This window comes from Megalops cyprinoides, chromosome 12, assembly GCF_013368585.1.
Source record: "Megalops cyprinoides isolate fMegCyp1 chromosome 12, fMegCyp1.pri, whole genome shotgun sequence".
Classification (NCBI taxonomy): domain Eukaryota; kingdom Metazoa; phylum Chordata; class Actinopteri; order Elopiformes; family Megalopidae; genus Megalops; species Megalops cyprinoides.
The window spans coordinates 8,768,028-8,840,116 of NC_050594.1; the positions used below are offsets into that span (position 1 = coordinate 8,768,028).

At 41.7% G+C, this 72,089-nt stretch overlaps 4 protein-coding genes across 5 annotated transcripts; 1 reads left to right on the forward strand and 3 right to left on the reverse strand.

Annotated features, from left to right (window-relative positions):
• Nucleotides 1–6,080: 6,080 nt before the first annotated feature.
• Nucleotides 6,081–14,332, forward strand: traf3ip2a (TRAF3 interacting protein 2a). 2 transcript variants are annotated; one of them, XM_036543011.1, is made up of 10 exons: nt 6,081–6,118; nt 6,808–6,854; nt 7,602–8,204; nt 9,200–9,380; nt 10,603–10,766; nt 11,248–11,336; nt 11,613–11,681; nt 12,116–12,220; nt 13,442–13,516; nt 14,007–14,332. In XM_036543011.1, the coding sequence occupies exons 2-10, from the start codon at nt 6,839–6,841 to the stop codon at nt 14,175–14,177; spliced, it is 1,473 nt and encodes a 490-aa protein (XP_036398904.1). In that variant the 5' UTR covers nt 6,081–6,118; nt 6,808–6,838; the 3' UTR covers nt 14,178–14,332. The 2 variants fall into 2 exon arrangements, with proteins under 2 accessions (XP_036398904.1, XP_036398905.1); XM_036543012.1 differs by having other exon boundaries at nt 6,090–6,118; nt 6,811–6,854.
• Nucleotides 14,333–16,906: 2,574 nt separating this feature from the next.
• LOC118786860 (zinc finger protein 292-like) lies at nt 16,907–34,166 on the reverse strand. Its single transcript, XM_036542202.1, has 11 exons — nt 34,005–34,166; nt 28,132–28,286; nt 27,663–27,741; nt 26,286–26,421; nt 25,757–25,959; nt 25,521–25,657; nt 24,811–24,952; nt 19,505–24,580; nt 18,380–18,508; nt 18,091–18,190; nt 16,907–17,694 (listed from the first exon to the last, which is right to left on the reverse strand). The coding sequence occupies exons 1-11, from the start codon at nt 34,164–34,166 to the stop codon at nt 16,907–16,909; spliced, it is 7,107 nt and encodes a 2,368-aa protein (XP_036398095.1).
• A 1,626-nt stretch (nt 34,167–35,792) lies between these two features.
• On the reverse strand, nt 35,793–37,217 carry cga (glycoprotein hormones, alpha polypeptide). The gene is made up of 3 exons (XM_036542073.1): nt 37,121–37,217; nt 36,642–36,829; nt 35,793–35,870 (listed from the first exon to the last, which is right to left on the reverse strand). The coding sequence occupies exons 1-3, from the start codon at nt 37,215–37,217 to the stop codon at nt 35,793–35,795; spliced, it is 363 nt and encodes a 120-aa protein (XP_036397966.1).
• A 4,043-nt stretch (nt 37,218–41,260) lies between these two features.
• LOC118787229 (5-hydroxytryptamine receptor 1E-like) lies at nt 41,261–42,470 on the reverse strand. The gene has a single exon (XM_036542711.1). The coding sequence runs from the start codon at nt 42,458–42,460 to the stop codon at nt 41,351–41,353; it is 1,110 nt and encodes a 369-aa protein (XP_036398604.1). The 5' UTR covers nt 42,461–42,470; the 3' UTR covers nt 41,261–41,350.
• Nucleotides 42,471–72,089: the final 29,619 nt, after the last annotated feature.

Below are 72,089 nucleotides of genomic sequence, written 5' to 3' on the forward strand. Positions count from 1 at the left end.
CTGACCATGATATACTCAAGTCCCTATGACTGTTTCATAAGCATTACATTGCCTTGTTTGTCAGGGAGGCAGTTGTTAGGCAGGAGTCCGACAGAGCTGATGACGCAGTTTAACATTCTGAGCATCAAACAGTGAAAAACGCAAAGGATTTGATTTACCCCACTAAAAAAGAGAACCTCAGGAGTGGTGCCACCTTTATTTGAGACCAGACTGAGTCATTTCACTTTCATTCACTGCCTGGCTCTACACAATCAGAAATTTCTTACCTGTCGAAACATTTCAGCTTGAACCTGGCCCGTTGAAGACATCCCAGGGTCCCAAGGGAGACCACGAGGGGCAACGATTTGCCAATATCAAGATGTCATCAGAATCCGTCTCCGCGGTCACTTTGGCGTGGCTAGTTCCCCTTTAAGAGAAACGTAAACTGGACATCAGGAGTTCGTCCATAAGGAGGTGCCTACGCAGCTGCAGGCCAGTTGATTGCGCTGGGGGCTCGCACCCTCCAGTGCTGATCAACGCAGCAGAACTGGACAGCGCCAGCAGGCTCACGCACCAGAACCAGGCCCTCTCCAGTGACACCTGTGGACCAGTCCAAAGGACACCGAAAGAGTGTTGGTTCAGACACCAGATTTTTTTTTTTTTGTTTTTTTTTGTGTAAAACAGACTATTCGATGAGGATTCCCAGGTATGCTGGTCTGGGCTGGAGTGTATGGCCAGCGCAGAGTGGGTCTCTTCCCGAAGCAGCAACGTTCCAGCAGGGCGGTGCACCCCTGCAGGCTCCTAACATCACAGTGACTCTCTCCTTAACTGAGGCGAGTAGGAGCTGTGCCATGGACACTCTTCCCACCCTGTTGGCCAGGGCCTGCCAGAGGGACAGAGCAGAATCCCACAAAGCATGCATCAAAGGTGCACATCTCCCACAGCTTCCAGTGGAGCCAGACCCACGTGCAGCCCTGTGGCTTTCACCGGAAATGCTCTTGTGTCATACCATTCCAATAAAATGTCATTTTGTGATCATTTTCTTGATAATAATTTGGTGAATTTGGTGCAGTTATAAGTGATAAGTTTCTTTTGATTCGCTACACACACACACACACACACACACACACACACACACACACAGAAGTGTGATGAGTGTGCTATATTATTTGTTCCATTGAATGCAGGTGCAATTGTGTCAACACTTTGGACAGCTCTAAAACAGTCCTGTATGACAATGGGATTTTTTTGTTTACTCATGTAATATAGCTGTTCCCTATTGAGGTCATAGAGTCTAACTCTACTGTATATCGGCATAATTTTTCAAAAAAAGTATACATTACATTTTGCAATTTCAGCCAGATGTGTACGAATGACACAAACATATCTCTCTCTAGCTACGAATGACATTTCAGGCAAAGTGAAAACAGTAACATTGTCAGCATTTTAACTGGAATGATGGAAAAATACCTTTTTCTCCACTGTAAGTACATATACTGAAATGACATACTGGTTATTTAAGTAAAAATATATGTATTACATTACTGGTCTTATTTTCCCTTATACAGTATACAGAGTAACATACCGTTATTCCAAGGTGTCTCGTGTTCCTCATTATGTTCATTTGAAGCACAGAGAGATGGCAGCTGTCTGGGATGTGATCCTCTCACATCAGCTTTCCATGTGGACATTGGTTTTGTCTCTCTCTGTGTCTCTGTCTCAGCGTGTACTAGATGTCCACGTCAGACCGCCCTTTTGTCTCATTCTCCCATTCAGCTGACCTTGGTAACAAGGATGAAATGATGTTACATTAACTTGAGTGCATAACCATTTTCCTTTCTTTATTGTCCTATGTAACGGTTCCGAAATTTGCAGTCATAACCTCCCCTCCTTTTTCCTTTGGACATGGACGTATTTCTGTTTGTTCGATGACAAATAAACATTTTACACTGTTTCCGGTGTACTAATCTGTTCTAGCAGAGCACTTCCATGCTGTGACATTACAGCATAAAAATGATACACTTACACAGCAAGGATATTTGCTGAAACCATTAAGATTATGTACTTCACTCAACTTTACACCAGGGGTGCACAGCCAAGCAACTGAACTGGCAAGTTACATGCCCACCTCTGCTGTTTTTTTTTTTTTTTTTTTTTAATCAGTCTGTAACCAGCAAACAGGATTAGGAGCCTCCTGTTGTGAACCTACACCCTCTGCTCCGCTGCAGTCACTAGAGTGAGAGACCCAGAATTTCCCCACAGTCCACTGTTCCTGATGCTGAATTTTTTGTTAACAGAATGGCTATGGAGGAATTGTGAATTGTACATTCCTATAGAATGTTCCGGAGGTCAACCCCCCATTTCAGTCTACAGTGCATTTTCCGTTTTTCCATAATTTCTGTGCACAACAGAGTCTGTGTCTTAGTGACGGATGTGACATGATAATGAATTATGGATCAACCTTCTGTGGCCACGCTATTGGGGGGCGGGGGGAGGGGGGGGGGGGTCAGTTATATAATCCAATTAAGCGTTTAATCTGAATTCATGATAAGATTTGGTTAATTTGGGTATTAATGGCAAATGGATGCAATATGATCTTGGATAGGGGGTGTTGGCTATCCAGATTGGTATTGTGATGTCAGCCCCTTCCAACCACATGCTACACCTGTTTTTTTTGTATGCCTGTCAGCAGCTTGGACTCCACTGCTTGGAACACAAGAGTATGGGAAATTAATTATTAAGATGAATTAATGAGAAATTTTCATTTTCAAGGCTCATTTTCACTCACCTGTGTCCAGGTTCACTTTGACATGGCAAAGCTATAAAGGGTGTGTCTACTTACAGCCTGGCATAGGGAAGGGGGCTTTGAAAGCAGGCAGTCTCAGGTGAAGTTTGCTACCTAATACTTGAAATGTGGTGTGGGTGTGGTTCCATTACATTTAGCGGAACGCATTCATGAACCTTGTTCATACAACACAAGAACATTGTATGAGTCATGCCATGTCCCAGAAACAAAATATTTCTTGGTGTCCAGATCCAAAGGGAACTTTAAAGGAAACATTGACCACGTCCGGCCAGGCGGAGGCTTCCCAGAAGGAAATCACCGCATGGCCAGCCTGCAAAGCTGCAAGCTGTTCATGATCCTTCAAGAGGCAGCGCAGAAACATGACTTGAAAGTACATTGGCCTGCAGGTGACTTAACCTGAAGATAATGTAACAGAAACTATTTTGTAGATATCCCCATGTGCACTGGGGCTGCCTGTCAGGCTGACAAATGAACCTATTACAAACCAGTCTATCTGCTGAACTGTTCTGTTGACAGTTTAGAGAGGATTTCTTAATAATAATCCGTTGGTCCACAGGACCAGGCTTGCATTTGGCATTAGTCACAAAAATGTTTCAACAAAAAGCATGTGGTCTGTTAAAGGTGCAAGGGGGAAGAGTCCATGTTGTAAATTGTGCCACTTCACCTGAGATGTCTACATGATAGTAAACAATATTTTAAAGTATCAAGGCAGGCATGACTTATAGTGAGATAAAATGATTTAAAGAACTGTTTGTTTCTCAATTTTTCAAGTAAATTATTCAAGTACCTGAATGCATTGAAATATTAAATTAGTTGTTGAATTTTACCCACTGCCACTGCATAATAGCCATTAGTATTCTGGTCCACTGTGTGGTGCTTGCCTGTGGCTAGCTGACATCAGCACAATTTCGATGTGAAGAAGAAAAAAGTTGAAACATTCAGATACAGGTAGATTGATGGGCACGTCTTCTGACAGGTACCGCTGGCTATCAAATATGGTAATGTGAAATGGTGAGAACAAAAAAATCTCATGCACACTCAAAAGTAACAGGAAATTCATGCATTCATGCAAATCATGCTTTTTATTACCTGCCTGTGCTGACTGGCCTCTTGAGAGTATTAAAACTCTGCAACTAAACGTGTACTGTCTTACAAGACTAAAAGAAAAGGTTATTTTTTGTACTCCCTCATGGTGTGTTGTGCATTGCTTTTTTAATTTTAGGCTCTACCGTTAGTTAAACGTTAGTTAAACGTGTCTTCCTATAGAACGACACCATAGTTCTCCTGTCTACAGTTAACCGCAGTCTTTTACTTCTAGGCTGCCAAAGCTGCACCCTCTTCAGTGTTCGCACCTGCCACAGAATCCAAAGACAGGACTTAATTCGAATTATAGATGCATAACTGAACATGTGGCTGATGCTATGGGCGTGGCAAGTGTAGGCTTTGGGTTTACTTCGTGTGTTTGTTAAATGGGGGGGGGGGGGGGGGGGGGGTATTTTAAGGAGACCAAGGGGATACTGGTGGACATACACGGGGATATCTCTCTTACAAGCTAGCACGTCTCTGAATACCTCCAACACGAGAGTGTCTGACGCAGGATGTGCAACGTTTAATCCAACCGAAAATCTTTACATCGTGTAAAAAATATATCTTACACTTCTGATACGATAGTGAACCTTTACAAACCCCAAAACAGGCAGACCCACTATGCACTGACCATCATCGACTCTTAAGAACCTATAAAATATAGCAAAACAAAAAGCAAACCTAGCAAAACACTGACAGGTTCAATCAGTGAGTCAGTGCTTAAGTCTAGACGCCTCCACCCACCTTACCCACTGTGGGTATGAAGGACAAATGCGATCAATTTTGTTTCACCTTTTGAGGATCGCTGAAAATCATTTTTACGAGCAAAAGATGGAGGGCGACCAAGTAATTGGTAAAACAATAATCATAAACCACACGAAAAAAAATTACGAGCAGCAGATGCATTCCGATGACTCTGAGTTCGTGGCATGAACTGATAACCTACTTTACAAAAAAAAGAAACAATGTGTACATAATCTGTGCCATTATACTTGAATCCATAGCTCTTTCCAGATAATGAACATTTATATCTGCTACGATTTAGTATTGTGTTGAGTGCAATTAGTGTTGCATTTTAACCACAAAACATTCTAGAAAGAGGGTCATTAACATCCATTCCATCATTTATCAAATTCATAATCACAAATGAACATGAAACAAAACGCCGTTGAAACATCAGGAATTCACCGCAATAAGGTACATATTTTTGTGGGTGGGAGCCACGTTTAAAATTATGGATTTACTTGGTGTACGCATCAAATTAACAGATTAAGAATTTAATGACCGATGAGCGGGATGTAAAAAAAACATTCTTTAAACTATGATTCATCAAATAAACTTGCTGAAATATATTCATTTTATCTTTATATGAGGGCAATGTTTGTTGTCATTTTTTGATTATGAGAGATATAATTAGATATATTTTTCCAAACGTGAAATTATTATAAGCACACAGGTAAAAATTATTTGATTTTGAAGACTCAAAATGCAAACACACAGAAAAGAATGCGCTGTATGTGCGCATAAAAAGATTCGCCTACGTTGACACTAGAGGGCAGTCCCGTGTCCTGCGTTTTTGATCTGTAACCTGCCTCGCAACGTTACTGCTACAGAAAAGAACGATACGGAACTTGACCCTACTTTTAGAAAAAAACGCCATTCACCTACTCTCTCTCTCTCTCTGTCTCTCTCCCTCTCTCTCTCCCTCTCTCTCTCTCTCTCTCTCTCTCTATATATATATATATATATATATATATATATATATATATATATATATATATATATATATAGTGCCGATTAAGACAAATAAATAAACGAGCTTAGTAACATAAAATACCCAGCACAATAAAAAGGAGACAAAGCAAAAGAGACGACAGGTGACAGAATAAACGACAACAAAAATCTGTTCATAACATTTCATAGTGGACAGAACTTTCACGTTTTATGTATTTACAAGTGCTTGTTCTGGTTTTCGTGACAGAAAATATCATTTTATGCGTGACGTTGAAAGGTATATGATCATTCATCTACTCTGACATGGCAGAGGAATTCCTGCCCCGCGTTAAACTTCTCTGATTGGTAGAATGGACTGGCTCACCTTCCTGGATTTGCATATACTGAGTGAGTTACTTTCCTGCTTTGCATGTACCTTTTTCCTCCAAGAAAAAAATTACCTCTGTTTCCTTATTTGCAATTCAGGGCAAGTTTCCTTGTAGACGGAGCGGCAGCAGCGGTAGCCCCAGGAAGGTATCGATATAATTGTTTATTTTTTCACGTTATATCTGCATTTTGATTTTGTTACTGTCTGTAGCTTTAAGTTAAAGCAAAAGTGATTTGCACTGTGGACAGATCTGGTTCGTGGTGTGTAGCTGACCTTTCGCAATTATGGCCCGTATTTTCAGTGTAGCCAACTTGTGATCGCTATCTGATTTTTTTTTTTTTTTTACAAATGTCAGCAATTCAGTCTTTAACCAGTAATAACTTTGGTAGAGAGTGAAAGCTAAAGAATTGAATATATTAAAAATATATATATATGTATTTAGCTTATAGAGTTAATGTGAGCGATATATGTCTTTGCCAGAGTGTGGCGATTGTGTTTGCCCCTGTCCTGGAGTACAATTCTGACCTAAACATACGGACATGCCCACGTTTGCGTCACACGAGAGTGGTAGTCGTGTGAGGACAAAACACGCTTTGCTGTCCCCTCGGTGTCGAAATTCGGTGCTTTCATTTCATTCGTGATCATATACGGTTTGATTCAATGGGCTGCAATAAATTCAAGCTTTCTGGGACATTCCTTGTATTTGCTGTGGGTTATCCTGAATGTTTTTTTTTTTATTATTATTATTTTACTTTATCTTTTATGTGTTTACCCACATCAGTTCACTTAGGATTTCTGTCTAAGCACCAGTTGCTTTGTCTTCCTTATTTCCCAGCAGAATTTTTTTCCTGGGTACTAAGAAGACAATGGCGCGCTTTACGGGTAAGTCCCTCTGGAAAATTGCAACACTCGCTGCCAAAATGAGAGACATACATTTTCATTACCTTGCAGGCAACAGATAAACATATCAGCAAATGACAACATATAGAAAGTGTAGGGCTGTATAGACACTTTCCTTTTGATTTTCTTTTAATGAAGAATTTCTTTTATGAACCTGACTACCTGACGGTGTCATCCAACTGACGTGTTAGTTGGTTAGCATCTTAGCTTAATAACCCTGCGTGGTTGCTGAAAGGTTGCCAGACAGCTAGTCAGTTATTGTCTAGTCGACGCGAAGCACCATGGTTAAGTTTCATGTATATTTGTATATTCGCTTTGATATACACTTTTTAGACTTAGGCACAAACGTTTCACCCTCCCATCTGTAAATTTTCGGTAAATGAGAATCAGTGGCGTTTTAATTCAAACAGATTTAAATCATTTTTTTATCTCTGGTTTGTATGGATATTTTCATATTTGTTTGGTGTAAATCCGTTTTTGATTTTAAAGAAATATTTTCTTGTTACTATTTCAGTGACATAAAAATACGCACAATGTAAGATTTAGAGAATTTAGTTCCCTATACGGTAACTAAGTAGCAACCTCATTATACTTCGTGAAATAAGTGTATTACTGATGTGCTCTTTAAGCACAACACTGCTGATGGCAAACAATATTACAGAAGCCTAAAATGTCTTTGTTCACTGTGAAATATCATTTAATTTAAAAAAAATTACCTCTGTTTTTAAGGCCTTTGTTCCATACCAATCGAGATGGATGAGTCCATGAATATTATGGAACTTGTCTCTAAGCTGAAAGAGCAGGAGTGCTCCTCCTTTGGCCTGGATGATGCTTGCAGAGCGGACGGTGGCTGGCCAAGTCCTGGCATGAAGGAACTCACGTCTCCTGAATCCACCTCCTGCAGCCAGAGATACGAGGGGAGGGCTTATGGCGGTGTCCAGTGGATGGGTACTGATAGAAGCTGTTGTCCAGTACACTCACAGACTCCCGGGAGACAGGTGGCATATTCTGACACTCCGAGGCTATCCCATGTCCCTGCAAGAGCCAGTCTCGACCCCGGCGGACTCCGACTTCAACCCTGCGGGGTAGGGGACCCTGAGGGAGACGCAAAAAGCATCCCCCCGTTGGGGGAAGGTGGCGTCTCTGGCCGTTCTGGTCAAAACAGGCCTGAGAACCTCCCCAGCAAGGACACAGGATATGAGTCCCATGTCCAAAAGGAGCAGGATGAACTGGATCCTCCTCTTCCTCTGAGGTCTGACATCGGCTACACAATGGCGCCCCAGGGTCGCTATAACAACAGATCAGGATGTGGTCCCTACATGCCTCCTCCTGGTGAGTGCCTTACAATATTACATGACACAGTATGGTACAACAACACATGCAGCAGTAGGCGCATAACAGCTAGAAATTAATCAAATAGGCACCAAGCCAACACACTCATCATTGCAAGTGCACACAGAGACTATGATCTGTGGAAGGAACATTATGCATACACACCCTTTTTGAATTTGCATTTAATATATGGTGAGCTGCTTGCCCTATCTAAGAGGCAATCTGATTTTGTGGGCAACATTGTTGCCTGGGCAGTTTTCAGGGAGATGAAGGTGGCAAGTTCAAATCCATCCTGGGAGAGGAACACTGTTGTTATAAACCCCCTCCCCTTACCCACCTTGAGCAAGCATGCTTACAGTGAATGTCTCAAAAAAAATCCACCTGAATGAATAGATCAAATGAAAAGCACGAGCAAGTTGCCTTCACTGAGGCCATTTGTGAAGGTAATGAATTGAAAGTAACGATCCTATAATTACATAAGGTGTTTGCAAAGGCCGGGATTAGTTGTTACAAACATCTTGTCACCGTAGATATGACAGGAAAATTACTCTGTATGAACTGTTATGAAAAGGGTGTGTGTGTTTGCTTTTCTCTGCTTCTACTTGCTTTTCAAATGAGCTACTTGCTGGGTAATTTAGTTCCACATGGTGAAACATCTTCATTTCAACATGTGACGTTCCCTGCAAATGCAAGTTCACTATCTCAATTAATTTGTAGTCAGAATCTTCGGTTACACCTGAAAATGAAAGTAGAGTATTAACATGTAGTTTTCAGCTTTTCAAACAAATACACTTTGAGTTAATGACTACCCTATAAGTTGAAAACCAGAGAAAAGTACAGGAGGCACTCCAACATTTGTCAGACTTCTGCTGGTTAAACATTAACTGTGGGCCCTATAATGCAGAGAGAAAAGAGAGATTAATTAAGGAGGATCAGTCAGAAAAACATGCATCTAGCAGTTTAGATTGGCCTGACCCAGCTCTGCTCATTTGCAGATGTTTGTCCCATGGGCTGCCGGTGTCTCTACTCCCCACGCTGCCCTGAACTTCCAAGAGGAGACATGGATCCAAGATTGTTCATGCATCAGCACAAGCAGCCCGTTGGCCATGCCCACCTCCCGGGTCATCATCCTGCGTCCCAAGTGGACGTCGGACACTGGAGAGGGCCAGAAGTCTGGTAAACCCTTGTTTTGGGATATTGGGGGGACTTTCCTTGTTCTTTCATTTTCTCAGTTCAGGGATTCAAGTTCAAGGTCAAATTTCTCAACAAGAGAGTGAAATAAAGAAACATTTCACAAGCAAATGCATTATGTATTTGCAAACTCATGATGTAAATACACTGTGTTTTTCACCTTTTTTGAGTGACATTTAAAGTGTACGACTTACTAAGATAATAAGGGTGACATCACTCTATGAAATTAATTTCCCAGCTCAAGTTTACTTTAACAGACTTGTTAGGCAAGGCGGTCAGCAAACACCACACTCCAGGGAGATCTTCTGTTCAGTCGCTGTGAGGCAGACCCATACAGGGAAACATCGAGCCAACATGCTGAGTTGATAAAAAAAAATTCATAAGTGAATCTTAAAACGTGAGAATGTAAAATCAATTTTTGTGCATGCTTTCTAAAGCAATGGGACATAATCATTCCTAGATTTATGAACCTTGCCCTTTTGATGCAATTGTAGATAGTCTGATTGTAGTTAGTCTGCTTGCAGGTACAAAGTGCTCTCAAGCAATGCTTACATGCCGAACAAACTGGCGACATGCAATACAGTTTTATTGGTTAGCCTCACTGCGTATTCTCAAAGCAGCATTGACTTAAGACTCAGGTTCACAGTCATAATTTTGGTTCTTTGTTCTAATGCTTTACAGAAAAGTGACCTTTCATTGTAGAGACTTACGCATACAGATTACTAAGCATTAAACATTCATTTCGCATTCCATTTTAATATACATTTACTCATTTTACTGTTACCTTCTGTAGACAGTTTTACAATACCAGTTGTTGTATGCTGAAAGATAAAAAAAAAAAAAAAACTATGCAGATTTTGTGGTAATGAATATGCTGTGTCATCAAGAATTATGGTTGGTGTAGAGATGTGCATTGAATGTGCTGTTGCAGACAGACAGATAGGAATTTGAGAACCTCACAGAGACTTCCAGAGAAGTGGGAGTATGTGGCATTGGCAGCACAGTATGTTGACATTCGCCTCAGTTGGAGGGCCAATGAGTGATACAAGAAACAAAACAAAGATCTGGTTTATTTATGGGCCATGGCTATTTTAATGTTTTGTTATTGTTTTTTTAATGAATTGATTCATTTAATTAATAATTATAATTATATTTAATAATTATATTTCATGATTATATTCTGTGGGGCTTCCGGCACCTTCCCCAGGCCGGGGAACCCTGAGGCAGAGTGCGCCGTCAACGTTCCATACTACGAGGCCCCGCCTCTGGAGGTCATGTCCGAAGTCAGTGTGCGTCCAAGCCCCCTTCAACCAAGAGGTCCCGCCGAAGCCCAGGGCAAGAGGAAGACCATCAGCCTCCCTGACGAGTGCCGTGAGTGAACATCTTTGTCACAAATGTCCCCGTGGAAAGGAGTCTCCCTGGAGATGCAATCATATAAAAGGAAACAGGTTGCAGGGTGGCTGTGTGGAGCAGTGGCTGGGAGGAGCCTGGCTTATAGCCAGGATTTTACTGGTTCTTATACTTGTAGGGGCCACAGTTGTAGATTAAATCAGACCAGTAAACCTGAATTGCCTCAGTAAAAACAAAGCTGGGTGTGTAACACATACGACAGGCCGTGTGAGATAAAGCCGTCAGCACAGCAAACAAATGATATAAGATGTGTGCTTTTACGAGATGAATAACCCGTTTGACATTAAATAGTCATGCGGGGGTCGTACTGCTAAACAAGGTAGTACTGAGATACTGTATCATGGTTGATGTAGTTGTGAGTGGATTGTTACACTTGGTTTCCATTGAAATGGAACACATTATTTTTTAACCACTGGGATATTTCTCACTTCGGCATTTTCAGGTAATGTTTTTGTCACCTACTCTGTGGACTCCGCCTCCGAAATAGTTCCCTTTGTGGAATTTCTCACCAATCAAGGCTTTCGTCCAGCTGTAAGTTACAGAGTCACACATGTCACATCAACTTCCTCGCAGAAAATTCTTAGATAATATTAGTTTCATAATGCTGTAATACAGGTTCCATAGTACTTTTCCTATTGCATGTTATTACCCATGTAATTGTGCTTTAGGGATGAATGTTCAAATATATACATCTATAATATTTATACTTTCTTCTTCATTTTAAGTTGTAAATATTGAGGATTTAAATCACATGCAATAAAAGAAAAAAAAACACCTAAAATGAAGGACTTCACCTTTAACTTCTAGATTGACATATTTGACAACCAAGTAAGAAGCATGGATATCAACAATTGGATGGACAGCTACTTAAAAGATGTAAGTTTTACCAAAAGCCTTATTCGTTTCATATCTTGTGTTTCTTTGAACAATTCCATAAGCCTGTCAAACATCATAGCGTGTTGATATCCTCTAAATCCAAGTGACAGCAACAATGTACATTGTCAATGTAGTGCTCTCAATCGAATTGTAACTGGTGTTGTACTTTGCTCTAAAGCTTGCTTGCCTGTTGTTCTTTGCCATTTTTACTCTTGTATACCATCAGGAAGTTATGAAAAATTCTTGTAGGAAACGCAGGAAGGAGGTACATCCTCAGCAACAGCACCCTGACTTTTACGAGAGCTGCTAACATGGGGTGGCAAGAGATGCAAACATGGATTCAGAATCCGAAAACCAGCTGGGTAGCAGTGTTCCAACAAGGTTATAATCTTTGTAGTGGTTTTAATAATTAATTTCTTATTTTTGCATTTCAGAAATCAGTGCTCATCATCATAGTCATCAGTCCTCAGTACAAGGCCGACATTGAAGGATCTGGTTTGGATGAACATGGCCTGCACACCAAGTACATCCATTCAATGGTGAGGGCCAAGACTGATTTTCCTGTCAGAGGAACTGAAGAAAACAAGTGCAAGTGAACAAACACTGCAGACTAAGGGGCAGTTAAATACTGTCATTATGGTAGTTTGAAAGATACGTTGACAGCTGTACTGAAAGAGAGTGTTGCTGTGTTCTTGTTTTTTTTATACAAGTGTTTCCCAGTCCTGGTTCTAGTGACCCCTTGTGTGTACTGGTTTTTATTCTAGCTAAGGTGGTTTATTAGGTCTGATTGAGCTGTTAGCTGAACACAGCTCTTCATTTGGAAAAAAAAAATATATATAATATATATCTTATTGTGAATAAAATGTATGTTGAAAGAGACAATTGTATTGATATGATAGAAGGGTTGTTTGTTCAAAATATCTCTGTGAATGTCTGCTCCTTGAACAAATTTGGCACAGCTGGCCCAATTAAGTGTAATTATTTCATTTTTCAAATTAGTTTATTTTTTTGTTTTAGTCCCCCAGTGAACAGGTCTTAATAACAGCCTTAATAAATTAAGGTGTTTGTGTTACTAATTTGTTTATGGAATTGAAATGAATAAACATAGCTTACAGCAATATCTCACATGTGTATGTTTGTTAGAGCAAAAATTTCCAAATTTCCAATTCCATATATGGATATGAACAGAGAACTGAAAACCAATGTTTAAGTTGAGTTAAACAGAGATCGGCACTCATAAAGCCTAATAAAGCCTAATAGCCTAATAAACCAAGCTGAGGTGACAATCAGTATACACAGTGGGTCCCCAAGAGCAGGACTGGGAAACACTGGTTTACACGGCACTTTTTCTAGTACCTTTGTCCATCATACTTTTAGTGTGACAAAAATTACAGAAATGAACTGGAACAGGAGAGATAGTTAATAGCCCCTTTCATTTGTTGTCTCCATCGTGTTAAAATATATCCTGTGATTAAACGCCATGCGTTTGAGCACTTGCTGAATAAAATTGTTAACACATATGTCAACAGTTAACTTCTGTTCCTAAGGTTCCTAAGTAGGGCACTGCCATGATGTGTCCTGGAACAAAATAACTTATTCTGAATTGTGCCAATAAATATTCACTGATATAAATGGATGCTATGTAATCTATACAAGTCACTTGAAAAGGACAAATGATAATGAATATTAATATCCATCGACTGTTATGATGTTGTTCTAAATGTTTTTTTCCTTTCTCCCCCTTTGCTTGCGGCACTCAGATGCAAAATGAATTCATCCAGCAAGGAAGCCTAAATTTCCGATTCATCCCTGTGCTCTTCCCAAATGCGACCCAGGTGAGTCTGATGTTTTTCAGCAGGTGCAGACCTTTGCACTGTCAGTCAGGACAGCAAAGTACAGCAAATTGAAACACAACTCAACATGGCCACATATTGAAGTCCTAATGGTAGGGGATACGGCTTGAGAAATTAGATTTTACAGTCTGACACTCATTCATAAACATTTAAAAATCCAGAGGTGGTTGATTGCAGTAATCATGTGCAAGACCAGTCACATCACTGCCAAAGAAGTGATAATCATAACAATAATACTTTGTCTCACACCTTTCATACAATGAAACTGAAGCCCAAAGTGTTTCACAGCACACGTCAGGCAAGCATTACATTGAAAATGTACAAAACAGAAAACAACTCATAAATTACCATACTAAAACCATACTAATTATCACAACAGTGTGACTAACAAAAGGGATTGCCCCTGTCTAACAGAAATAAACCGGAGCCTTTTTTTCACCTAACCGCATTGAGGCACAACGTTCCCTTATAGAAACACGTGCCCGGGTGGCTGCAGAACACACGGGTCTACCGCTGGCCCCGCGACCTGGAGGACCTCCTGCTCAGACTGCTCCGCGAGGAAAGGTACATCCCGCCCCCGCTGGCCAAGGAGGTGACCCTCACCATCCGCCCCGTCACCGCAGACCGTCCCAACACCATGTGAGGAACGACGTCCTTGGCGTTTGTGAATAACCTTGAACAGGTAACATTCTGATAAAGGAAGATCAGACTTCTGCTACATGAAATAGTATGTGGAAAAACATCAGCCTCTAGTGGTAGGCTGTAGGTTAGGTCACCAGAGACGTGTTGGAAACACGCTCTCCCTGCTCTCCCCTGTTCATGCTCCCTTTCACTGATACTCATTTCTGTGAGAGAACACATGACTTGGAAATGGTGTCTTAATAGATAAAGTCTCTGTTTAGAGAAACCTGCCTCTGTTACAGTTAATGCTTTTGATAGTGCCTTGTGATAAATGGACAGGTAAAGCATGACAGATAGACAGGCAGACGAGGGAGTGCTGTCCTTAAAACCACTCCACAATCTTAACCGTGGCAGGGTCTATGTTCATATCATGGAGGGTAAGTTCACATTACATCTCATTGTACTGCGTTACTTTTACAACATTGGGGCATTTTTCAGGTACCCAATTAGCTATAATCTGACAGGAGTGTGGAACAGATGGAGCCTGCAAACGGGCCTCGCTATGATCAAATCCTATTTTATACTTATGTTCTTCTTGCCAGTGTAATTACAAAGTCATAGTTTAAAATGTCATATAAACAGATGTAATTTAACATTGTAAAGTATTACATACACAGCAAAAAGAGTGTCTGATGATAGTGATTATTTATACAACACTAGAAAGCTATGAATACACTTATGCAACAATAGACATCTGTGAATTAAGACTGTAAGCATAAACTGCATGGTATTAAGAGTTTGTATTTACAATCATTATATACTGCCTTTCCTGTTCAATTTTACTGAGGCTGCATGTGGAATGAGTTCAACTGTATGTACTCCATGTAAATTTCCTAAATGAGTCTTGTGAGTCTTCATTGCAAAGATTGACAATATCATTATATGGTTATGAACAGAAATTATCTTGCCTTTTGGGTGCATAGCAAAATTAAAACCTATGAAGATACATCTTTTATGTGTGATTTATAAATTTTGGCAGCACTCGAGGATCAAGAAAATTGTAAGATTAATTGTAAATATGAAAATATATTAGGCATATGGGTTCTTGCAAAATTAACAATTTAAACAGGAATTAATTGTGAATGTTTAAATTCATTATTCTCAATTCTCAATATTTAAATTGTGAATAATATTGACCACAGGAGGGCAGTGTTTAGTTGATTTTAATGAACTGGTTTTACAAATAGTAACCCTTACTTTCCCTTATTGTATAAGGGTAAGGACATTGATCAACCCTTGCAAATATAAAATAATCAATTATACAACAAAAATCTCACCTTCCAAATAAAGGTGGCAATTGTTGTTAGATCTACCTTGTAATTGGGAAATTATTAATTGTGACACAGTATCTGGTGTCCAGTGTTTTGAGTGTGGCTCTAAAGTCTGGTGGCAGATGATGAGCCCAGCAAGGTTTTTTTTCTCTTTAATTCAGGCTTCTGAGGCCACCTTACACTACTCCTGACAACAGACAAAAATGCAGAAATGATAAATTGAAGCTCCTCCTCCTTTAGGGGTCTATTATGTATCAGGATCTAGATCTATATAGTTGATTTTATCAAATTAACACTACTGGTTAGGTTGACCTCAGGGGCAGTAATCACAAATGCAAAGGAAAGTGTAATAAAATGTGGTTTAATTTGGATTGATTTGTAGACCAATGGTGATCAAATCAAAGAATGTATACACAAAATTTAACCGCTCAGAATTAACGTTAAATTTTAAAGATAACAACTCATCGGACTATACACAGCACGCTATAGAAGAAATACAATAAAATCTTAATTTTACAGCATTGTTTTGTCACAAAGTTGTCCCACAGGGATATATCAAAATTGCTGAACTGGTCAACCCTTTCCTTAAAAGGGGAAGTCTGGTCAAAAATATAAATGAGACACATTTTAGGATTTCTATGAAGTACTTGCTTTAAAATTTTAATTAAAACTAGACTTGAACCACAACTGCAACCACAATTTGATGCGCCCTCGTTGGTCAGGAACCGAGAGAAACAAACAACAAAAATGCAAATTCTTAACAGCATCAAGCAGGATGATAAAGTTGTAGTTTGCTAGTTTCCCCTTAGTTGTCTAGCTTTTCCTTCAATTTGTAACTGACTATGCTCTAACCAAACTCTGATATACGTACAGAAGTAGCTTTTTTGAAAAGTTATCTCAAAGCTTTAACTGAGACTGGCTTGCATCACTGACTCTAGCAGGGTCTGATTCTAGGCCCACAGGATGTGGTTGGATGGGTACCAGTGGAAACACTGAAGGCTACTACTGAATAAATAAAACATCTACAACCATTTTTTCACCAGACTTTCCCTATTAAAATGTGAACTCACCAAGGCAATGCAAGAGATGCTTCATAAATACAAACATTCATAAACACAAGTTGATTTCCTACACAATAATGATTATCATAAAAAACACCACTTTAAATGTATTTTTCAAGAGCTAAATTGGTTTAATTGGTTTGGCCAATTAAAAATCAATCATAACATTTCCACAATCAAAAATACCTGTGGTCCACTCAAGTACGTCAGACAACCACTGATACCTTTTAGTGTTGAAAAATACATTAATGCATTAATCAAAGCACTGTTTTAGACAACAATATGCAGCATGTTTTTTAAATATCTAGTCCTGAGTATGAGGCTTTGATAATGAAAACATTCGATCTGTGACTTAGGGATCAACTATACAGCCACTTCTTAAGTACCACCATAGGTCTCATCTCCTGAAGCTGCTTCAGCAAAAGTTCAGCTCCACTAGAAAAAGTTCTGTCCACCACAATTTTCACATTCTTCACCGACTTCAGTTTTAAGGGGTTCCTAAAGTCAACCAGGCTTTGACGGTCTCTTGCACGCCTGTAAGCATAGGGTCTTTCACACATGATGTTTACAGTTTTCTGTTGAAGGGTGCGACGACGTTTTGATGGTACCTCAGAGACACCACCTGCAGCCTTCCGCTTTGGAGTGTGTGGAGGCTCTGTGGATTCCTCTAAAAACTTCAGGAAGGACGCCTCAAACCCCATGGGCCTGAAGGAGCTGAGTGATATGTTCTTCTCCGATTGCTCCTCTTGGACTCGAGGTCTTCTAGGAGAGTCCATGCTGTTAGTCACTTGGTTGACTTTATTTCTCAAGCTCTCCCTTCTGCTACCAGAAGCAACTGGCTGTCTCCCAGGACAATCGGTTTTCCTAGGACGACCCCGCTTTCGCTTGATTGGCATTTGCATGACTGACTTTGTTTCTGAGCTCTCATCAGATAACTGCTTGGCTTCAGGTAGCTCACAGCTATCCTCTTTCACAGGAATTTGTTTTGAACTCTCTGTATCACTTTCCTCAGGGCCCATCCCATCACTGTCTTCATTCTCCGATGATTCTGCGGAGGATTCTGCCGATCTGTCTGCATCCTTACACTTGGATCGCGAGTACTTCTTGCAAAATATGAAGCCACTTCTCTGCTCCTCTATATATCGCTCTGTAAGACCATGAGAGGCATAGTGTCTCAGTATATTCCGTTCAGAGCTCACAACAGTCTCACAGCCCTTCAGCATGCAAGGGTATTGCAAGGGGAATTTCTTCGTGCACATCCCCGAGGCTTCATCCAGGGATTTCAAAGAGGGCTTACCAAAGCTGGTCCAGTGGTTACTTGCCCTGTGATGTTTCTTTTTGTTACTTCCCTTTTGTCTGAGTCTTTGGTTTTCTCGGTTCTCCTTCCCGCTGTTACTCTTAACCCTGGTGACCTCTGACCTCTTCACACTAGCTTGTCGCTGTCCTTCAGAATTTTTCCGCTGTTTCCTCATTAGTAGTCTGTAGAAAGCCCGGTGTTTTTTCATGACATGCCGGAGCAGGTTTGAGCGAGTTGAATACTCACGGTCACATCCATCGTACTCACACTTGAACACGCCTTCTGCACCATCAGTCTTGGACAACTTTGTCATCTTGTGATCCTGTTTCACATGTTCAGTGTATTCCTGGAAAGCAGAGAAAGATGCTGTGCATTCCGGCTGATCACATTGGAACTGACAGAGGTTAAAGCTGGATATCAGAGTGCCTGCTCTATCATGTGTAAATTTATGAAGCTGGAGGTAATGCTGCAAAAGGCTGGTAATTTTTGGGAAGACCCTTGAACAGTATTTGACTTGACATCGGTATTCCTTCACCTTTGCTATCTCCTCTTCCCCCTCAGCTGTGACCTCACAGTGTTCTTCATCTTGCTCGTCCTTGTTGTGTTCATCAAATTTTGGAAGAGCAGACTGATGCACGGCCTTGTAATGAAGAATGAGATTTTGCTGGATGGTAAAAGCAGCAACACATCCTTGGTGAACACAGCGGTATGGCCTATAGGGGCTGAAAACATCATCCACATCACTGCTTTTCTCCTTTTTCTCTTTAGTCTTTTTGGGGTTTTCTGCTTTGACTGTTTTGGGTTTGTCGAGTTTTAGCACCATTTTCTCAGGAGAGGAACTCCCTGTCTGAAGGGAAGCTACTTGAGGGCCTACTGCTACTACTCCTACAGAGGCTGCAGTAGGCAAACTGCTCCCTGCTAACTGCCCTGCTGAGTACTGGCTAGTTGTGGATGCATGCTGCACATCAGAATGTTGGTCAGACTGAGGGGATCTTATACTGGACAACCTTTCTTGGAGGTATCCTGCCATTACTGCTGCCCGTTCATCTTTCATGGGAATCTGCTGTTCTGAATGCACTGGTTCCACCACTGTGAGATCTTTAGTCAATTCTACAACACTCTGTCCAGTGAGTATGGGCTCTTTAAAAGGTGAAGAAGCGCATTCTGTTTTTATCTCTTTTGGCAAAGAAACTGCATTTTGTTCAGAAGGTAAACACAACTGCTCTTGTCTGCCATCTACAGATTTCTCAGGTATTGCATAGTTTGAAGAGACATTCTCGATGCCGGATGGATTACTTACACAGCCACCGATTTGTTTATTGCAAGATTCCATCTCAGGAATATGATTCTCTGCTTTTTTGTTTGGCTGAGGTGCTATTTTTTGCATCTCTTCTCGTGACATGCTGTGAACGGCGTGGCAATGAACTCTGAGATTCGAGTTACGGGTGAATGTCTTGTTGCATATATGACAAAGAAATGGAGAAAGCTTCACTGGACCATTCTTGATTTCTTTAATCATTTCATCAGTGTAATTATGTACCCTGGAGAGGTGTTTGAAAAGTGCTTCTTTCGTCATGGCACCATATCTGCAACCCTCCTTTTTACATAAAAACGGCTTTAGGACATTTCCAGTTACAAGTCCTTCCTTTGCTCCACTAACAGCCACAGGCTTCAAGGAATCAAGGTTATCTGACACCTCATTTTTAACACTGGCGGTAGAGGAACAACTACTCATAGCTGAATGATCTTCAAGATCCAATTTCTGTAAGGCTCTCTGAATTTCAGTAATTTTTTCATCTTCGCCAGGTGACTGGGCAGGGGCTTGATCAGTGTGATTTGCCGGAATTTCTCCCGATACAGATCCCCCATTCTGTTGGGTGTCACTCTGCAAGAGCAATGCTCCATTGGCGAGGCAAGGGGACACAGTGCTAGCTTCACTGCTGTTAAACTGTGCACCATTAGGGGCCTTTTGGGTTACCCTGGAATACTCAAGGCTCTGGTACCTACGCAAGACTTGAGGGACACCACTGACATCTGAGCTGGCACTTGCATCAGGACTTCTTTCTCTACACACATTGCCCACTCTCAGAAGATCACCAGCCAAAATCTGATCGCGCAACTTTTTCTTGATGTTCTCCTCACAGTTTTTCTTTTGAGGATAGTCAAGCTGAATGCCTGACAGTAAGGGAGGCTGCAAAGGATCGGGCGAAGTGACGTGAGGTGAAGAATCTGTCCTTAGATTTTGTGCCAGACTGGCAATAGCAGCCACAAGACTGTCATTTGATTGTCCAGCCTTCCCCTTTAACTCTGTCAACTTCCTCAAAGCTTCAGCTCTAAGCATTTCATTCAGATGAGTTGCGGAATGGACATTTGGCGCAAGCGGCAAGCTGGTTTGGGCCAGCTGAGAAGGAAAAGAATCAGAGAGAACACTGTTGTCCAAATGAGTTTCTTCTGAGTTGCCAATATCATCCTTAGTGTGTTCACTTTCTGTTTTGAAATGAACATTTCCTGTCTGCTGTATGACTGTGTTTTCTGGCAAGAAACCATCAGAGTAAGTATCACAGGCTTTTTGCAATGTCCCTTGAGGAATCTGAGAGGAACTGAAAAGGTTTCTAAGAGAAGGATTGCCTATTAATGGCTTGGGGGTTTCACTATTTTGCTCTATGTTTGTTTGTGGAAAATTGACACTGGAACAAGGCTTGAGCTCATCTTTAAAAGCCATGTTTGGATCAAATTTAGGTTGGCAGTAGGCATTTGGAGTGTGTGGAGACTTGATGTCCTGTAATGATGTGGCCAAGCCTGTAGTCGAGTCAGTTTCATTAAGGTCTTTGCAAAGAGATCGCTTTGATAAATGACCTCCAAGTGATTTGGGGCTTTGGAATTCTCTGAAGCATCTACAGCATATGAACTTCCCGTCTTTAACAATCGCTGGCCACTTAGTTCTTTTATCACGCTTGATTTTTTTCACTCCTTGCATGGTCTCATCCTGCCTTGAGATCTTCCCACTACCTGAGAGACTAATATGAGCTCCAGTGTGTGAGGTTTCCCCTTCCGACTGGAAACCTGGATTTTTTTGTGGACAACCCATTCTTTCTGAAGCAGTCACACCAGAAAATGAGCTGTTCTGCATTTGTGATGGTATTACAGGATTTACAGGTTTATCCAATTGATCCTGTGAAGCAGAGTCCTTTAGACTGGCAGAAGTAGAGGGCAGGAATGAGTGAGATCCATATTCTACAGCCGATGGCAACAAAGAGCTGGGTAGTTCTTCTGTATTAGGTGGGGTAGTGTGACAGGATGAAATACTGTGGACCAGTGTTTCATCTTTAACATCCATCCGGGGAGCAGGGATACTGGTAATAACATGAGAGGAACAGAGACTTTCACCTGACAGGAGTGCTGATAGCTGTGAGCCGTGATTCACATTTGAATGGAAGACGGGATTTCTGGTTTTATCATTAAGGTTCTGTAAAGTGGGCTGACTGATTTTGTCATGCTCTGAAGTTTTGCCATCTGCTGAAATTGGAGTTATTTTGGAATCTGCTTTGTCAGGTTGCAGGGAACCAAAAACTGGACTTGCATTTATCTCTGTTAGTGGAATCTCACTCTGCCAAGACCCACTGTATGTCTGCACACTCACAAGAGAGTTTGTTGCATCTTGGTCAGCCAATAGCCGATTCATCGTATTTGGTTCTCCGTTAAAAACTGCTGCTGTTGTACCATCTTGAGTAAATGGTGGGGTACAGGTAGCGCTTGTTTGTGAGGGATAACTAGTAGATGACTGGTTCATATGGGGAAGGAATTGATGATTAGACGGAAGGGGTGGGGGCAAGGACACTGAAGCACAATCAGTCTGACCAGAAATACTGGAATTGTTCCCAGCATGTAAAGGCCATAGTGAACTATGTGCAGTGGCTGTCTGCATCCCGGTCCAAGTGGGCACACATTCGCTCTGAGCTTTTCCTGACTGGGAGAACAATACAGAATTTAAGACATTTCCTGTTGGGTTTTCTGAAGAAGCCACGATATTTCTGCACCCCATCTGGCCAAGCAACTGTTGGTTTGCAGTGCTTTGTGTGCATACGTTGGGAACTGCTTTGTTACCATCAGCTGGAACTTTTCTTGTAGCAGCCTTGATGGCTTTAGCATTCTGCTTAGCCAATTTCCATTCTATGAAGAACTCTGGATGTGCTGCTTTCATGTGCTTGCTGACACTTTTTGGACAGCTGTAGTTCCGAGTGCATGTCTCGTAGGGACAGTAATGCCTCTGTTTCACTGCTTCAGGTGGAGCAGGAGAGGTTTTGCATGTGTAATGCGAAGCTGTTCCTGCTGTTGCACTCCCAACAACTGGCTGAGGAACAGACTGTGGATAAGTGACACAGGAAGCAACAGATTTAGGAGTGGCAGGTATTACAGCAGGCATACAGGGAAGGGTCTGCTCTGGAGCTGGCCTATTGTCCAGGAACATGCAGGATGGGTTTTCCAGCGCTGATACTCTGCATTCAGATCTGCCTTCATTCGTCATAATGTTTTGATCTTGTGACAAAGCCAGCTGAAAAGAGTCAGGAACATCACCTTTACACTGGACACCATGTGAGACTTCAGTATGATTCCATGCATATGGATGCAATTTTGGGTCCTGCAAATATGTTCCAGTTTGACTGTGACTGCTGCGCCAATCTGGATGCTGACTGGGTAAAAGATTCTGTTCTGGGGTGGGGAACAAACCCACATTCTGAACTTGAGGTTGCTGAAGATTTGGGTGCAAAGGCGCATGAGATTCAGGTGTAACACTCTGGCAAGAAGCCGGAGTGCAAATCTGACTGTGTGGCCTTGTTTGCCTTACATCATGTAGGTGAGACGGAGCTTCATTCAACAGTCCTGGCTGATTAGATGTGTACATACTTGTGGAAGACTGGGTCATAGGATCTTCAGAATTTGGTAATGGAAACTGTTCTTGATGGCTATCAGCTGACTCAGGCTTGAAGGGCAGGCTGTGGTCAGACCCTTGTACAGGACCAACAGATGTGTTAAGCATCCTCTCAACTGAGTGCTTTATTTCAACTGGTGCAGCCTGCTGATCCTTCTTTTCATTGGTTAAGTTTGATGAGGTTGACTGTACTTCACCTTGTGGGAGGGACACCTGACTACCTGATGGTTTTGGGTCCACAGGAGTGGAGCAGTCTGGTGTCTGATCTATGGGGATCTGAGCTGGTGATTCAATATTCAAATCTGGTAAAAGAGATTGGTCCTCAATATTAAGGGGATCCTCTTTTTTAAGGTGGTCTTCCTGGTGTAAATCCAACTGAGACTGAGCATGGAATATCTTTCCACAGCCAGCGACTTTACAAGTGAATGTATTGTAATGCTGTGCTTCGTGATCATACAGCATGTAAGCTTCACTAAAAATTCTCCCACACTTTGGAAACATACACTTTGCCTTAAATGTAGTGTGCTCCTTCCTGTGCATGAGCAGCTCAGCATTGGTGAGGAAGCTGGCCTTGCAATTCATCTGCACACAAATGTATGGCTTGTCACCACAGTGCATTTGCAAGTGATCATTAAGGTGAGCAATGCTGACAAAATGCCGACGACAAAAATGGCACACGACCTTTTTACTCTGTATTTCAAGAAAACGTCTAGCTTCTTCATTATCCCCGTGGGTTTTCACATGGGCTATCATGTTTCTGAAGAACTTGAAACTTTTACAACAGTTTGTAACAGGGCATGAGTGCTCCTCATTCTTTTCTTCTCCAAATGCTGTGATCTCAGGTTTACTTGTGACAGTCTCTTCACAGTCACTGTTTGTGGTGCTTGGAGAATCATTATTATCTGCCTTGCCTTTTGTTTTGGGTTTGCAGTCCAGCTTTTCAACAGTGCCGTTTTGAGAGGAAGAGCCAGGAATGATTTTTTTGGAAGAATTTGCCAACGCCTTACTTGATTTCATGGCAGCAAGCCGTTCCTTGCAAGACTGTTTCACGTGTGACGCCACATGTGGCATTAGCTGCTCCTTGGAGTCAAAATTTGCAGCACATATTGGACAGCTGTAAACCCCATCAACGAAGTGCTTCTGTGCATGTCGAACAATCCTGTGACCAAGAAACTCTTTATCACAGAGAACACAATACTGAACATAGGCTTGCCAGTTCCTAAACCTCGCAGATATAAATCCTTTCTCCCTCAGTTTCTTGACTTCCCTTTTTTTCTGTTTTTCATCTCCAATTTCATTCAGCTGATTGGTAGTGTCCAAGAAGTATTCCGTTGGGTCTTTAAACTCTTCATGACTTTTGCTTAGATCATCATCGTCCTCAACCTGATCCAAGTACGTAGTGTCATTAAGCTCATCAATGGATGACACAATAGATGCCTGCTCTCCCATCAGCACCAAGCAGTGACGTTTCAGGGTCTTCCAGTCCCAGAACTCTGGGTCAAAAGGCCACTGTGTCTTAAAGACTAACAGGAGCTCACAGCGCAGTGAATTAGGCACTGGGAGATTCTCTTCCTCCAACTTTTGGTCGGGCTCATTGTAAAGTGTTTCCACTGCATAGTACGAGTCCACAGTAGGCTCGAGAAGGAACTCTGTCAGCTGGCACGCCCGTCTCACTTCCAAATCCGTGGGCAACAAGCAGGAGATGGTTTTGCAAATGGTGGCCTTCACATTTCCATCGCTTCCAGAAACCATTTGCAGGGCTCTAATGCACATTTCAATGCACACATGCAGTCCCACATCTTCCAGCTGAAAAAAAAAAAAAAATCAATGAACAAATGTGTTTTGGGAAAAAAAGTAATGACGCTCAAGTTAAACAAGTCCATGTATGCATATGGGTGCTGGGTGTTTGGAAAAGCATTTTACGATAATACTGCATGCTGCTAAAAGCATGCGCTACCTATGTTAAGTCTTGTGAATTACTTCTGACAAACATGGATGGAACAAACATGCCTTCCAGGTCAAAAATACAGACCCACCTCAGACTGGATGACTTTAATGAGGAAGAGAATGTGGTAGACACTTTTGGACAATCGTGACAACTGACAGCATCGGTCCAGAAACACCTGTGCAGATGGTTCTACCCTCTTCAGCAGTTTACTCCAGAACAGTGTGAGTTCCCTGAAAGAGAAGCCAAGATCCCTCAACACTCATCTTTCCACACCTACTTGACCCAAAACAAAGAAGCATATGGTAGCTGGAATTTCCATTTTTGTACACCCACTGTTTAAAGACAAAATACTGTTTTTTTTAAATATGTTATTATTGAAGTTATTGGTGATGTCTTAGCGTATGCCCACATGAGGTTGCACATAGCGCATGACACGAGGAATCCAGAGTGCCTCAGTTGGCAAGGCATTAGGGACGCATAGATCAGCTAGGGATTCCTTCTCTCACTGCTCAGGCACCCTGCAATTAATCAAGCAGCTGCAACAGAAGTAGCAGCTATCCTCTAATGACCACCCAATTCACTGTAGTGAGCTGCGTGACTAGTGCAAAAAAGCCTTTGGCTGCCTGCACGTGTATCATAGGATTTCATTCGCTTCAGCACTTATGTGTGAGTGCAGATGTTATCGCGGTGAGACTAGTCTAACGTACAACTGCCAATTCCAAATAAAAGGGTTACGTAAAGGGCAAAGTGCATAAAAGAGAAATGGCGTGGTCTTGAGAGCCATCAAGCAGAACTCACCAGGCGCAGTAAACGTCGCCCTGGATAATCTGCCGGGTCAGAAAGGCAGAGCACAGACTGAGGGCTCCTCTCTCATCTCCGTCCGACTCCAGATTACAGACCATCTCCAGGGCATCTTTACAATCCACTTCAGAAATCTGCCTCAGGGTGGGGAAAAAAAGCCATTGCAGGTGCTGTATGACCCTTGGATCTTTACTGCACATGATGAATGTTGTTATTTTGTACAACAGACTCACCTTTTGCATTAGCTGTTCTTGTGGACCTATGGCACACAAGCAGACGAGGTAGGTCTGTTTGAAGGTACCCCTTCCTCTGAAGTCGGGACACTCTGAGCACTCTTTAGCCAGCAAGGCTGCCTTTTCAACATGGTTCTCTTTGATAAGGTGCTTTATGCGCATCTCCAGGAGAATGGGGCCCTCCAGTGCAAGAAATTCATGAACTAGGAAAAGAAAAAAGGGAAAACTTTGAAAAAGATATGGACATCAAGCCATTTTTATTCCATTTTTAAAAGCTCAGTAAAAATGACATGTTGAAATGTGCAAACTAAAAACCAGATTAAATTTTACTGCAGTGCACTTTTAAGTACCAAATATTAACCACCGTTACATTTTCTGTGAGACCATACCTGATATTTTTCATTCATTTCAACTACTGTCTGATGTACATCCATGCGTCAAGAAAACCCCATCTTAGTTAACGAGATTGATTTTCTAAAGTCGAGACCAAAGTGCCCCGTAGGCAGTAAGACATCCAGTCACAACCAACCTTTTTCTGTTTGGGGCGTGTCCTTGGAAAGAATCTGACACAGTGTGCTGTTGGACCACACACCATTCTCCTGTGCCAGAGCAGACAGCATGCACAGCTGTGCGTTTCCATTCTGCAGCAGAAGACTGTGGGCCGACTGCGAAGAGATTAAAGCAGTCAGCAGGGAGAGGAACTGTGATGCGCGCTCACACAAAATCTCCACGCTGTCAATCACTCATTGCTTTAGAGCAAGGCTATGTTACCATTTCCAAATTCTGATGGTAACGACTTAATTAGTGCAATCTTCTACTCCGTTTGGCATTTTTAAAATAAAATGACACGGAAAAAATGAAAACGATGATCAAATAGTATACTGCAGCACAAACGGAGAAACGAAGAAGTGTTTGTGTGTGCAGCAAATTAGCTAATGGGACCAATTAGGTGAAGGTAATTAGTTGGAATAAAAACAAGGACACACACTGGCCCTCGAGGAATTGTCTCACACTGCTCTGCAGAGTGAGGAGAACATCCACATTTGTGGGAAAAAAAACAGTGTTGGTTAACCTTAAGAGAACCGTGGCACACATTAATAAATATAACATGAAGACACCAACACCAGCACCAACTCCCCTTCAAAACAAATTCTGTTAGCACACCTTAATTTTTTCCCCAGTTTTCCACAACATCTTAAGCATAAATTACCCTTGTTTGAACTGGTTATTTTGCCTATGCTCATTGTAAAGGAAAAGAAGCAGACTCCAGTCAGAGCAGCAATGACATTACAGTGACAGGTACTAGGAGCACAGAAATACAAATATGACAAATTCAAGTGTTCGAAAGCCTGTGTGTACAGGAAATTGGGGTGAGAGAGATCCTTGACAGATGCCTGAGACAAACCTAATTTCCAATAACATGTGTCAAGGCTAAAAATAACCATACGTAATTTCCAAGAAAACATGTTTACTTGCATCAGATAGAAGTACAAAGCCATCACAAACACAGAGCAGTACAGGAACTGTAGATCACCACCTGCCCCTGTTACACTGAGTATACTACAGTATCCTCTCAGTAGTTGCCTGTAGTGAACTCCCGGTTCACAGGGAGCTAGGGGATAAACATATTTAATTTCAATTTTAGCTGTCACATTTTTCAAGCTGATAAATCAAGTAAAAGCAGAATTTTGGCTCTTGTTTTTGCCATTTGCCAAAGAAATGCACGCTGAACCATGGATAACTGAGGTACACACTGCTGCTGGAACGGTGTACAATTCATACAATGATCGTATGATAATGTAAAATCAAAGCTGTAGACAGTGAGGTACTACCACACAGACAGCGATGTGTGAACAGATGTTCCGAACATCTGTAAAAGGGCTTGACATCAGTGGTACACACTTACCTGCACTGAAGACTGGAACCTTTCCCACAATGCAGCTGGGATCTTCTCAGCCTGGGCCAGCAGCAGCTCCACACAACTCCTGCAAAAAACAAAAAGGTGCATGTTTCAACAGGGGTCTCTGTGCTGAAAAAGCTCCTACATTCACTACAGCACTCACAAGTACACGTGTGGACTGCCATCGCTGTTCATGAAGCCACAAAATATTCAGAAGAAAGCAAAGCACTCAAACGTTTATCCATCTTAACAATACTAAACAGTGAGAAGTGCAATCACTGGTCAAAATAAAATGGGCAGTGGTCAGCAGTCATTTTATTTCACAGAGCAAAAAAAATATATATGTTAAGCTCCAGAGGTGAAGATAAATAAACAATAACAGTAAAGTCCAGTGCAAATTTTACGTAAATGGCTCTTGGTGCCTTTAAAAGCCGTGAAGCTGTCACTTCTGTATAAGATTAACATGAGTACTCACAGGCTCAACCTTTCAAGTAGGAGGGGTACGCTTTCACACTCAGAGCAGAGGTAGGGGGCGGCACTTGCGTAGCTCAGAATGGCCTCTGTGTAAACCTCCAGCAAAGGCAGGGGATGCACGTCTATCTTCCACTGGCCTGCAAACTCCACCAGCACCTGAGAGAAAACGCACGGAATCACACACATCAGCACTGCCGATTTCACACAGCAGTGTTTGGGGCTGTGGTTAAAACACTCAGCTCTGAACCCAAGAACTGCAGGTGAAAGAACATAAGAACATAACACTATACTTGAACAATGGTAAATGGTAAAATGCAAAGTTTTATTGGTGAGCTCATCAGTTGAACTACATATCCGGATACTGCTCTGGCTTTTAAATCAAAACATATATACTGCTATATGCTGTGACAGCAAAAATCCATATGTCTCTATCTCTATATGTCTATATGTCTATCTCTATGACTGGATTTTAATGAGCAAATGGCAACAAAATGGCAAAGAAGGTGCAGCTGATGGCCATGGGTGCCCTTTCTTGGAGCGCAATTTCCCAACTTGATTTCATTATACAATGCACTCCGTTTGTGGGAACTATCATAATCGAGTGTGTATAGTGACCAAAAAAAAACACTGGGACAGCAGCATTCCTGTACTGAGGTTTTATAAACATTCACCTTGTGAGAATCAACAACCCACAAAAAAGCAAGACACTTTCCATGGACCACAACCACCACCTTGTGTCTTACAATAATCTTGAGATCAATCGTAGAGATGCAGTGACAATTCGACAGTTTACACTGGCTAACATTCTAAAAGACAAGGAGAGCGTCACAATGAATGAAACGCAAACTGTCAAGGCATCTAAAGCGAGCATTATTCCCAGGGTGGTGGAATGATAAACGGACAAACATTTCTGCAGTCGACGAAAACTAAAGCCGACTATTCAGACCAGCTTGGCGTCTAAAGAGCTACGCAAACCCTCCTGCTTCTTTTAAGCCAGGCTCACACGATCTACTACAGAGATATTGAGAAAAAAATATATAGTGAGCACTGCTTACATTGGCAACAAGCACCCTGCTGGCCCTTTTGGCCCTCTTCTGCCTCTAAGGAGAGTGCCTCATGCAGCACTCTTTCTGCATGAGCTGCTGAGTGAGTGAACTGACGAAATATTCTCGACACTGTCAATGTCTCAAAGGCAAACAGCAAGCTGTGACTGGGGTCTTTCTCTGCCACTGCTCAAAATTCTGTGTCAATGTACCCTACCGATAAACACCACCGAACCCTAACTACCTAAAAACCCAGCAGAACATTGTCCAGAGAAGGCGGAGCATGTCCTACAGTATACTAAAAAAATTGTGATCGTGTTGAAGTCTATACCAAAGCCACAGTTTACCCGGGGATATACAGTATATGAAGCCCCCCGACTATACTGACATACCTGATGTGCAAATGAAAGTAATCTCAGGTTGAAATCCCTACTCTGACATCCAAAAAATCATATACACAGCCTACAATATACAACACTGGAGGGAGATTCATTTCTTCTTGGTTTTTTTCATCCACATAGACAAAGTAATAAACACAGAGTATCCCAACTGCCCATCTCATGTGAATGTCGAAGGTCACATCATAGTATTTAATCCAATCTGTAACTGAAATCAGATAGCGCTGTGGGAACGATGTGGCCCTCACCAAGGACTGAAGACCCAAAAAAGATACAGGTTGACCTGGGCCACCATGTCCATCTGTACACAAGTCACGCTGCTCCACTATATACCTTTTCAATGCAAATGAGGCAATCACAGCCATTACTACTACAATGAATTAATACAGTGCTTGCTCTGAAATAGTAATTAAAGCCACAGCTATCTACAGTTTTTGTATGTATGTGGGGTTTTTCTGCCCTAAGCTTTAGGATACACTCATTTACCAACATTCCTCCTCAGCCTGTAGAGTTAGAATTCGTGTTATACCATTCCCTCACTTGTAAGTCGCTTTGGATAAAAGCCTCTGCCAAATGAATCAAATATAAGTGTAAAAAATGTAGAATGCAGTGACCTTCCCAATGAGCTTTTTGTAATAAGCCACACCACTAACACAAAATGCACCACTTCCCCTAAGCAGCAGCTTTGCCAAAATGTAGGCCGACACTGAAAATGCACCATGGCCTCAGTGGAAATGTGTGCGAAAATATTGCTGTGTTTTGCATTAAATACAGATATTAAGCAAAGGGCCACTTTCCACAAAATGTGTGTCAGCTGCAACCAGTTCCACCCTAGATTGCTTCATTAACATCCACCACAATCCAGCTCATCCCAAAGGCTGGACATTTGCCTAGTCTATGGTTTTGTTCATTACCCATTCAGAGTACAGATTCAGGTCACAGGATTTACTTCTATAAAAAATATGGAGCAGCCAGAGCCATCTACACCCATTCAAGTTCTTCCCTGTGGCCATTTGCTCTTATCAAGTTTCCAAGAGGCCTACCAACACTATATCCCTTAATGCATGCACTGTTGACATTTCCTGAGTCTAGATAAGGACTGCTGTGTGTGTGACTGGATTCTTCCTGATTTAAACTTCATTTAGATTGCGTGGACATTGTATTGAGTAACTGGGTGTAAATTCCTTCCTGTGACACCCTCAACAAACACAAAGTAGGCTTATGTGGGTTTACCACAATGTAGTCTGAGGATTTTTACTGTACACAACTGGGGGTCCCATGTTCCGTACTAAGGTGCCAACCAGAAGATGGAATTCCACTACTGTCTACTGAGGAGAAGACACTCCTCTAGATCCTTCCAAAACTGTGACACACACACAGCATTAAAGACCTTTGACATAGTGAAAAACATGCACACAAAAAGAGATGCTGTTGTACCCTTGAGCAACCTACGTCACTAAAATCTCAATAAAATAAAGGCAAAAATTAATGTAATTCAGACTCATGGCACACAGGCTGCAGTGAATCAAGGACTTCATCCTGTGTTTCAGGAACCAATGAAGTGAAGTCCCTCAGCACTCTTAGGACAATGCAACAACCCTCAGGATCTCTCGCTCATCTCTTCAAAAACTATATGGAACTCCCAGCAAATTCCCAGCAAATGAACACAGAGTGGGGGCCATGCACAGCTGTTCTTTCTTGAACAGCAAAACATCCCTAAGGTAGTGTTCATTACTTTAAAAACAACAGCTGAGACAAAATGAATCAGAAAAATACTACAGCCTAACAAAATGCAAACCAACTTGTGGCAGGTCCTGCCATTCAAAGCCCAATGAGTTTCATTCCATGTTAGGAAACCAAACAAGAATCGGTGGATCAATAAAAATCGACCTAACTGTATCTGATGTGGTGATCTTTAAGAACACAGATTGCATTTCATAGGCAACATTGTCAATTAAAGTGAATATGTTTATATGAAAATAGCAAGGGCGCTTTGAAAAAAAGAGAAGAAACATCTAGACAGACAGTGAAAACCATCCCCTAACTTCTATCCACATGAACGCACACAGACAGACGCACACACGTGCAGAAACGCACGCACCCTTCTTCACTCAAACAGACACACTCCGGTGCTTGCGGCAGGATGTGTGCCAGTTAGCTCAGCATCACTGGCGTGGAAAAGGCCTCCTGTGGAAACACCCCTCCCCATCCCCCCTGAGCCGGAGAGGTTGAGGAGACAGCTGAGTAAATGCCCCGCCCCAGCCTGTTCCCCCTGCCCCTCCCCCTCCACTCAGCTCCATCCAGTCGAGGGGCTGGATGGTCACTATCGGACAAAGAGCCAGGCAGCACTGAATCCCCTGGGATTCTCCCTGTGCATCAGATAACAGCTGAGGAGCCACTACCCATCTGACAAGGCATCCTACGTCTGCCACACACCACCTGATCACTCTGAATCTGACACAGTGTAAAGCTGCTTTGCATATTGTTACAGGCACTATGAACGTGTTAGCATGATGAAAGGTATGTTGCTTTTAAGGATAACTGCGATGCAGCATGTGTGTCCTGCACAATCATGGATGAATACTAATATCTTAAGAAATGTTCTCCAGCCTGAAGCTCAAAAGTTGTGATATCAGTCAGTGCATCAATATTCTTTTTCTTGATGCTTTCTTGATACATTCTGTGATAATGTATTTTATGCATTTAGCAATGGAAGCATGGGAAGTAGCAGAATCTGTTAAATAAACAGTATTAATAAAGATGTAACAATATTATTAACATGAACAGCTAAGTACCCACAATACTTATTAAATTTGTTTTATGTCACCCAAGAACATTTTAAAATTTATAGAACTTATGTAAAGTACCAACTGAAATAGAGAAATTGAAGTTGTTAGACAACAAAATATAGTGCTATCATTTGGAAAGGCTGGAATAGTATCTCCTTTCCTGATTTACAGCCAGGGACATTCACTTACATACAGGTTTTATCAAGGGATGCAACAAACACAACCCTAACACCTTCACCCCAGAACACTGCACTGCCATTTTATGTTCTCAGCAGGCACCCTAATCCAGAGATATATATGCATTGCTTTTTATACAATGCTGAACATTTACTGAAGAATTTGGGGATCCTAGTGAAGGCGTATGATGGCAGTACCCAAGGTGTAAACCAGCAACCTACTGCTTACAAGCTGAAACCGAGTGGAACTCGAATGAATGAAGCAAAACACCACATAAGGTGTCGACTGTAACCAGGCCGAATGCCAGTTTTATTCGAGCACTCAGGCGATACTCTACTCCGGGACGCATCCTACACCTTCAGATCCACAATGTGCAAATCCTGCAGTGCATCACACGCGCTGTCTTAATTTATCAACCTGACAATTAGGTTAAATACAACTATAATTCGAATCGAACCCCTTTGAATTCTCGCCCCTTTATACTAATTTTGCTCCAATTAACATGCGGGTTTTTAATCCCAGCGACCGTGAACGGTCCAACTCAGAGTGAAAATATCAGACAAATCATTTCCAAATATAAATACCAACATAACATCACATGGATACAACCTACATAATTTTCAATTCAATTTCATACCTTATGATGATTTCTTCAGAGTCCTCACTAAGTTTTTTTTTCACGGCGATTATTTAAATAACATATTTCCAGCAAACACCTAAGTAGTTACTTTCATAGCTGTATCGTTATTTGCTTTTAAAATTATGGGCGTTTAAGCATGTCTACGCTGTTTTGAACTAGCTGACAAGCTTGAAACCACATTTAAAAGCACGAAGTGTTTCAATTACTTACGCACGCAAACAGGCAATAAACTCAGCGAGCTAGGTACACCAAGACATTCAACTCGAGCGATAACAAAGCCAACTACTTCGCCATCCTGACCTTGTGAAAAATATAGGTCAGTAAACCAGCAGCAAGCCACAATTGGTAGATTGTAAAGAGCAGGACCTTGGCTGTGCCCTATAGATGAGGCAGACAAACCATCGAAAGGGAAAGCCTTAATAGCTTAACAGCTGATCTTGCGGTCTACTGCACCAGGGCAAGGCAAACACACATTCAAAGGCTTATCTATCTAGCTACATGGCTGTATTACCCATTTTCAACAAATGGTGTACCTTGCTGGCTAGTCATAACGAAAGGACAGGGAGTGTGTATTGCAAGCTAGCTAAGCAATTCCAATGTCCATTTCGCTTCATTGGTTCACAATCTGTACGGGTATCATACACCATTACAAATAAATGTTACGGGACACTGCACGAACATGCACAAAATAACATCGACCCCAAACAGCTAGCGAACGAGCTAACTGTTAGTTACCAGAATTCGAGCAGTTTGGCTGACTACCACGCTAGCTAGTGCAGCTAAAATCGCCTACTGTGCACACACAGAACAAGAAACGTTTGACTAACCTGGCAGAATTTCTGGCAATACACAGAGGCCGACTGAACGGGAGGCTCCGGGCTGTCCTTCAGCGCAGTGGCTAATTCCTGCAAGCGATCTCTAAGAGTGGAAACCATTTGTTCGGTACCGATCTGCGGGCTCGGGTCCTGTTCGGTCTCTTCGTCCGCCATCTTCACATCTAATTCCGCCGCGTACGCACATACGGTCACGTGACCCGAATCGCTCACGTGCACGCACTGTGCTGGGACGAACCCGATCTCCGCTCGACGGGGCATTAGTTGCTTTACAATTTAATTTTATTATCATTATTATTTGCCTTCTGCTAATGACAAAGACAGTTTGAGCGAGTCTTTGATAATATTTGACTCACATCTGCATACCTGGTATTTCAACCATTTTGTGTAATGTTTTGTAGCGGTATTAAGTAGCATATTGTAGATTAATCCTCTGCAGCATTAGGCTAAATAGTTTTTTCGTGATAGGAATAATTTGCAGGTATCCTTTACTTTTACATAAGGTAGATTGCTGAAAAATGCCAGCGTATTCACATGCGCTTGCTCCGTGTAGGAGAACAGACGACCTCAAGAGGTCGTGCCCTTATTGACTGGGGTTGTGTCTCTCCATCTGGAGGTTCAGAACGTTTCCCAGCAGGGCTCTGCTCTTGCACGGCGAATTTTGAACGACGCAGGAAATGTGCTGCGCAGCGCTAGAAAACGATGATCCAAATGGTTACGACGGAGGTTCCTAAGATATTTTGTGTAATAAGATGCAAACCACGGCCTGGGAAAAAAAAAAATAATGCCAACGGACGGTTGTAACAGTCACCAGTCAATTACGCCTCAAAGTCACAGAATTAAACAAAGTAAATAAAAGGGAGAATATAAATATAAATGACATGTGGTTCATTGTTTCATGTATTTATTTACATGTATACATTTTTTTTATTATTATTTTATTCATGTTTCATTGTTATTATCTGTCCCAACCACATATGTTTGTCAAATAATCAGCCGTCATTTCATGTGTATTTCAGCCGTTCACATGTCACTGCAGATTCGAAACCTTTGCCATCATGCCTCTCTGCTTGCCTTTGCAACCTGAGTTGACTTTGACATACGCTAAGATTTGTGCAGACTGGCCCCAAAACAGTTTGATTTGATGCAGAAGAGCAGACACTCCTGTGAGAAATAACTTTAGTTAGCGTCTAATGAGGTTTTTGAAGGTGGTTAATGAATTCAGTTTGAAGCCTTTATAATTCATTTTGCTGGTGACTTGCTGACCTATGCTTGACATACATGTTTAAGTGACAGCAACTTTCAAAGCAATATTCAAGATAGAGTTTTTCTGATAATTGATAATAAAAAGAAAACACTTTCCAGTGTATGTTTTGATATTGTGTTGTGTGCGTTTATGAAAAGAGAACTTTTTTAAATTCAAGACAGACTACACCAAAACAAAGACAACATCACTGTTAGCATCATAGTTACTTGTACTTTAATGCATGCACATAAATCTAAAACTTACTTTCTGCACGAAAGACATGTACATATAAAAATAAGTGCAAATATCACTGAAAAAGTAAATCACAAACAAACCATTGAACAAACAAAAGTGAAGCTCGACTTCATAGTCTGTGGTTATGACCCTTAAAGCTGCTCCATGGAGGTGCATCTAAACTCACATCTTCAGCTACAGCACGTCCAGCGAATATGCACGTTTTTTCCAGTATGCATCAGCAAGCGTGGCGCTAATCATCCCGGACAGGTATCTGGCTGGGAACCGCTGGGTCACATGGCTTAGGATTTGTGGTAGTAGCAGGTGCTGCAGTGGCAGTCGGTGTGGTTCTCCAGTTTCATGTTGTCTATCATGATGAGCTGCGAGAGGGAGATGAAGGGAGAGAGCTGCTCATTTCTCTCTTGCACGCTACAGCACTAGCATTTCAGAGAAATCACTGAGGTGTCACTGATGTGTGTCTGCACTGCTGCCCGCAGCAGCACACGGGCATTAAATAAGTGAACACCTCTGAAACAGTCCAGAACAGAAGCACTGAAGCTGATATGTGGTGATTACCACACTGTAGCTTGAAGGATGAACTTAAAGGATACCAGTTAAAAGCATTTAATTGACATGTTAGCCACCCTTTAAAGTCATTCTCAAATAAATTAAAATCAAGGAAATCTGTTTGAGGGGATGGATGCATTTATGAATCTGACAACTAAATATTTTCCCTCCTGTTCATTTTCAAATACTTTGTAACAAAAAAGCAATATAATCAAAGCTAATTGAGAGCTCCAAACCATTGAATGTGTTAGAACATAACTCTAGAGTTAACTGCTACATAATTGCTTTAAAAGACTCTGTCACATTGAATGAATAGATTGGAACTTAAAATGAATGGGATTTTTTCTGGAAGAACAAACAATACAATAATAATTTGTACCTGATCATAAGAGAATGTATCTAGTTGATGCACTGTGCACATATCATGTCAACAGGCAGCAGAGTATATCACTAATGAATAGATGCTTGACATAACAAACATGTTCACCGAATTTCTCCCTGTCACGGGACTACTTGGTTTACCTTGCCGGGAGGCATGTGGAGCTTGGAGGAGCTTGGGGGGAGGGTTAGGGAGGGGCTCTTACCCTTTTGACCTCTTTGGCCACACAGCACGTGGCCTCGGACGTGATGTTCTTGGGCACCAGCATGGTCTTCTTGGACCGCAGGGGCGTTGGGTAAGCCCTGGAGAAACAGCACCCCACACACTGAAAGATGGGGGCACCGGGCTTTGAGAAGTACTTGTTCTCTTTTAGCTTGCATTCATCACAGACCCCTGGATGAAAAATAATGGTTTAAACAGCCTGGACACAAATTACCTCCTGGATTCTCCCATTTCTGAATGAGTTTACAAATCTGTATTTGCATATGCAATTTCACCATTTGCAGCGCATATTTTTAGTAGTTTCAGAGTTACAAAAGGTAATGCTAAAGGCTTCATAATGTAAACTCATAAAATTGTGGCCAACTTCCAAAGAAAGACTATAACGATTCAGTCCACTTTCACATAGTATTTGCAGTGGTGATCATTATGTTGCATAAGCAATTGAAAGTATGTCAAACTTGCCTTGCGTCATCTCACTGTTGAAATAAGAATCTGTGAAGTAAATAAGCATCAGCAGCACAAGTAAAGATGCTCCAGTGGGTCTTCTCGCACACACCATTATGTCTGAAATGACCTGGAAACATAAATGGCCATAATCCACAATTAAAAACAGATACACACATTAAATGTTAGTCTTTCAGCAAATTCAATATAGTGCCTGGCATCTTACCTCCTGAACCAGTTCTTAAGCAAAAAGGTTATGTATCGTCGGTGACCAGAGCTTTTTCGTTTCTTCTGTAGGGTACCAGGTTGCAGACAGCCAGTAGTCCTTATGCAGCAGGGTTTTATAACAGTTGGAATCCTCCTCCCACAAGTAGCTGACTATTCACCTGAGTTTGTACAGACCCCCTGACCTTATTAGCAGTATATGAGATTCCCCGATCACCGCTCTGTCTAATAACCCCCAGAGTGAACCCCACCCCCCCACACACCCAGAGTACACTTCAATGTCATTAAGCAGCAATTTTTCCAAAATATATCTCCCGGCTCATTAGTTTCCTCCTGGAGATAGAACAGAAGGCTCAAGTGGCCCCGGGTAATGTTGAGACAACAGCCGTCATCTCCATTCACTCGGATTATGAGTAAAATAAACACAGGAGGTGTAACCTGGCAACCGCTGTCATGGAGTCACTGTGTGCTCCTGTGCATCTCTCTGTGGCCTTGCACTGTGCTTGGCTTGGAGTGCCTACACAGTGTGCAGTTAACCAAAATCTCTGACTGGACACTTTATGAAAGGCAAGATGGCTCAAAACGTAAAAGCTAGTCTTATCCAGAATGACTTACAAAAAAGAATTCAATAAGGTTAGGTATGCAGCCGTTCAACAACTGAATTTCTAATTGTGACGCAAATGTACGGTCATGTTTGGTTGGCATTGAATGGTTGAATTGTTTATTTGTTATATTTGATAGAAATACTTGAGATTCTGAGCCAATACTGGTTATATACTGCTTGAACCCTCCAAGGTTTTGTAATTGAAATGCACTTGTACTTATTACTACGAGTAGGATTAGTTTGTTTGGTTTTGCCCTTGGACTCTCTTTGCACTTCATTCTTACTCATCCAAGAGGAGCTCTGTTTAAAGAAAGCCAGACATAATCCTGTCTCATCTATTGTCCTCTCTTACAAGAAACATTATCCTTTCACCCGGCCCCACACCTGGAGCCTGTAACAGGTTTTTGGGGGCTTGTCCAGCATCTATGCCATTTACAGGTTGATAACTGATCCAATGATCCAAGACGTCCTGAACCAAGAGAGGGCTGATGCTGCAATCCATGAGACCTATCACCAAGCAAGAGATGATGTGGTGATACCTGTGAGGAAATGAGAGTTGAGACTATGATTTGGACATATGGGACTGTGTGACCTTGTGTGAGGAATAGAGGAAGAAGTTGCTAAATCGGAAAGTGAGAGGAAGGGACTGGTGTAGAACATCAGGAAGAGCCTGCTCAGTCTCTTAGATGATGATCTCTTTCTGATTGCCAAAATTGCTGGTGCAGTGCCAGAAAAAGACCAGTTGAAGCCTGAAGCGGGCCACCAAAAGCATCACTTCTTTAGTGGTTCATCCATACCTTCATGTAGAGTGCACCTTTACTTGAGGGCAATGTATAAAATGCTAGGATGGAACAGTTACCCACTATTTTGTACTTTTCTGAAAGTACAGTGACTTCTTCCATGAATATTTTCACAAAGCGTGTATCAAACTGCAAACCACAAATTAAAAGCAAACTCAAATTAAATTGCCCGGTAACATGATCAAATAAAAGTATTAGCCTGCAAATTCAAAGCAGAGTCAAACTGAACTGCAAGATACCTTGGGCAAATAAAAGTGGTAGAATATTGAATTACAAGCCAAGGAGTTAAACATAGTCTCAAACTGAATAGCGGGGAAGCTTGACAAGAGGAAACTCAACAATTTAATTAAATATTTCTGCATTTATTTTATTGCCTTGGAATTATATAATTCAATATGAAAATCATCCAGCCATCAGTTAATCAATTTATTCCCATTTATTTCAATTTAATGGAAACATCCATTTACTTAATTAATTTTCTTACCCCTCTCCCTTGTAGAATAAGACTATGTTTATTGGAGCAAAAATCTGTTAAACTGATTTAAACTGCACGCTGATAACTTTGGTTAGACCAAGAGCATGCTTCACATTATGTTTATGATGTGGCATAGCAATTACATGTATAACTAGTGCAATTATTGAACCTTTTGAGGTACTTCAAAAAAGATGCCGTTATTCTTTCACTCAATATTTCCAGTTCATCTTGTTAACAACAAAATACTTGCTGACAGGCGAATACTTGCACACAAAGTTTTTCATTGCAGCCCTCTTCTTCATTTGAATTGGTGGGCTAGAATTGCTAAAACGTATGTGAATGACAAGTAGGGATACTTTTGCATACAGAACACATCATGGAAATATACTGGCAGCATATTTGCATTTGCATATTTTTTTTAGTGTTATACTTAATATGGCAGCTGCAAACTTCTGTATTCCTGTGTGTACTAGGTATTATGCAAGTATATTATTTGCAACACAGCACAGATTTATTAACTACTCGGTGTGTCCAACCAAACTCTTTCTCAGGGTTTCAAAGAATTCCAGCACGCCTCTTCAGATGCTGTCATCTTCCAACCCACATGCCCTACGTTACTGGGAGACTAATGCAGATGATTTGTTGGGGAAAGCAATTCTAAATGTTCCTCTAACCAGTGATCTCATTTTGCTGTCCTTCCTTTTCACCTGAGTGAAGTCCACTGTTCTGCAGAATGGATTAATATTCACCTCCTCCTCTATCTCTTCATCTTTTCATTACCTGCTGTTTTCGTCCTCTGGCCTTGGTTGCGTTGGAGACAAGGCCCTTGCTTGGCTTTAGTGTAACCAGACACCGGGGCATGGGATGTAAAGGGCAAAACTCTTTGCTAGACAAAACAATTTTAGCTGCGTCAGTGCTCTGGTACATTCTAATCCCCTAAGTAACAAGTGTTACATGATCAGCTCCCTGAACCCACATCCCTCACCCAAATCATGTAATCACCCCTCATGCGATTACAAAACTAGTCGTCCGTGGTTAGGGGTTAACTAGTGGTCATGTGATTAAGTATAATACTATGGTGGTTAGTGCTGCCATGTACACCTGTGGTTCCAGAAATGTGTTTCAGGACTCACTACTGGCTCCTGGGAGGATGGAAATGGGTTGTAAGATGCAAATAGGAAAAAAAAAAACACATTGACTGGTACCAAATACTGTATATTCTACATCACTCATTTCAAACTGAACCCTGCAGCGTCTAGTAAACATACCAATATGTTGACATACATTCCAAAATATTTTTATGTAATATCTTACCATATGTTAGGCTAAATTTTTATTTGGGGTGGTCACAAAAAACACATTCATTCAGTACTTGCTGGATACCTCCTGTAAAGTTTATCAGAAACTTACCAGCTTCTGTGGAAAATTGTCTGATTTCATGATTATCATACCAACACTTTCAGCAGTGCTTTTCCTCAAAGCCAAGAGGAAAAAATCCTTAATCTGTGACATCTCTCCACCTAACACAGTTCCTATCGAGAGTTTCATGTCCTTTGAACAACCGAAACCTTATGAATGATTCAATTTTTATTTAGCTGGCTTACAAGCTCCCTCTAGTGGCATTATTGACACAGGTAAGAGACAGTACTAAGAAGTGATATTTAGGCAAATGTGACTCCTTCAATAGGTATTGGTGATTCAAAGTAATAAAAATCACACTCATTCATGGGGATATATTTTCAACTAATACTATTTAAAACAACAACATAACCTTTATTTTGAATGGATACATGTATAGGTTATGCATGAATAGCTGAACTATGGATAGCTGTTTATGTTTATATTTATGTGTGCATGTGTGTACAAATGTGTGTCAGTGAATGTGTGTGCACACACCACACATTACTTCTGATCTGCAGTCTGAAACCACAAATACATCTGCCACAGTCATACTCTGATAAAAAGCCAATAATACAATCAACCAATGATAGCATTTCTGTAGGTTTATTTTAAAAAGCAAACAAACAATTAAACAAATGAAAAATGCCCGCGAATGGAAACATTGGATGGAATGTGTCTATGCGCTGCACGCCTCATTGCTGTGTGTCCTGACCAGCTACTAGTCAACCCTTAGAGGGGCAGCGCTACACTCGCCCTTTGCATCTCAGAAAGCGTCTGAAGGCCTGCTTGAAGTCCTCGTTGAAGCTGGTGTAGAGCAGCGGGTTGACGAGCGAGTTGATGTAGCCGAGCCAGGTGAGGGTGTTGGAAACCAGCGGGGACTCGTCCATGAGGCGCAGCCCCACCAGCAGCTCCTTGAGGAAGAAGGGCAGCCAGCAGAGCACAAAGGCGCCCAGGATGAGCCCTAGGATCCGGGCCGCTTTCCTCTCCCGTGACAGGCAGATCCGGCTCCTCTCGCCGTCCCCGTCCAGCCCCGCCTCCGCGGGTAGGGCGCCCCCGGAGACGGCGCCGAGCCGGTCGAGCTCTGGCGCGGGATCGGACGTGGAGATCTCGGACACGCAGAAGGCGTGTGCCGTACGGCAGTGTCCGAGCGAGCTCTGGCTGCCGGGGCCCCGGGGACCCATGCGCCGCATGGAGCCGCGCTTCTGGTACAGTGCCTTGGCGGCGCTGTATATCCGGCAGTACAGCACGAGGATGAGCGCCATTGGGGCGTAGAAGGCCCCGAACGTGGAGTAGAGGGTGTACCCCACGTGGTCGTGCTGGATGAGGCAGAGGGTGGGGTCGTGGGGGCGGTCGCCGCTGCGGCGCCAGAAGAGGGGCGGGACGGAGATGAGGGCGGAGATGGCCCACACCACAGCCACCATGACCCCCGCGCGCCGCGGCGTCCGCTTGCAGGCGTACTCGATGGCGTTGGTGATGGCCCAGTAGCGGTCGAGCGCAATGGCGCACAGGTGCAGGATGGAGCAGGTGCAGCAGGTCATGTCCAGGCTCAGCCAGGCGTCGCAGGCCGTGCGGCCCAGTGGCCACACCTCGGCGGCAATGGAGAGCACGCTCAGCGGCATCACCAACACGGCCACCAGCAGGTCGGTGGCAGCCAGCGAGCAGATCAGGTAGTTGGCGGGCAGGTGGAGCTTCTTGGTGGTGCAGATGGCGGTGATGACAGCCCCGTTCAGGAGTACAGTGACGAAGGTCAGGCAGGTCAGGAAGACCACCACCACCACCATCTCAGCGTCCATCGCCACCTTTGGTGAACCGGACGTGCCGTTTGTGGCGTTGACATCCCCAGCGCTGTCCATCTCCCACAGGCTTTAGCTGTCTCCTCTGTCAGCAGAGACCTGGATTGCATACCCAGAGCTTGCATCCATGCCAAGCATGCCTGGAAGGAAAACATGCCTGTGTCATTTATCATACAGCAAGTAAATCAGAGAAATACGAAGGCTTACAGCCTGAGACAATAGGATGCTGTGTCTTTAGAAATACCAGCAATATTATTACAGCAAACATTATCATGTGGTTATTTGGCAGATGCCCTTACCATCTGAAAGACAGTACAATGGCAGACTAAATCAGGATGTGAGCTCATTTAAATACATCAAGAACATATGATGCCTGTCCAAATAATATAATTAATATGGAAATAGATACAGCTGGGATATAAAGTAGGAAAACCAGAATATTATATGCTAAAAATGAATGTCATGAAATCATATTCAAGAGAATCTAGGGATAATTGTTGAAGTATATTGCATATGTATTAAGTCATTTTGTGTACGACTGATAGATGAGGTCCCAACACCATAATACCTGAACTAATATATCATTCTATACAGTGTATGCCTAAAACACAAAGCCTCTAGGACAGCTAGCATTCAGCAAAGTCTCCTGTCCCCCCAAGTAATATGTAGAGTTTTGAAAAATGTGGTAATGCACTGCTGTATGTACCCAAGCTTCTGAGTCCATTTTATTTGCCATTATTTACCATTAAGGAGCCTAGTCAACTGGCCTCAAACGAGCAGAGAAACAGCAGACAACCAAAACACTTTTACATTTACATTTATTTATTTAGCAGACGCTTTTATCCAAAGCGACGTACAAAAGTGCATACAGTAAGTATAGTGACAGTACGGGGACAGGATGTGTACAGTTCCACAATGAGACAGTTCTCAGTTGGGAGCAAGGTCTGTTTGAGGACACAGTACTATCAGATTTGTACAACTACAGCGTATAGGGCAACTACTACTCAAAGGAATTCACTTGACTTCACTTGCTGGGCTCACATTTAAATGAAAGAAAAGAATGCTCAAAATGGAAGTGGAGTGACTTTTATTTTGAAGCAGCTGGACCTTGGCATGAGGAAGGATGTACTTGGGATGTGATTAAACAAAGTCATGACAAATCCCATAATGCTTCACTGCACTGGCTGCTTGGAGAATCTCACACACAAGAAAATGTCATCTGGAGCATTACCAAGCCCCTAATTTACATCAGTGTCACATACTAAGCCCTGTCGTATCTATTAATGAATTATTATAACAAGCAACTAATTAATCATTCAACTAATTGCATCATCCATTTACATTTTTGCATTTGACCTCCAGCTAAAAATGAAAACCTTACTCTGCCTACCTTCTGCATATTTTAACAAGTGCTCCCTTTCCTTGCTCTATCTGTGTTCATGTTCAGTGCTTTAACATGCTATATTTGTGGCTAATATAATATGGGTGTTCTGCAGTCTTAAGCATCCCGTTATATACCAGGATTTCAACTCAATTGTTTAAAATGAATAAATCCCCAAAATTGGCTTAAGCAGCTATAAATTAATTAATTTAATTCCCAGGGAAACATGGCCAGTGCACGGTGCAGTGTGACAAAATGATTGTAAAACTGTAAAAATGTATTGATTATTAATTAACACTGATTAATTAAGGAGAGAGGTACTGCTGTTCCACCCCATGGCAGGACACTTGCAAATATGCTCAACAAACCTCCAGGTGAAAAAATAAATAAGATGTAAAAGGGTAAATCACATAGGGTAAACACACACACACACACACACACACACACATATATATATATGTAAGTATATTCTGGATGACAGAGCCTGCCAAGCATATAAAAAGATACTTTTCTGTTCCGTTTCCTGATGGTTCCATTCATAATTGCCATCTTAAGTACTGTTCAGAACCGAGGGCAGCGAGCAGCTTTCAGCTTTATTGATACATGAATGGAAACAAATGGAACTCTGAAGCCTTTCTGCACTTCTGCTGAGCGGCAGTGCCAGAAATGAACCACACGCCTCATAATGGGTTCTCCCACACTCAGAAACGCCACCATTCAAAACACAGGTGCTCTGGCCAAAGACTTGGGATTGATGCTGAATGCTTTTTCACTCCTTGTTATTGCATTGGTCCATTTTTTTTTCAGAGGGGAGATAAAAGCACATTTACCAAGGCTTTTTTATTCAGAGATTTTCTGGACTTGTCATGACTATCCCTGACGGAAATTGCTTGACTGGGTAGTGATAAAAGTAGTTATAAAGGAGTGTGCAAATGACCCCTGTGACCCAACTGCAGATGACGCTGAAATATGGCTGAAACAGTGCCTTGTGCTGAACCAGCTGATGAGGTTTTTGACAAAGTGTTGGTGTCCAACCAGTTGATGGCGGACCACATGGAACTGCTCCTCACGAGCCTATTGGCTGAGGGAAGCACATTGAAGTTGGGGTAAACAGACTTCCAGGTTACATGTGCTTCCAAGAACTAGCTAAAACATCCCTGTACTGTTCTTCCTGCAAATCTGAGAGCATTTTGCATTTTTTCTTTTCAGATTGCTCAAGTACAGTGCTGCTCTTCACACTCAGATAACGCATTTGAAATGAGACCTACAGCTGGATATGGGCCTCTTTTGATAAATGTTCAAGATGTGCACTGGAAAGTACAGCAATCCCTTACAGTACATTTGCTCACAAGATGATGTAGGAAAATTTTATCCACTAGGTGGCAATAGTGTTCAATTAAACTTTTGTTTACTGTAAATTTTGACACTACATTACTGTCAATTAATGGTTTTGACCACCAGTTCCAGAGACATCTACTTTTAACAAAACCAGTCAACTTTTTTGGGAACCATCCCTTTAAAATGGTCTTATTAGGTATCACTCCCTCTTTATGGAATTCAGATTTTAACAGAGAAAGTAACTAAGCTCAGGAAGTCCTGAATTCAACTTTGATGAAGAGTTCTCACATATGTCAATATACTTCTCATTATACCTCTTTAAAAAGGTATATAAAAAATCCATTATATTGTCTTACATGAGCCATTATGATTATATGTCTGCTATATACCTATTCTCACAACAATAATCCTTTCATTTTTCTCTTTTTCTTTTTAGCAGTACAGATCTAATGGTTTTTATCAGTGTGAACCAATGTTGAAGAAATTAATCTCCTGCTATGATGGAAACAAATATGCAAATCTGTTCTAAAACACAAAAACAGTTTCATGAATATAACAATTTCAAGCATAGTCTGGGTTCTTATTCAAATAGCTGCTTTTTGCGCTGCATATCTAAATACATGGATCTGCTGAATATTGTGCTTGCTGGAATGGCAAATGTATATCAAAACAATGAGATTCTTGGTAAATAACCTCTGCGTTTTTAGTGACTGGATACATACTCACTGCAAAAAGTTAAGCAAAAAGTACATGAATTAAGTAAAATTGTCTCAAAGCAAGCAAAAGTATCTGCCAGTGCAGTAAGAACATAGTATTTGTTATGTAAACTCATTTAAGACATGCTCTCTAAAGCACACCATAAAGTGTTTTGTGCACAGAGCTTGGTGAGAAAATGCATGTCAACTAAAGAATTATCAGATTTAGATATTAAACAAGATTGCAATACTTGACAAGATCACATTTTTGCACTGTAGCAAGAGGAACTGAGATATTATACTAGTGATGGATATCAACAATTTAATATGATATAGTCCTACATAATGACATTAATAATGATATTAATAAGTTGTAAATATAAAATAAGTTGTACACATGGCTTTCGCTTACACATAAATGCAGGCGCACAGCTGTGACCTCAGCGCTATGTTTAGCAGTGCCACTTGCTGAGGTGTCGTTTGTGGCCCACTGTTTGTGCAACTTCACATGCCACTTTATCAGATGTACTGTGTATAAAAGCGTCCGCCACATCACGATAATGTAATGTAACGTAATGTATTTCCTTTTTAGAGTGGGGAAGATGAGCGAAACCAATTCAATATTCTGCATTATTTTAAAAACACAAAATTCAAAACCATTCTCATGTAGTATAGACCACCAAAGCTTCCAATACAACTAAATAACAGCATTATTGCCTTAGTCAATAAAAGCTCCCAGTACATAAAGAACAGTGAAGAGCCTTGGCCCTTGTATCATGAATTAATCTGCAATGCAAACAATTAAAAATTTGAATTATACTGCATAATTATATGGAGTATGCAGATAACAGGAATAAGTAAAGACAATGGGACTAAAGTGGGACCAGTAAAATGGAGTATGCCAACCTAACATTCTGTATCCAGGACAACTTACATAGTTCAAGCTAGTTTATAGTTTATCCTTTTATCTGTTTCAGCTCTATAAATCCAACAGCTATGCAATACTGCCCCCCCCCCCACGGTTCCTTAGACATCCACTCTGAGACTCCAAACACTCCCCGTTTACAGATACTACATAACCTGCCTGCTTTACTCCCAGTGCAAGTCCAGTCAGTCTGATAGCTGTGCCTACATACTGCTGCCCAATCTATGCTTTTTGCTTACTGTTTTTGGTACTGCATTAGTCATGGTTTCCGTTCTGTGCCACCTTTTTTATTCATGTAAGTAGCTAAGTGTTACTGGGCTGTTAATGGGACCAGTTCCCTTCTTGGGAGAGAAACCTATAACAACCATCGCCCATTCGGTCTCTCAATTCTACGAACGTGCGTAGTTGCCTCAGCCCAGGTCAATCCCACCCATTCTGGCTCTAGATTCTATGCACACGCTCAACTCATCCTAGGTCAGCGCCCTCCATGCCGGCTCTAGATTCAGCACACATAAACTCACCTCAGCCTGGCCTGGGACTTTCTCCTCCAGGCCCAATTAGGCAGCTGACAGACAGGCCTTTGGAGAGACGGATGACAGGAGGAGGGAACGAGCCAGACAGACACACTAATCGACTGTCTTTCCTTCACAGGGGAGAGATAATGGAAGCTGAAAGCAGGCCTACCCCTCTGGGCCCCTGTGGGGAGTAGACAGGGGAAGATATTTTGGTCTCCTTTCATCCATGGAGCACACCTCAGGTGTGATGGCTACATTCTTGATAACCATAGGACCGTTGCGAATCAATAGCCAGGTCCAGGCTCACAAAGCAAAAACTGATTTGTTTTAGTGTCAAACACACACACACAGGCTCCTCACATTGGACCATTGCTGGCGGTCAATTGCTAGTGCAATTCTCTCACAGCAGAGATCACCCGAAATGAGTCAACCTCAAACAGCACAGTCTGGGGCCCCAAGTCCTCATGGGCTCTGATTCTGCAGACTTTTTAAGCATTGCCTGGGCAATGTTTTCCTGCCACGAACACCACATGGTTCTCTTCCTTAAACTTTGCAGACTGTTCTTAAACTTCCAGTAAAAACAAAGTCACTTAAGTCTCAGATGTTCTTATTCTGGGCAGATTATAAACAGTTGGATACATTTTACCTTGCTCAAGCAGCAAAAAAGCAGCATCCCAGACAGACGTGTAGCTGGATCCCCATAAGTGCTAAGGGAGCAACTACCTCAACTGAATTAATATACAGCACTGATACACACACATACACATACAGCCACAGTGCTAAATAGGCTATTCAGTCGAAGTGATTGACACCCCTTAGAGACCTTGATTGACAGTTGCATGCAGACATCATAACTTCATCAGGGTAGGCTGAGGAGCAGTCCTGACATCAAAGAATAGCCTCTCCATGATGAGTCAAAAGGATGGGGGTGATCAGTGCAATCCAGACAGCATTATATTGAACGGAAACAAACCTTTTTCAGTTTCATAAATGAGAGGTTTAATCTACATTATTAAAGGATGAGCTTGCTGGTAGCCTTAATTTAAAGTCAGTCATGGTTGCTATCCTGAGGTGCATAAACCGGACAATAATTAAGAGTGAGAAGTCCACACAAGTTTGTAGAAGTCCACAAACAGATTTGCCTTCACGTAAACAAAAAACTAAAAGCACGTAGCTTTATCCACCAAGAATAAGAAGCATCCACTTACTACCAAATTATCCTACGTTCTGTCTGAAGAAGCCATAGAGCCACAGCGCTGAACTGCGGGCAGTGACAGTCAGTGACACTCCTCAGAGACTTTGATTGACAGCAACTCTCGGGTTGTTTATCATTTTGCGGAGCAGTGTCTGACAGCAGGATGCATGGGAGGGTATCATCCCTCTTTCTGTCAGAGAAGGGCCCCCTTCTGTTGCTTTACAGTTTCTCCTCTGCTTGTGTTCCATCTCAGCCCTTTCTTATTCAACCTGCATGAGACGATGCCATGGTCAACCACCACCAAGGAGCCAAAAACCTTTTTCAAAGGCATTTTAAAATATTGCTCTAACAATATTTATTTAGGGTGTGTGTGAAGTTGGAACGTGATATTAAGATCATTATTTACTCATTAACTCATTATTTTTTATCAGATGCCCTTATCAGGGGTAAATTACATAGCTCGCATTTTCACATAATGCCATTTATACAGCTGGAAATTTACTGAAGGAATTCAGATTCAGGACCTTACACGAGCGTCCAACAGAAATGCAGTACCCAGGATTAGAACCCTAAACCTTCTGGTTACAAGTGAAGTTCCCAACAAAACAAGTAGATTAATTGATTGCGAAGCCTGGGGCAGCCTACCCACTCCTCAGAGGTGCTGATAGAAGATTATGTCCGAAGCTAATGTATCCACCCCCTCTGCCTGTGAATTCCTGCTTAAGCCACAGCCTGACAGTCTTTTTCTGAGCAGACCTAGAAATGGCTAACCAGCTAAAGCCCCACAGTCTGTGTTACAAAAACTTGCCCTCCTCCAATACATTCAACACCCTTGTCCTCCAAGTGTACCTGCCCCTTTTCCATCTGAACCTGCCCCTTACCCAACAGAAACTACCCCTTACTCCACTGAACTTAATCCTTATCAAGTATACCCCCTCTCTCACCAAACTGAACCCATCCCTCATCCAGTTTACCCCACCCCCCCCCCCCCCTAAACTGGCCCTACAGTGTCCAGCATCTGCCAGATTTTATCTTTATAAATCATTCATGAGTATTTTAACACAATTTTTGATCAGAGGGTAAGCTTAAGTGAAATTACACCATGCATTAGACCACATTTGAGATTAGCCTTGTGTTTTTTTTTATCAACATTATTGAAGTATTTATTTATAAACAATTTATAAAGACATTATGTCATGTTAATGAAGGTGTTATACATGCTTCACAAAGTCTTTTGGAGTGCAAACCTCCTGTGGAGTGAGAATAAAATAGAGGGATTGCCTCGCAGAGACAATTATGACAAGCAATTGCGTCAACTTCACTTTTGTGATTCTGAGTGAATGAAAGTCTAGCTCAGGGGTACATGGAAATGACTTTCCATCCTTGAAAATATAATTGTGAATCTGCACCTGAAAAGAATGTCCTCCACATGAAAGAAATTCTCCATGCAATTTGGCCATGAATTATTTTCAGACTTGAATAACTATTCTCCATCTAAGAAGAGGGTGTCAAACTCATTTTCCGGAGGGCAGCAGATTGTACTCATTTTTGCCGACCTTGTCTTATATGCTTAATTAACCAAATCATTTGCAAAATGTAACATTTTCAACACATTCAAGACAGATGTTACCTCAGAGTTTGAAGGACTTAAGCATGAACGGCCCTTTTGGGGAAGTCATGCAAAGCTAACATGTGAGGGGAAGACAGTTTCCCCCTCAAGGATGTCACACCTAACACTTCTCAGAGATAATCATAAGAGGTGGTAATCATTTTATAATCATAGGAGTATATACCTTAAAACGTGTATCCTATTTACTCTGGTGAAATCTCCATTGGAGCATAGGCATATTGCTTTCTCATGACATAAAATCTGAATTCAATAAGTAATACGTGCTTTATCTACTCACATATAAAAAGAATTATAATTTTAAATTGGATTAAAAATATCACCCAAAAAGGGGATGGATCTATATGACATTTTCCCAGTCCCATTTCTGTTATTCTAAACTGGTTATGTGATCTCTCCTCTGTGTTTTGTGAACATGATAGCTGTACATCTTATGCGTTAACTTGGATGAACCTGGGAAAAAATGAGTGCCTCGAAAACAAGAAATGGTTCAATATCAACCCGATACCCAGGTTTGATACCCCAACAGGCCAGATCATATCTCAATCTGTCCACTTTGTTTGATTAAGCTCTTTCCCAGTAGCTGAGTACCAAAGGAATCTTTTCTGTACTGGATGTTAGCTCAACCTTTTATGATCTGAGACAGGTGTTGCAGACGAGGCTATCGGGACGTGCGCTAAATCTTAACATCACCAAGGCAGGCTGAGAAGCAGCGCTGACATTAAATAACAGCCTTTACGTGAGGTGCCAAAAGGTTTCAGACAGTCTATCTCACACAGTCCACCTTCAGTCTAAACTCCATCATGTTAAACTGGAAAAAAACCTGCTCAGCCTCACGCATTGCCAAAGGAACCTGGGTGGCCTCTATATTTATACCAAAACATAGGCTGCTTTTTGAGGTGCTCTCAAAGGGTATAATTCAGACAGACTTCAAGTTTGTGGAAGTCTATTATGATAGGAACCGCAATAATGAGTTGCATTCACTTGCATTCACCCTTTAATTTCATCACTTTTTCCACATCTTTTATCCAAAAGTGCTTAAGGCTAGCAGGGGGCTTGTCTTATCCACTAGTAATGAGCAGCAGCTATCCGCTAAGAAATTGTTCTGTTTTGCAAGAGGGTCAGAAAAAGGTCTGTGGTACTGAATTTGCGCATAGTTCAGTAACTCTCCACCAAAAATGGACCTTTTTTCGGACTATGTTGTGCTCCACACAGTACTGATTCCCCAGCCTTAATGAGCAAACATGACCGTGTCAACAGGTTTTTCACATCTTTCCTCTCTCTTGAGGAAATCCTACTACAGGAAGCAGAACAGTCCCTTGTTGGCATATAATAAAGTCTGTCTCATACCTTTTTCCTGACAGTGTAGTGTAGCCCTTAGGGAAATGGACTGGTAATCCTGATTCTGCATGTCCAGGTGGTGTGATATGCTTACGGTTAAAACAGGTAGAAAGACAGCCACACATCCCACGCACCAGCCATTGTTGGCCACAACGTTTGAACTTAGTTTTCTGCTTCAAGATAATCATGCGTTAAGGGCGACATTATGCTGTTCCCGTCCCTTTCATTCCTGTTACTTGTTACACTTAGCTCAAAAAGGAAGACATACAATTAGGCCCTTAGTCTCTTATGTTTCCACTGGAATGTGAACACAAGTAATCAGCTGCAACAATATCCTAGCAACGTGCTTTGTATGCAGTCAAGTGGGTAGTGGGAAGTGGGTCTTGTGATGTGGAGAAGCAGAGTCACACAACATTAATGTGAGATCTACCTCCATGGCATCAGCAGTGCCGGGGATGTGCATGTAAAATGATTTCACATAGTTAACCATTCTACTGCTCCCAAGGTCCAATACTCCAATCAAACCTTGGCTGCCCTCCCTCCCACACAGCACCATATGAAACTCCACTTCCTTCTGTGTAGATAATGACTTGTAGCAAAAATATCTTCGTTCAGTCACACTTCAGGCAGGGAAATGTATAATATCAGTTGCTATTCTAGGCAGAATTTTTGAGCCTTCCTACTCACAATTGAATGCAAGAATTACTGATTTATGGTTTTATTCTGGTGATCACTGAACTCACCAAACTGTTTATGAGAAAAAGCACTTGAATTTAATTGTAAATCAGGACAAGACAAATGGAATTTAAATGCAAGCTCTTAGCATAGGTCATAACAAAGCTAATGCTGTCATAGGTCAAGATTGCAAGGATTACAAGGTTTTAAACTTCACTTATTGAAGGGAGCTGAACACAATGCTATAATCACGCTGAAAGATGTGTTTTACTTTGATAACCCTCACATAAATGCAATGACCATGAAAGTACAAATGGAATATTTGAAATGTATTGCTACAGTGTGCAGAGAAAGCATGATTTGTTTTTTTAAATCAACAATAAACATAAAGCACGAATTTCAACATAACTATAAGAAATGAGATTCAGTGTTCCCAAATGGAATTAAAAAAAAGAACCCGCTGCAAACACAGAGCCATCAGACTGAAAGAAATGCAATTACAAGTTCAGGCAGGCCTGTTTACACTTAATGAATGCACATGGCATAAAGACAAAGACCTAGATTGATTGTGTAACTCAGAGACTGTAATCTCATGTCTATATATTTGAAGCAGGGAAAGTTGCACCATTTGTTATTCATTGGGCCTCTCCTTTAAGCATTGCAGGTGTACTCTCCGAAATCACTTAATGAAATGAAATTCTAACGGAGTAGAGAAAAGAGAGATGATGCAATATTCCTGTCTGGGAGACAGATAAAAAAACAAAGGTTCTTGTTATTAAACGAAACATTATCTCTGGAGATGGCACGTTATATCAATATTACGATAACAAGGTTATACAGAAATGAGGCTTATTGGCTCTGGAGAGGGTTTCAGATCATAGTGAAGCTCCATTTACCTGGTGGGAGAGGACACGGATTGCATTCATATTTTTTCAGTTGACTTCATAAATCTGCCAATATTGTATTACCGAGACTACAGCAATAAATTTCCTTGCCTGGGTGAGTGGTTGATTAAAGTGGTAAATTCAGGCAACACAGTGGCTGGCAATGTCTACATTCAGAGAAAAGGGAGACAGTTACATGTCATTGCCAGAGGGGAAGGGAATTGGTCAGAGCTGGAACTGAAGTTCAAAACCATCACAAAATCATGCTTAGGTAACATTTAAGGTTTTGAAATGTAATTTTGGCCTGTTGTTACAGTGAATGTGGCCACCATGAAAATGGACTGTCACAAAAGGTGATGTTCTTTCTTGCTGTGTCCTGTGTCTTAAGGCCAACTTGCTTTACACTGACCCTTTAGATTAAGGCTCTACAAGGTTTGCGTTGGATTGTAATTACTTTAATTGGCCATGTTCTTTTAAATTAGCTGTTCTATCCTTCTGCTGTTCCTCTGGTTTTATAATATGAGTGTCCTCATTTCTTACACAGATATGTGATAGGTCTTTTGTCAATTGAAATTTTGACAATACTAAGCTTTTGGAAGTTGAACACATTCATTGCTCTGACTTATACTGCTTTAATGTCTTCTATGCTGTATTTTTTTTTTCACTTCCGCCAAATCAATAATTTATCCTGTATGGATGATATTAATAGGTTATTGGGCTTAACCTTGTCTTGAAACTGATTGATAACTGCAGGTCTGCTATCCAAGTGTAGACCAAAGTCTTTTTGCGCATCCATTTGTAACAATAGTCAGTTAGAATTAAAAATACCCTTTGACTGTGTCAAAAACAAACTTCACTCACATAGTCCCACAGATAGATGCAGCCACCTCAAATGCAAGCAGTGCAGTCCAACTTTACGTATGTATGTTATGTAATTCAGACTAAACTATGGTGGGATGAAGAGTGACCTCCCCACCTGCCCCAACATAGTCACTATTGCCAAATTTCTCACCATAATTAAATTTCTAACCCCCTGGTAGTGCTGTTGTAGCTATTTTCCAACTTCCATTACATTTGCAACTCTGAAATCCAAACACAGGCCAAACCATTACATTAGTGTTTCCAAATAAAGACACAATTGCCCGAATGATCACATTAACCCCAAGCAAGCATCTGTACAAGTAGAAATGGGGAAAGCTAAGGAAGCTATATACTTTAAATAAACAGCTAAACAATATGTGTGGAATGAATCATAGACATGTTAATGCCTTTCTTTTGTTATTAACTACTCAGTCCTCTTAGTACCAGTATCTCAGACATTGGCATGCTTGAAACTGAAGGTTTAATTATATTTAGCTTTTTTTTTTTTTTATCAGGACCATTTCTTTGAAGTTGATTCAATAATCTCATTACCTGTGCTGTTTGGGGTTGTGGTCGCCCGAATGGCACGGCACTCATTCAAAATGAGTCCTGTATAAGTACAGGGATGCCAAAGGCCATAGTTACACACTTTGTGTGTTTATGCGGGGAGGTCTGGGTTTAATGGTTAAGCTTTGTGTAACCCTACAGCGTGGGAGTGGTTTCCTATAGCACAATGCAGCACTTTGGGCAAACATAAATTAGTCAAAGGCCTGAGACAACAAATGACAGAACTTGATTTGATAACTCTTATAACAGTGGTTTGGGAGTGTTGTTAGCCTGGACTGACACTGTTGCTCATTCTGCTTGAATGCACTTCTGTTCTTTTGTGCTGGAAGTTGCTCTGGGTAAGGGCGTCTCCTAAATGAATGTGATGTAATGTAATTTAATGTAAAATAAACCTCCTAAACGTGTGAAACAAGCAGGCAAGGAACTGCATACACATCCATTCTGGGGTTTGATTACATATTCTCAGGCAGTCCGTATACTGTAAAATGTGTGACATATATACATTGCTGTTTTCCTTTTAGTTTGCAGCAAAGCACTGGGCTGGTAACTAAAGGGTTATTTCAAAGCTGTCATAGCTCATTTACAGGTGCAAATAACATCTTGAACAGGATGTAAACATTACATTAGGGAAAGAAGACAATTATGTACCAATTGCAAGAACAAATGTGGGTTTTTTTTTTTTGTAGAAAGCTGTTTTATTGCAATCTGGCCAGCACTGGTGTTGAGTGGTGACCTTAGAGTGCAATCCACCAGGGTCCCAGCACTTCAAATAGCTCTGATATCGCCTGACATCATTTCAGAGTGAGTTACATATAAACACGGATGAGGGAAGCCAGACTGCAGACGTTAAACAACACATGGTGCTTTTATGATTTAAGAGCAAAACATGCGCCCAGGGCATGGATATAAAAATTACTAGAGCAGGCACCCCATGAAAACTAATGGATGGAAGCTTAAGATTTGCAGCCATAATGGACAGATATAGTCCTCTAAATCAGTGATACACAGCATATGACATGTACTTGGCATGAATGAATGGGACTTCATAATACGGTACTCATTCCGTTTGTGAAAACCCCTACGCTGGCAGTTTTTTCAGCCAGTGCAGACGTTGCGGTAATAACGAACCCCTTTCGTTCCGAATGGGCAGTAGTTTACTTCACGGATCAAGCTACAGAAACAACAAATGTTGAAATGAGTTCAACTGAGTTTTCTATTGTACGAACTTCCCCCACCAGTTAACAGTTACACGAAGGAAAAGTAAAACTTATCCCTACATTTAACAGTAACGTAGTTGTAGGGGATTTAAACAAGAGTTATATGTCTGCCAGTAAGTATCTGCCCTTATGTCCAAGCGAGCTGCAGAGCACAGACCACCCATCCCGGCATCCAGAGGCTGGGTTCACCCCATGCGGTGGCCATGGCAACTCCCACCCAGCATTCGAAGGTGCGTATCGCCGGTGAGCAGCACGGAGATCTGGTATGAAGCCAGGATTGGTGCCAGGTGAAAGGTGATCAGTCTTTTCATCTTGTCCTTCATTTCCAACAAGAAGATGCTACTTTGGCTCAGATTCAAAGAGGTTTTTTTGTTTGTTTTGGTAATACCTACTGCAGCTAATGCATGCAATTACTTATTTTTATTTATTGCAATTATTTCTTTAACTGCATGTACTTAGAAAACTCAGAAAATATTAGAACTTCCCAGGTCAATCTTCCATATGCCGTGGAATCCTTTCATATAGCCACACAGTGAAGTTCTTTGTTTTTTAAATCTTGGTATTTGGAAAAGTGTTAAAAACAGGCGTATCTACAAAACACTCGATGATGCACGGCCACTCTTCATTAACCATATTTAGACACGCAGGAGGTCAAAATGAGACACAACTCACACTCGTAATAATACACACCGAATCACCGGCGAAACCGAACAACGTCGATAATAGCGCGTATTATTACGTTTGCCCCTCAGACCATAAGTAATACCGCACAGCTGAATTGATATATTGCCCAATATTACGAAAGCCTTTCCAAAATAAGTCACTGCAATGTAATCTATAGCAAAGGCAAATAGACCCTTCATCTAATTTCACGAGTTATTCAACAAAAACAGCAAATAGTAACTATTTTATAACAGTTTAATTGGAAGACCGATAGAAAACTTACCTTGCTATTATGCGCTATGCTTTACGTTAATCCAGAGTGCGTTTCAAGTATTCATTACCCCCGCTATGTAAAAAGAAACAGTGAAAGTCAGGGAGAGTGTGCAGTTTTTCCGCTTTTTACAACCGCCTGTTGTTAAATCGTGTGCGCAACGTTTCGTTTTGCGATTGTGCGCTCGGCACCCTGCATCACTCGTTCTCTCGCAGTTCAAGCTTTCGGGAGTATTTGCAGCTCAGTATTTCACACCACTGCCCGATGGTAAAAATCAGCACGGCCGAGCTCAGGGTCCAAGCTTAGTCATCAGTCAACTCCAGGGGGGAAAGAGAGATCATTTACTCACAGCAGTTACGCCTAGTTAGTGCCAGTGGTTCTCCTACCGCAGCATTACCCCGTCAAAGTGAAACGTACACCAGGGGGCACGTTTTAGCCAGTATCTAATAGACGAACAGTCGTATCCTCACCGGGTGGTTTACCTCAAGGAATCAAAGATTCACTAATGAGGTCTGGCTAACAATTCTCTATCATGCTCATTTTGTGGTGATTTATTTCAAACACGCAGTTTGCTTTTGAATAGCCTTCGCTGAAGAATCATATTATTTTTAGACCGACTTTGTCTTTTTCTTTCAAGCACTGGTGATTTGTTCAACATTTCACTGAAAAACCTAATTTTAAATGAATTGACAACTTTCATCTGAATTCTGAAAGCACAGTAACATCCATTTTATGCCATCGTTACAAATGGATGACCATGTAGTGTGGGTGCTATTTCATCAAATGGAAACCTTTCTATATAAGATGATATTTTTATGACTTGGGTACAGGGTTGCCAGAGGTTCATGAAGAAACAACCCAATCAATACCAGGACAAAAATAGCCCCAACTTGCCTGAAAACTGTGCGTGCGTGCGTGTGTTTGTGTATGCGCACGAGTGAGTGTGTACACATGCATTTCACCATTTAAAAAACTGCCAAATTTGGGCAGTAAGCTTGGCAGGTCTGCTCAGGTGACCAGATGCTTCCTCTCAGTTGGCTGGAGATAATTTCTTACTGTGAGCATGTGTGTGCATAATTATGTTACATATGACTCAAGACAAACTCAGTGAAATTTTGCAGTCAATGCTGCTGACTTGCTGAACTTTACTTTTGACGTTTGACCTTTGCACCAAATGCCTTGATCCAAAGACAGCAGGGCACACAGGTGAACAAAGTAAGGGAGAAGGTGTAAAAATAACGTGGGACTGGTTCCAGTCCACCCCCCTCTCATAGGACCATAGGTTTTGAGCAATCTGAGCAAGGGGACAGGGCTGGTTATGTCGTCAACTGCCTTAAAAGCATGGCAGCCATATGCTTACATGAATATAACCAGTGTCTTGTGAGCTGCCTTTGTTGTATTAACTGTACGGTGTATGATATACACAATTTCATCAACAAAGCTGAATTTTTGGCATATGGATATCTCCTTATGGAAAGGAAGTATCTGGCTGAACTTGCCAGCTGTTTGTTTAAAATGGGTGTGCCTTTGCTTTATAATACATGAATGACCTACTGTACATACTTTTCATCAGTAAGAGAACTCACTTATATTTATGAACTATCAATTATTTTATCTATATTTGTACTTGTGCAGATGTTTTTAAACAAAAGGCTATCACATAGTCTTTCCTCTGTGTATTGCCGATAGCTGATTGACACTGAATTTCTTCATTTATTTGCATTCTCTTTGCATAACCTTGCCAGATTTGCGTGTAATTATTCTGAACACGTTTTCCCTGGCCTTGCTGCAGTGTGACATTAGCTTTGACATTAGATGAGTCCCTCCCCCATCTTGACTGTACAGCCTACCCAAACTGCACCAAAGCTTTATATCCCACACTGAAATAATAGAAATGTAGTTGTCACACAGTGTATGGGACAATGAAACCGTGCACTGGCGACATTTCTGTTTTTCCTTTTTTTCCCATCAAAGCTCTTAATCACGTAATTGGATCAACTTTCATGCTAAATTAACACAGGTGACTGCATGCACTTTGGAGCACCTCTGTCATCTAATTATGTGATCTTGAGGTTGGATGGAGAAAAAAAAATCATTGCCATTTCAGGCCCAGGGCTGTTCATCCATCATCCACAAATCCATCTAAGGTGACAAATTAAAAAAAAAAAAAGTGACCTGTTATCCTGACAGAGTCCGGAGGTGGACCGGACAGCGAGCCCACATTCCAGTGCCATTTCTCAGCAGCCTTTTTCCACCAGCTCACAACTTTGCCCCCCCCCCCCCCCCCCCCCCCCCCACAAGGGACAGCTGGATGGCAGAAGGGGACATGTGGAAGCAGGGACACGGGAACACAGGGACACGGGGACGTCCTCGCGCTGGCCGCACGGACTCCCCCCGTGGTGAGAGGCAGATGGAGGGGCCGGGGGCGGGGGTGGTGGTGGGAGGATGATGAGGCACGCAAATGGATAGGGTGGTGGGGTGGACTGATCTGTCCAGACGGTCAAGACACGTGGCGGCCAACGTGTACCTGCCAAGGCCAGGACGGAACCCGGACAGCCTGTGGGACTGGGTGGTGGAGCGTGGTGTTAGATTCTAAAATCAGCAGAATTGTGCTGACTAATTTGCACCTTATTGTTTAGATTAATGTTACTAAGGCTCTGTCAGTAGGATTGCCCTGATGGAACAGGTGCCACATGTGGCAGTACACTGTGCAGGAACTTGTGATGGAAAAGGAACTGTATAGGGTAACTGTGATGGAAAATTGCTTCAACCTTTCCCATTAAACAGCTGAGAGGACCTCCAACATCTACCCCCCCAGTAAAACAATGCTGAGACGAATGAAACTGTCAGGTGGTCATATATTAACCATGTTTATAGGGGACAGGTCCCAAACTTTCTGTAACAGCATGAATCAAGGGCTGCTTTTGTTCTGATTGGTCCACTCATGTGTAAAACTCTTAGAATGGCCAAATAGGAATGGTGGAAATGGGAAGATCCCTGTGACCAGGACTGACTGGAGGACAAGGCAGTGGGGCTGCAATCCACAGACAGCGAGACACTGGATATGTGAGGGGTTAAAACATTTGAATTTGAAGAAGGAATCCAAGATGGGCAAAGTTGGGAGGAACATCAAGGGCACATTTTATTTTAAAAATGTAGATTCATCAGGCCTTCATGAGGGCGGCCTTACTACTTTATAAAGCATTCACAAACAACTGCAGTGAATGGCTGACATGAAGTTACAGCCCATTTTGTGGGTAAAATGAAACCCTGCATGTGAAAAAGTGGTATATAAAGTCTAAGTCAACTATCTTAAAGCTCAGCATTTACTTCTATCTGCTGAATCATAGGGTAAGGAATGCTTATGAAGGTGTTATGCTTGTCTCATGAGGGCCTGATGAAGTTGCACTTACTACAAAGTGTGTCTGAAAATCGGTAACTGCAACCCCCTTCCGGCTGCTAAATGCAGATGGGATGGCCTATTTGGTTACCCTGCATGAGCTGCCTGCCGTCCAGAACAAGGAAGTGACCTAAGGGCTTTTGGACCTGCATGAATCCTCCCCCCCCACGGTGAAATAAATAGGCCACTCCATCATCGTGATCACGGCCTGGACCAGTGGCCATTGGAGCTTATGCCGCAGCACATAGCCAGAGATGAGGAGAGAGAATGTGCTTTCTCTGTTTCCAAAGGCAAACTTAACCACAGCTAACAGTTCAACAATGCCACAACCAGCTATTCATATATAGTATTACTGAGATTACCAAAGAATGACCTACTGTCTAAGAAATGTTGGGCTGCAGTGTGGTATAATGATAAAGAGCTTGTAACAGAGAGGTTGCCAGCCTGAATTCCTGGTGCATCACTGCTGTTACCCAGTAAATATCCAGCTGTGTAAATGGATAACATGTAAATATTGTAAGCTAAGTCCATCTGCAAATGTAACTTAACATGTTTGGGTACAGGAGAGAGGGAGATGTGGGGTACTGCGATGAGAGCTCAATCCTCATGCTAGTTTGTGCAGCTGGGAACAGGAAGAGCTGCCTGATGCAAATGGCCCAAAACCACAAGTCCAAAGCATGTGAATGTTAAGCGGAAGCTGTGCAGAGCAGTATAGGCACTGACCCTACACAGATGGAGGAGATGATGATGTGAACCCCATAATGGGCAGAGCTACTATAGGCTGTTAATTACGGTCGCATACCAATCAAAATCCTCTGCTCTCCATAGCGATTTGTTCAAACCCGTGAGTCACTGTTAACATATAGCAGCTCCACTCACTTTGGTGCTTCTACTCTTCTTGGTTTTTTTTTTTTTTGTTTTTTTTAGGAACCATCCCTCTTGCCTTTTAATTATCCTCACAAGGTACACAAGATGACGATCGTTAACCTACCTGACACAGCAAAGATCGGGAGCACTTTCACACAGATGGACATTATTATCCCATTTATTTACTTAGCAGATACCCTCCTTCAGAGCAGCTTACAGTACATTGCATCCATTAATCCAGCCGGATATTTACTGAAGCAATTCCAGTTAAGCGCCTTGCTCAAGTATGCAACAGCAATGCCCCTCCCGGGAATCAGACAAGCAAACGCTGGTTACAAGCCCTGCTCCTTATCGCTACACCGCTGCTGTTACAAAGCTAGAAGTTGTTCGCTCCCTCACAAGTCATCAGCCAGCAGACATCGGTACATTTGTCAGAGTTCAGCATCCCTTCTTAAAAAAAAAAAACATTTTAGAGACAGCACATTATGAAGTGATGTCTGGGTCTCGGACGGCTGGCACCGGGGGTGGATAATTGCTTTGGTTTGTACGATGCGCAGTAATCTAACATCAGGTGACTCTGAGGGAGTCCTGTGGGCTCCGCCGTCTCGGCGAGAGATCGGTCACCCCCTCCCTCCTAGCTCTGACCCTGCCGTTGTCACATTTACATTTTCCCCGGTTTATTGTGGGGGCCGGCGCTGTTAAACGAGTGCGGGCCAGATTGTGCGAGAGGTCACGGCACTGCTTTGATTGCCCTTATTTATGATCACGTCAGCTGTGTTTATGCGAACTGAGCGCCGTCGCTGCTGAGAACGGGCCACGCACTACCTGCTCGCAACGGCCGCTGGCTGTGTTTTTATCGCAACAAATGTAACCATTAGCACGCCGCGAAACACTGAAATCTCTCAGAGTGTGTTCGCACTGGCTGCAACCAGCACGATGCACTTACACAGACAAGCAGACAAACCCCTTTCCCTCTGAATTAATTGTGTACACCAACGTCTGAAGCTGTGTGAGGAATCTGGGTATGAGTAGGTAACATTTTAGACTTTCAAGCTCTTGCTGAAAAATTAGGACATTACTTGTGACATTTCTGCAGGAAAGACTGAACTGACAGCCTTCATGTCCTTGTGCGTGCTTTATTCAAGAGCATGTTTAGGTCACGTTTGCACACATTCCATGCTTATGAGCTTTAATTTCAATTCTTATTTCACCCCTGAATCCCAAAATGGGTGAAGCTGACATGTGCCATCAGTAATCTGAACCAGTCATAATGTTTAGCTGTGAAGGTGCAAGGTCATTTGATTGGTTCATGCCAGTCAGGTGACTGGCTGCATATGATAGCTTCACCCAGAAAGGACTCCTCAAGGCCTCACTCACCTTTCATTAGTTACCGAAATGAACAAAAAAATAAAATGTTGTGTACATGAAAAGCCATACCATTGCAGCTGGAATGAACCCGGCTCCCAATCACTGTCTGCAGTTATCATGCTGAAAAAGTTGTCTAGCTCAGGCTTCAGCACCACCTCCAACATTGTCATAAATCAACAAATTAAAAAAAAAAAAAATCACTGAGGTGAAATTTTGCTCTTCTTGCCCAGAGCTCGCCGTGCAGTGATTATGGAATCATTTAAATAATTAATTTCTCATTTTAATTTAGAACAGACATTGCCTCCTGCTAATATCGAATCATTAAAAGTTTATCACCCGCAGACTCATAGCAGGCTAAACACCTCACCATAAATTTTAGAGGCTGTAAATTGCATTGTGCTGCCCATGGGTTTAATTCCCCAGATCACTGTAAGTCAACTTTCATGCATTTTCACACCACTGGCATCGAAAGACATGATTCTGAATGACATACAGTGCTTGATTTAAAGTTATAAACGAAGAAATTGCATGTTTTTTTGTTTTTTTTTATGATAGGGGTATATTAAGCAAATGAAATGAAATTGTGAAATGTAAAAAAGGATATTATATTTCTGAGTGAAATAAACCAACATGCTGATGGGACTTGACCAGGAATCAAAACTGCTGTGGGTTTGAATTCTTGTGTGGGACATCACTGTTCCTTTGAAAAATGTGATTAAACTGAATAATATAGAGAAATGAACAGCTCTACAAATGTACACTCGAGTTTCTGGCTTTTTATTCCAACTCAGGTCTGTATTACTTTATTGACTCTCCAACAAAAGCTGTCCTAGCTTGGGTTGGATTGGAATACAACACGTCCATCAGAAATTTCTGTCATCCTCCAGATACTGTATGGCATAAGGTTGCATCACTTCAGTGGATAATTATACCTCCTAATTTCAATGAATTCTGAACATGTGTGCACATGATCCAGGGTGGTGGCGCCACACGTTGGCTCGATCCAATTTCCCCCGCCGCGCCCTTTCAGCTCTCCATGTAAACTCATTTCGGGCTATTTTCGGATCAGAGAGCGCACGAGTGCCTCTGATTCGAGTAGCGCGGCTTCCCTGGAGTCACAGTGCAGTGCACCACATGCTGACCCATCCCCTGCAACCCTGTAAGACATCCACAGTCAAGAGCTGTCATTGAGAATGGTGTCATACATATTCCTCGCAAAGCCAGCGATGCACTGTGGCGTTAGATGCCAGAATGAGTCACAACATGAGAATGAGAAATGAGAATGGTATTCAATGGTTTGGAAGCTCATTGGTAGCTCAACACTTTCTCGTGTGTTGTTCTGTAAATGTAGTCTCCTAACCTGTGGTTAATGACTTCACACATCACTCTATGGGAGATACTATGGATATTATGGATATTAAGGAGATTCCAAAAATTTCTCCATGGTCAATCAGCTAGCTGTAAATTCTTCAGCTGTGGAGTTCAGGTTTATTTCAGATTTCCCTCTGGGAGCTAATGTCTTTCCATGGGATCCTGACCTAAAATGCACTTCTGAAGTCTCAAAAACCGACTACACCACCTGTGTAGGGCAGTGTATTGATAACATTTAACTAATGTATAGCCAAACAAATTTACCTCATTTTGCACCTCTGTGATACATCAGAGAGTGAAAGGCTAGAGGTCAAATGCATATTTCATGTGAAAGTGCCCTAGATCTATTCATGTGGGTTCTTTTACTAAAGACATTGCATATTTGCAGGATTCAAACTCACACCATTATCTGTGGGGACAGTTTGGGTGTGGGGTGGAGGGATTCTCCTGCAGCCCCCCCCCCCACATACACACATAGTTTACCCAGTGCTCAGTCAACAGGACAGGGGTGTCAGCTGTTGGAGAAACAGATAACCTCGCTGCTTTTACATCACCTACAGCATGGGAGCAGAGGACAGCGGGGGAGAGTCTAATGCATCACGCTGTTCTAACAGCCTTTGGCATCTCTGCGGTCTGCCAACACCTGTCCACACAGACTGAAAGGAGCTGCACTGTCATTCCTCAGCGGCCAGTGTTTACCAAATATTTCTCACTAATGTTCCGGTTTTCGGTCGTCTTGAAGGGCACTGTGGGCTGTTCTCTGAAAAAGGAACAAATGGTTAGAGTTACAACTTCAGCTTCACATGTGTGTACAACTGGAGCTTAAAACTCATTCAGATGTTTTGGGCAAAGGTCAGGAAAAGTCAGTGGCTTTCTTGAAAATGTGCCTGTAGAGAAAGTGTTTTTTTGGTCTTCCAGAGCACACGCCAAGCCTATTGCCCTTGAAGGATCATTTATAAATTGTTTGGTAGCCTCCAACCAAACACACACCTTTTATTTTTTTCATAGGTCCATATTAGATTAATAGCTATTAGAGTGTATGTTCCATTGAAAGCAGGGCACTGTCACTGGGAAATATGTTAAAGAGCAAAGAAACACACCACTCTACTAAAAATCAAAACTGAAAACTGGTGGGAAAAGCAAATGAGGAAAAAACACAGGTTTGCACTCCTTTTGTAATAAGGACAAAAGAAACTGAAAATATTTCCTTATTTTCATCCGCTTTTTAAAATTTCTTTTTAGAATATTGAAATTACACGTGGTCTGGAGGGGCCAGTGACAAAGGCCAGTGGCCAATGAATGATGTATGAGGCCTGGTTCTCTGCTCTGCTCCCCCCACTATTTAAATAATTTAGAAAATAGAATAAATAAATTGACATAAAGAGGGTATTCTGTGTCTGTGTTGGTACTGTGGTATCACCTGATTAACCTTATGTGGCCTCCACAAGCTGGATGCCCAGAAGTGCATGGAGACAAAGACAGACCACTTTCCTATTGAGGTCAGAAGGAGTCACTGGCAGCTCTGAGGGGAGGAGAAAGTAAATGAAACCACATAAAGTCAGAAGAGTAAAAACATGGTTTTGCACAGATTTAGGGTTTTAAGAATAAAAGTAGGATTAATGGTTCCTGCACAGCAGAACAATTTCAAACCAGAGATTAAAGACTTCAATGCAAGACCACCAAAACACTGCATAGTAACCAAGATAGTGGACCGTGTTTTACTTGCCAGGCAAGAAACTCAAAGTACACGCTCTTCCTAGTGATAACCAGTCTCTGCTGGTGCTGCCATTTCTAAAAATGCAAGCAAAAGTGACAAATGGATTTTTCTGAGGAAATCCATTACCAGAAAATTACCCATTGACAGATAAATTGCAATCTATTGCAACTCTCAAAGCATTTCAGCTCATTTCAACATATGATCACATTCATTTCACCTTGGGGGCGGCACTGAAAGAGCTGCAATACTTTCAAAGGAATGTCTGGAAAAGAACCCATCACACTGTGTGTGATGCAGTATCAAAGTCAGCTGCTTTCCTTTTGATTACACTGACTTGAGGTTGAGATACTCTATTCAGCGTACAGCGGGAGTCTAGAATGATTTTAATGATTAAAATAATGTGAGGAAAAAGGACACATATTCTATGTAAGTATCTGAACCTGTTCATCACATCAGTTGTGTTGTAATATTTACAGAACACTTTGGCTACATGAATGAATGTTTGGTTGAATGAAATGTCCTTTTGCCAGTGAGTGTAAAAAGCTCCATGTTAAACTATATAACTAGCATTTAGCAGACACTCATATCCAGAGTGACATATATTGGTTGTAGTTGTTTTTTCTGTTCTTAGACTCCATTTATACAGCTGGATATTTGAAGAGGCAATTATAGGTTGAGTACCTTGCCTAAGGGAGCATTCCTTCTGTCCTCCGTGTAGGGGGTTCAGGTTGATAGCAGAAGGTTCCATTTCTGTTTTTTTCCTGTGCTCACTATGGATGTTTTGTTTTAGAGCATGCCCCTTCAAGGCTTAACAGTATAGCAAATCAGAACACCAATTGCTTCTCCGGTGGCAGAGACAGAATTTTCAGTGCTGTACACACTGAATATTTGGTATGAAGCATTTGTGTCTATAGTGTCCCTCAATTCTGTGCTGCTTCATGGTTTTGTCTTTTGCTGTCATTTAGTGGAAGTTTTAAGCTGTACATTGTAGCATATGATGTTTTGCCATTATGAGGCTAAACACGTACCTGTTTCATGCAGAAATGTCAAATGGCACCGTTTGAAGTGTGTAAACCAGTGCTGTTGAAATGGTACAATTATACTTCAGGCAAATGAGGATAAAAATGAAAAGTAAACTTGTTGAACATGGTGGATACAATGCAAACTAAATAGGCCCACATGGATATTGTGTTTGGTTTCTCCTTCTTATTCTGTCTGGCTCAGCTTAAGCAGAGAGACCCTATGTGCCTGAAGGGAGTTAATGAGTTTTCTTTTGCTCTTAAAACTAATTCTGGGGCAGTAATTCCCCCTGTGGTGTAGTTGCAGTTGCTGTAATACCCTAGGCCAATCATTTTACATATATAATACTTGTTCAGTACACATGCTGGGCAACTGGCACAACACTTCCAGTTTAATGTTTTGTGCTCCATTAATAAAAATGTATATAAAGCTTATACAACAAAGATGTACACCCTCCATATAAATAAAGTTGGATTTTAATATAACTACACTGGCTTATTTAGGATTCAAATCCACAAACCTCACTTTACTGTGTACAGGGCACTGGCCATTACACTACATAAAACTGGATCTTTTTTGTTTGCATATTACATAGGTATCTTTGCCAGAAAACAATGACGGGCAACTCTGCAACTCTGATTATGTACAATCTTCAGAGAGAAGGAGAGGGCTTGAGGGCTTCACCTGCACATTACATTAACCTGAGGTGGGTTTATGAAATTGAAATTATTTGATAATGAGTGTTTGCAATTATGAAATCAAACAAAGAGCTCTTCAAGCATGGATAATTGTTTATGATAAAGGTATCTAATGCAGTGTCATAAATTACAGATTTGCAATGAGGTTACCCTTTGAGATGAAGCCATAGACAAATCTGAGCCAGCACTGACCTTTCTGTTCTCGTCAGCCAGTTTTGAGCAAATGGTGTGTGACAGCATTGGTGTGGCTGTGTGCAGCGAGCCTCACTGCAGGACAATTCATGCAGCCTTCCCACCAAACACCCCATGACTTCTCTTTGTACAAACCAGCAACTAAGCACGGCTGAGAACAGAGATGGTCATTCCGTGCTATAATGCAAACCTAGTGAAGTGTTTGGTTGGTTGTGGCGAGCGCTTGTAAATTGGCCTGGTAAAGGGTGTCTCGGTTCGTACTTGGAACGGTTTCCCTGGGATGACTTTCCAATACACATTGAATTATTTTTGCCCCTAGATAACTTTAAATGAGTTTCCCCCACTCCAATGATATGTGCATTTTATTGGACTAATCATTTTTCCTGGATATGAACAAGGCTGGAACAAGCAATTGTATTGTGGCTGGGATGGGGTTGGAGTACAGTGTGTGTAATATCAGTGGTCACACAATATTCAGAGGGCCGGTGTCATATTTACACTGTAATCTCCTTTGCTTGTTGCTAGAACATATAGGAATAAACAGTTACTTCGAGGTTTCCTCTATGTACAGCCGTGTTTCGGAATCACCATTTGGATATTAGGTTCATCTCACTGCAACAATCTCAGGACTCTTGCAGGTGCACTGAGGTAACATCAATGCAAACCTCTGATACACTCACACACAGCCACAGGCTACTTTGTACTACAAGCCACACAAAGCACTACAGCAGAGTGGGAGCTCATTGGAAGATAGGCACTACTCCACTGATGTCGTCTGAGCAACTTGCAGGCGCATAACAAGTTGCAGAGTGCCTGAGAGTAGTTAGACTAGGAAACCCTGGCTGAACTACCCACACCCATCCCCGGCAGAATGAAGACAGTTTGTTCAGTGTCTGTGGAACCCTGGTCTTTGTCAGCAGATGACATGACTGGTTTCGAACCCGGGCCACGGGGCACAGCCTGTGCTGGTAGAGCCACTCGTTGACCCCAACAGTTCTGTCTGAAAAAGATTTAATCCCATTTGCCCTGACAGTTCATATACCATTTTATTTTGAATAGATGATTTCCGTAACCTGCAAGGTGAATGATACAGATGTTATGGTTTAATGTCTTTTCTGTCTTTATTTCTTTGTTATTTGTTGTTAACAGTAAACTGGAATGCCTGGATAATCTATGCAAAGAGCCACATACCAGAGGTGGTTTCTGTCCTGGTAGCAGTGCCGTCCCTCTTGCCCAATCTTGGCCCATCTTCACTGCTCTGGCTATGAAACAGTAAGCTGACAAAGCTGGCTCTGCCTCATCCATCTCCATGCAGCAGGCTTGTAATTAGCAGCCTAATTACTCAGTAATTTTCACCTGTTGGGTCGCTTGGATTAGGCAACACGCTGGTCACTGCGGACGGCGCAATCAGCCCGCTTTCCCGCTAACCAGCCAACTCCCCAAGGCTCTCGGGAATGTTGACGGACATGACAGCTCTTTATAAACGCCTTTGTGCATGACAGTGATAAATTACATATAATGGCTTGGCAAATTAGTACTTCTCTGACTGCCGAGTGCTTTTCTGCTTGTTGTATTTAATTAAAAGCGGTTTGAGAGGATTAGAAAATATCAGGTGGAATCAGATGTCTTTGCCAGTGCTGTATATTCAAGCAATGCTTAATTGAGCAAAAAAAAAAAAGATAATTATTTTGCAGTCAGAGATCCAGGAAAATCTGTAATGGCCTACTGACCTATTCTGACCCATTCATACAATTTCTGTGAAAAACGGGTGTTGCCACAGGTGCTTTGGCACCTTATTTCTGACCATGGTGATGATTATTTTTTGCTGGGGCTCCTTCACTTCTTTTATGTTTACCCAAAACCAGTAGTATGAACTCCCCTATCTTTGGCTTGGAGTCCAATGAAAGGATTGCACCTTTAACCACAAGTTAACCATGAAGGGTGCTTTCATCACATTCAGTCTGGCTCTCGGTAAGGCTTGAGGAACAGAGGCATCTGTTCTCTTAATGGTATATAATACAATATAGATGGTATATAAACAAACTAGGTATAACCAAGACAATAATTCATCACAGGAATACAAATTGACAACAATGTGCAGCAATACAAAATGCGTGCAAACACAGAGAAAACACATCACATATAATTATTCCCAACGACGAGAGAAGATGACACCTTCAATGCCACTTCGGCTCTGTGAAATTACATGGCTCCAAGTGGCATGCGGACACAGCTTGAATTAAATTCTATGCACTTGGGCAAAGCCTGGGGTTTGCGAGGGAAGATATTTACTGCACAGACAAATCACATGTCCTAGATTTGCCCTTTGCCTAGCTACAGACAGCAGACCTGCTTTTAACCCCCTTCCCCTTCTCAAAGGATGACTTAGTGATTCACAGTTTAAAGCTTCCATTCCCATGAGAGCAACGTGCAAAACACCCGGTTCTTTGGGTTAGCTGGTTTTCTCTGTCAATTCAGGGCGTTGCATTTAAAACAGGAACGGTAAAAATACTCCGCCGCATGTCACTCTCTATTCCAGCCTTTTGTTCCACCAGAGCGCAAAATGAAAGAGATTGAGAAGCAGATATGGTGCCAGATTGGGGGCTTTGTACATGGTGGGCACTGGGTAATGAGTCTTTATATATGGAGATAATAGCTGTGACTGCCCAGTTACCAGCTGCAGAAAGAAGCTTGCAAATCACAGGCACGCTGTAGCCTGCCGAGCAGAACCGAGAAACATGTAAGCTTATGATGGAACAATAAATCTAGTGCATTACTAATGAACCCACATAAGTCCCCCCTCACTACTGTCTGCTGTAATGGAACACAAATTCACTCAATTCATTGTAATTAATTACTTACAAAACCATACCGCAAGGGACCTTGACCTTCATTGTGGTGCAATTAATTTATCTAAATTTTCCTAGGTGGCAGACAGAGATTGATTGATATTAGTCATTGTGCGTCAGATCCAATGATAGTCATTTTTTTGCATTCCATCCATGGGGTCAAAGTGCTGGACTGGATTTATGCAGATTGCTGATGTCACTGGATCGTCTGCTGTCACATAAAGACAGAGGAAGTCCCTGCTGGATCTGGGCGTCCCCCTCGGCACAGGCAGGGGGACATTCAGGTAAGAGAGGATGTCATCATTCACCCCAGATGACTCATTTGTCCCTTGAGAACTTTGTTCTAGCCAAGCCCAGATATGCTTTCAAAGCCTTACCTGCACTACCTCAAAATGGCAAAATTAAAATTGTGCCATTAGGCTAAATGTCCAGCCAGCCACTTCCCTTTCCAGCAAGGTCACTGAGAGCTTGAAGGGTATATGACTGCATATTTGTCTGGACAGAACTCAGAACAAGTACTCTGAGACTTCTGGAAAAGAGGAGACCATGCCGGTAATGAATCCTTTATTATTTCATTTAAGATGACAATCCATGTGCCAGGCTGTTTTCAGAAGTGGAAGATCCCCGCTTCATTTCCCACAGGTAGCATTCATACAAGTACTTGTGCTCTTTAATTTGACAGAGGAAGAGTGGGTCTCTGCAGGTCTATATGGGAGATTTTCATTTATCTTCAATACATTTTGGCTGGAAGAAAAAATGCTGGGTTCAATAATCTATATATGAATGTTTAGTCGGCAATAGTAATAAATGGTTAATTTAAAAAAAATGTAATATGCTTATATCTAAACTTCCCATTTGGTTTTTGTCAATATTACTTTTGAGGGATTGGATATGACATTCTCCATGTTCCGAAGTTCTGCAAAATGGAATCGTGTCAAACATTACTTCGTGACAGCCATCATTTATCAATTAGACTCTGGTAAAGTCCTGTCATTACCTTTAAGGCCCTGAGTAGTCTTGCGTTGTTGTGTCATTTTTCCAATTAGAAAGGTTGCAGCTCTCAGATCAAAGAGGCTCTCAAGTAATTGAAAAGACTGGGGATGTTCCCTCTTGACGTTCAATTAGGAAAACACTAATAACATCTCTGATGAGCATGATATGCTGATTAATATTATCCATCACCAATGAGATTTTAATGGAACTTCTTTTTGTTAATGCGGCCCAAGCACATTTCACACAGATTAATTAATACCAATATTAAATTGCTGTTTCATAGAAATAACCAGTGTGCATACACCATTTTCTAAAATAAATAATAAAAAATGTAAAAAGTGAATTACACTTATGATTAAATCCTAACAGTTTTTAAGTGTTATTCACTAAGCTGTACTGCAGAAACACAGTACAAACATTTCACTCACAAGTGACTACTGTGACATAGATCAATTCATATTGAGATTGATGTACTTCCTTCTATTAAATTTAACCTAATATCAAGCTTCAGACGTTCTTCAGTATTTTAAATTGCATATGGTGTTACATCATGGAACTTATTTACATTTTTACTCATCTCATCTTTACACATCTCATCTCATGTTTTTAAAGAGCCTTGAGCAGTGATGTGTGAGTAAATGTTATTAATCTTTATTGCAATACTTATTGTGAGTGCTGTTATTATTATAAAACCAGTACTAAAGACAGATATCATATCTGTGATCATGTGTGTTAGGTAGATCAAAGGTAGACAGCACTGGTTCTGCAGTGCCAGAGATGTTTCTTTTTCCTCTTTTGCTTCCAAACGCTGGGTTACATAATTGGATTTTATGAAGCAGAAGAAACACAGGTGACCGTACTTTCAGGGGTGGAAGAAAAGAAAAACAGGAACATCTGGGGAACGCCTGCCCCTTGTGCCCCTGAAATAGATGGTACAGGTCTCTGTTTCTCAGGCAACTGTTGGATAAAAAACTCTTCCGCCAGGATTCAGCCACATCCCTTTACCTGCTCATCACTTCTGTTCGCAGAACACTTTTTATATGAGCAAAGAGCGCACAC

Bases quoted from the DNA above. Each gene is read 5' to 3' on its own strand.
- traf3ip2a (XM_036543011.1), top strand. The intron at 8,205-9,199 runs GTGAGTGCCTTA...GCTCATTTGCAG, and splicing joins TCCCTACATGCCTCCTCCTG to ATGTTTGTCCCATGGGCTGC. The intron at 9,381-10,602 runs GTAAACCCTTGT...CACCTTCCCCAG, and splicing joins TGGAGAGGGCCAGAAGTCTG to GCCGGGGAACCCTGAGGCAG.
- cga (XM_036542073.1), bottom strand. From the start codon at position 37,217: ATGGTGTGTGCGAGAAGACCCACTGGAGCATCTTTACTTGTGCTGCTG. The intron at 36,830-37,120 runs GCAAGTTTGACA...TTTTTCATCCAG, and splicing joins CAACAGTGAGATGACGCAAG to GGGTCTGTGATGAATGCAAG. The intron at 35,871-36,641 runs GTAAGAGCCCCT...TCCCTCTCGCAG, and splicing joins TGGCCAAAGAGGTCAAAAGG to CTCATCATGATAGACAACAT.
- LOC118787229 (XM_036542711.1), bottom strand. From the start codon at position 42,460: ATGGACAGCGCTGGGGATGTCAACGCCACAAACGGCACGTCCGGTTCA.
- LOC118786860 (XM_036542202.1), bottom strand. From the start codon at position 34,166: ATGGCGGACGAAGAGACCGAACAGGACCCGAGCCCGCAGATCGGTACC. The intron at 26,422-27,662 runs GTAAGTGTGTAC...ATCTCTTCGCAG, and splicing joins GGTTCCAGTCTTCAGTGCAG to TCGGCCCACAGTCTTCTGCT. The intron at 24,953-25,520 runs GTGAGTTCTGCT...CTTCTCTTTCAG, and splicing joins GGCGACGTTTACTGCGCCTG to GGAACTCACACTGTTCTGGA.